Source organism: Arachis ipaensis, chromosome B5 (assembly GCF_059453495.1).
Source record: "Arachis ipaensis isolate K30076 ecotype BB chromosome B5, ASM5945349v1, whole genome shotgun sequence".
Taxonomy (NCBI): domain Eukaryota; kingdom Viridiplantae; phylum Streptophyta; class Magnoliopsida; order Fabales; family Fabaceae; genus Arachis; species Arachis ipaensis.
This window is the reverse complement of record NC_142440.1, coordinates 118,364,307-118,436,395: the sequence shown is the minus strand read 5'-3', so window position 1 is coordinate 118,436,395 and position 72,089 is coordinate 118,364,307. Positions and strand designations below refer to the sequence as shown.

Sequence of the window (72,089 nt, the reverse complement as noted above, 5' to 3'; positions counted from 1 at the left end):
GAAGACCCCAATCAACATTTGACCACCTTCCTGAGAATATGTGACACAGTGAAATCTAATGGTGTTCATCCTGACGCCTATAGACTGCTCTTATTTCCCTTCTCACTCAGAGACAAGGCAGCCAAGTGGCTGGAATCCTTCCCAAGGGAGAGCTTGACAACTTGGGAGGATGTGGTGAACAAATTCTTAGCAAGATTCTACCCTCCTCAACGAATCAATAGGCTGAGAGGTGAGGTTCAAACCTTCAGGCAACAAGATGGTGAGACTCTGTATGAAGCATGGGAGAGGTTCAAAGACTTAACAAGGAGGTGTCCACCTGACATGTTCAACGAATGGGTCTAGCTGCACATTTTCTATGAAGGGCTCTCTTATGAGTCAAAGAAGGCAGTAGACCATTCATCTGGAGGATCCTTGAACAAGAAGAAGACCATTGAGGAAGCCATAGATGTTATTGAAACAGTAGTAGAAAACGACTACTCCTATGCTTCCGAAAGAGGGAACACAAGAGGAGTGATGGAGCTAAACAATCTAGATGCTTTGTTGGCCCAAAACAAGCTCATTACCCAGCAGCTGGCTGACCTCACCAAGAAGATGGAGAGGAACCAAGTAGCAGCAATCTCCACTTCATCAACAACACAAGAAGGAGTAAACGAAGAAGCAGAGCGGAGTCAGGAGCAAGCCAACTACATTGGGAATTCACCAAGGAAAAACTATGATCCATACTCCAAGACTTACAATCCTGGATGGAGAAATCACCCGAACTTTGGGTGGGGAAGTGAGCAAGATCAAAACCAAGACCAGAGAAGTTACAACTCCAACAACAATGCAGCTCACCAGCAATTCACCCAGAGGACATCTCAACACCCCCACAACAACACTTCTCCACATACTTATCAAAACCAAAACAGCACATCTACTCTGAACCACTCATCAATTGATGACAAGCTCTCTAAGATTGAAGCCTTACTTGAAGGAATATGCCAAGAGATTCAAGAAAATAAGGTGTTCAAAGAGAAGGTGCGAGTCAATATTAAGAACCAGGGAGAGACCATTATGAAGCTGGAATTCCAGGTAGGATATTTAGCTGAGAAGATTCCCAAACCTACTGATAGCTTCCCAAGTGACACGGAGAAAAACCCCAAGGGAGAAGCAAAGAAAGTAAGATGGGAAGATTGCAAAATGGTCACTACAAGTGATCAAGAGATTGAAGACAAGCAAGGCAAAATGCGCAAACAACCTGAAGACAACTCAACAAAGGAGGAGGATAGAAAGCACAAAGAACCAGAAATCTCACAACAAGAGCTGCTGACGCTCTATGCACCATTCCCTCAACTGCTAAATGGTGCTGTGAGAAAAAGAATATACTCAAGGTTCCTAGACTTGTTTGCATCTCTGCATGTGAACATACCATTCATCAAGGCAATTCAACAAATGCTTGCATTCATCAAGTATATGAAGGAACTTCTTCCGAGGAAAAGCTCACTCAAGGGAGGGCAGACTATAGTGATGAACAAGGAATGTAGTGCCCTTATTCAACCTGAGTTGCCTACAAAAAGAAGAGACCCAGGAAGTTTTCATATCCCTTGTGCCATAGGTGAGACTATGTTCGATAGAGCACTATGTGATTTGGGGGCCAGCATCAACTTACTGCCTTTATCCCTGGTGAAGAGGCTGCAGATTAATGAGATAATGCCCACAGATGTAATCATCAGACTGGCTGACAAAACTCAAAAGCAAGCAATAGGAGTGGTGGAAAATGTGTTGCTAAAGGTTGGGAAGTACTTTCTCCCAACAGACTTTGTCATTCTGGACATGGAAGAGAGTCACACTCACCCAATCATATTGGGAAGACCATTCCTAGCTACGGCCAGAGCACTTATCGATGTAGAGAAAGGGGAGCTAATATTGAGAATTCATGATGAACGACTCAGCTTCAATGTCTTCAACTTCTCACAAGAAACAGATCAAGAGGACAAGGAACTAAGCACAAACGATAAGGAGACACTGAAGGAGGAAACAAGCACTGAAGCACAGCCAGTTCATTCTGAAACCCCCTCAATTGATAAACAAGGAAAACAGTAATTGCCACAGCTCAAAGAAAAGTTGGAGGAACCCAAACCTCTAGAGGCAGGTGAAGACAGCATCACAACTCCATGGAGAAAAGAGGTCACCAAGGGGAAGGCAACCTCAAAAGAAACAAAGAAGAAGGTACCAAGGAGATGGAGGAACAAGAAGATCCCTACGGAAGATTTCTCTCCAAGGGATAGAGTTGTCTCATCTTACTTCCCAGATATTCCTCCTAATCTCCCTACTGTACCATCTCAATTACCTAAGGTCTTCACTATCAACAGAGTTCTTTCCCTGGAACATGTGGAGATCATTGATCCAACCAATGGATACAAGTCCACAGCAAGAGGGGAGGACTTTAAGCACTACCAACCACCATGATGAAAGAAAAACGTCAAGCTAGTGACGCTAAAGAAGCGCTTCATGGGAGGCAACCCATGTTTTATATGCTTTCAGATGATAATGAATAAGTCAATCTTTATGATTTCAACCCAAACTTGACAAACACTTGGTGAATTCTTTATCATGCAGTATATAGTGAAGAACAAGTTTGGTGTTCAAAGCAAACCAAGATGCATGCTGGTCTTGGGAGCTTGAACAAAACTTTTCATCATATTGCTTCAAACTAAGTTTGGTGTCACCCCATGGTGCCACCAAAATGCATAGAAGGAACCACCAATAGTTAGTTAGTTAGTTGGAATTCATAAACAAACAATCAAATCCTTTCTTTCATTTTATTCTAGCCGTAGAGTTTTAATTTTTTTATATTAATTTCCATATTTCAAATCTTTATAGGAAAGAAAAAGAAGCATAAAAAGGGATTGATTGGACAATTAAATGGGGGAGATTTTGCCACTTAAAGAAGAGGGGTTACACACTTGTTCTAAAGAGGGAATACGTTGGAAAATGTTGCCATGCAACATTGAAAAAAAGGGAGCCCTAGAAGACCGAGCAATCCCCATCATAAAGTGATGATCCTTATCTTCTAGCCATGCATAACCCCAACCGTCCATCAAGTGACCACTTCATCAATCTACACCCTCCATTCTCTTACAACTTCTCTATATAAACAACCCTTGTCCATACCACCCTCCATTGTCATCACACACTTTCACCACTCTTCATTTTGGTACAATACACCCCCTATCCGATTATAAACATTCCTCCCCTCACTCTCCTCATTGCCATAAAACCCTAAACAACCAAAAGTCTCCACAACCTTACCACCTTCACATATTAAATCATTCATGGCATCTTCAAGTTCTAAGAGAAGGGAGGGGAAGAAACCCATGGAAGAATACCCATATGATGAGAAGAGATTTAGAAGCTTGCATCATGCATTGCAATACGGGTGGATGGTTGATAAGGAAATCATTTATGAGCTGGGATTTCAAGTTAAGAAGACTGAATGCCCCGAAATCACAGAGAAGGTAGAAAGGAGAAGATGGGAGCTCCTCACTGACCCGGTCACTAAGGTGAATGCAAATCTCATAAGAGAATTTTATGCAAATGCACTCAGGTATGATAAGAAAGATGAGTCATATACAAGCTTTGTGAGAGGAACAATGGTGGATTTTGGTCCCATGAGTGTAATGAGGGCATTGAAGCTACGGTCTATACCATTTGAAGAAGAAAGTTACCACTCAAGATTGGACAACAACCCCAATTATGACCAGCTTTTACTAGACCTTTGTGTACCAGGAGCTGACTGGGAAAGGGGTGCAGGAAATAAACCAAAGTTCATTAAAAGAACAGATCTCACTCCTGAAGCTAAGGGGTGGTTCGAGCTAGTGAGGAGGTCTATTCTCCCAGCTGCAAACAACTCGGAGGTGAATCTCGAGAGAGCAACAATGTTGCATTGTATACTCAAGGGAGGAGAAATCAAAGTTCATGAGATCATAGCTCAAGGAATTAGAAAGATGGCAGAGAAAAGCGACTCAAGAGGAATATTAGGTTACCCCAGCACTATTTATCGAATATGCAAGAAAGCTAGGGTGGTTTTTGAAGATGAGGACCCCGTTTGGATAAAGGAAGGCATTCCAATAACGGTCCGAAGGATGAATGCTGCAGCACTCCCCCTGCCTCAACGGAAGCAAAGAAAGAGGACAGCCCCTCAAGTAGTTGAAGGACAAGTCTTAGAGGGACAAGCACCACAGACCTTGGACATGCACCAATTACAGGAAGCCATTGATGGCTTATCTAGACAATATTTGGAAAGCCAAGGAGCACAAAAAGAGCTTCAACTACAGATGATGGGGCAGCAAGATGAGTGGCAAAGGCAAATGATGGAACAACTAAGCCAAGGACAACAATGGGGAGAAGCATTCAACAGGATGGAACAAAGGCAAAACGAGCAACAAGAATCCACCCAGAGGCTAATCAACATCCAAGCACATCAAGGGGCACACATACATGAGATGTATCGAAGACAAATAGAACAGGCAGAACTATTGGACGAGCAAAGGGCATTCGCAGAAGGAGTTTACATGAGTCAAACAGGACATCAGATAAATACTCAAGCCAGGCTCGGCTACTTAGTGGGACAGCTGCCAATATTGCATCCAGGAATAGCCAAGTATGATGAAATGAAGGATGAATTAGCACGAAAGGAAAGACAAAGGGTGGAAGAGAGTCATGAGTCAGTGAGGAAGGCACTTGAGGATTGGAAGCAAGCAAGATTGGCACGGATGCGAGGAAATGCAAGAGGAAACAAGGAGGACAAGCAAGGAAAAGAGCGTGGACATCCACAACAGTAAAAGGTGGTGGAATTCCTTCTTTGTTCCATCTTTCTCTGTGTTTTAAATAAGGAAGATCTTGTATGAAATAGAACTTGCTTCCATGTTATGTTTGAACCTTTTTCAAATCATGTTATTTTTTTAGTTTTTGGTATTGAAGAGAGTCTATGTGCACTGGTCTTTATGTCACTACACCATCACTTAACCTACTTGTAAGCTTGTCCCTTTAAATCAAATAAAAAGAGAATGATTATGTTTGTAAAAGACCAGAGTGGAGTTGATATTGTGGAAGTGCATTCATGAATCTTTGGGGTAGTCATAAGTTAGCTAAGTTGGTTCAACCACAAGGCTAGGTGGACAACTATCTATCCTGAATACTTTGCTTTGGATACACTCATGAGACTAAGTTAATAACAAGATCCTAAGAAGAGAAAAGGGAAAGAACAATGGAAGTGAAAAACAAAAGAAAAAGAGTAAGCAATAAGACTAGGCATCAATGGTTTTAAGCTTGAGGCAAGTGTCTGTGGTGCTCCTGTGTGAGGGATCTACTTGGATGAATAAGCTCTTAGGGGTGCCTTATCACTTGGTAACTTGGGTTAACTAACTCGGGATTATCAGCTGAAAGTCCACTATCAAGAGTAACCTTCACTACAGAACACTTAGTAACCCAAAGAGGTGCTGGACACCAAGGTCTCAAGAAAAGAAAATAAATAAACTAAATGCCTGTAGTGTGTATTTATGGGGGATAGGCTTGAGGGAGTAAGTCCTTAGGGGTGTCTCAACACCTAGCACCTTGAACCAACTGGTTCGGGAGTGTTGGCTGAAAGCTTATCTTAAAGAGTTGCCCCCTTACAGAGCACTTAGCCTAAATAACACAAACAACCCTTGTAATAACAATAAAAGGATCAATGAATAAAAGTCTCATGGGATACGAACAAAGTGGGTGTTTTAGGACAGAATAAAGGTCTGAAAGCCAGTAATGGAATGAACCTAAGTTGCTATGCATGAAACCACCATAAAATCAGTAATATGACTTCCACAAGGATGACTCATTCCTCTGGATATTCCATTCATCATTCTCTTGTTCCAGTACTTGCTTAGGGACAAGAAAGCTTTAAGTTTGGTGTTGTGATGCCAGGGCATTTTGGCCAGTTTCACTGACCTTTTCTTTACTGTTTTTAGGTTAGTTTCATGCATTTCTTTAGGAAATAAGCTAGTTTTGGGTAAATATTCACTTATGCCTTGACTCAAGCATACATTGTGCATTTTACATAATTTTATGAGGATTTTGCATAAGTTTAGTGACAAATATTATGTTTCATTACTCATGACTTGGACTAGAGCTTTGATGCACTTTGTTGCTTGATTTCAGGACCAAAAGGAAGCAAGAAAAGGGGAGGTAACTTGCAAGATTAATGAGAAAAGTGATTGCCAATAACACTCTCAAAAAGCCATCAATGCCCACGTTAGAGAGTCACGTTAACCAAGTTAACGTGAACTCTAACGTGGAGAAAAGAAGTTGAGCCAACGTTAGTGACACTCAACATTGTCACTAACGTTGGCAATTACTCATAAGTGGCCACGTTAGAAGCCACGTTAACCTAGTTAACGTGACCTCTAACGTTAAAAGAGGGGAGAGAAGCCAACGTTAGTGACACTCAACATTGTCACTAACGTTGGCCTATGGTGCAAAGTACCACGTTAACTCCCACGTTAACTTGGTTAACGTGGGAACTAACGTAGAGGATGAAGAGTTGTCGACAACGTTAGTGACACTCAACATTGTCACTAACGTTGAAGCAACCACACAACCCCCAAGAGTCACGTTAACTTCCACGTTAACTTGGTTAACGTGGAAGCTAACGATGAGAAATGAAGGATGAGCCAACATTAGTGACACTCAACATTGTCACTAACGTTGGGATGGCTAAAAGATGGCCACGTTAGAAGCCACGTTAACCTAGTTAACGTGGACTCCAACGTGAGACCTAGGGGCACATTGGAACGTTAGTGACAATGTTGAATGTCACTAACGTTCTCGAAGGATGGCAAAGGCCACGTTAGAAGCCACGTTAACCTAGTTAACATGAGCTTTAACGTGAAGCAAGAAGGGGCACACTGGAACGTTAGTGACAATGTTGAGTGTCACTAACGTTCTCAAAGGTTGACAAGGCAACGTTAAAAGCCACGTTAACCTAGTTAACGTGGGTTTTAACGTGAGGCAAAGGGGTGCATTGGAACGTTAGTGACAATGTTAAGTGTCACTAACATTCCCGAACTTAGACTTTCACTAAATGATTAACACTCCTTACGCCCTGAGCTTAAGTCTCTGTCCACTTCGCACTTTCTCTCTGCAAGTAAAGCCAAGCCCAAATAAAGAAAGGAACTGCTTCAAACTCAAGATCCAAAGGCCCAAGACTTGAAGAGTAAACTAGAAGCTGAGAAGAGTAGTATATATAGGAGTAGCTTTGAATTGTAAAGGAGTTCTGGAGGCTGGGAAAAAGGAGAACTACTCTCTGTATTTTACTTTCTTTGCAATTTCTAGTTTTATGATGTATTCTCCATCTTTGTTTTCATTTTCAAGAGCTATGAACAACTAAACCCATTTCATTGGGTTAGGGAGCTCTGTTGTAATTTGATGGATCAATACTAATCTTTATTATTCTTCTTCTATCTTTCCTCTTGATTTTACTTGAAAGCTTTCGATCTTCATCCAATTGAGTAGTTATCTTGGAAGAGAAGCTATTCAAAATTGGATCTCTTTTGAACCTTGGAAGAGGAATGAAGAGATCAAGCTAGAAATGCTTTCTCATGCTGGACCAAATTGGGTTTGGATGGGTATGTGACTATAACCCTCTCAATACTTGGTTTGGGAAATGCATGTGGTATAATCAGTGGCCATACTTCATCTCTTCTCATGAGCAATTGACCAAGGAATTGGCTATTGATCAAGATTTGAGAGATTGAATTGCAAGAAATTGTAATTCAATCACTTAAGATTGCCAAGGAGATCAATGAGTGCATTGATTGAGGAAGAGATGAAAATGAACTTGATCCGGAGAATTGCAACATCTCCTAAGCCCAATGAACTCCCCATCTCTGATCTTACCCATTCTCTTTAAATTCTGCCATTTACTTTTATGAGCAAATCCCCCATTCCCATTTACAATTCTGCAATTTATTTTCAGTCATTTACTTCCAGTCCTTTAATTCTAGCATTTACTTTTCTGTTATTTACATTCCCGTCATTTTATTTTCTGCAACTCTCAACCCAAATTCTGGATTCGCTCAACTAGAACATTCTTCTAATTAAAGTTGCTTGATCAATCAATCCCTGTGGGATTCGACCTCACTCTATTGTGAGTTTTTACTTGACGACAACTTCGGTACACTTGCCGAAGGGAGATTTGTTGAGAGACAAGTTTTCCATGCATCAATATCTCGGACTCAGTCCTCTGTATTAGATATCTAAGAGATACTCATTCTAGCTTGTTTGCATGTAGAACGGAAGTGTTTGTCAGGCACACGTTCATAAGTGAGAATGATGATGAGCGTCACATAATCATCACATTCATCATGTTCTTGGGTGCGAATGGATATTTTAGAGAAGGAATAAGCTTGAATTGAAAAGAAAAACAGTAGTACTTTGTATTAATTCATGAGGAACAGCAGAGCTCCACACCTTAATCTATGGAGTGTAGAAACTCTATGGTGGAAAATACATAAATGATAAGGTCCAGGCATGGCCGAATGGCCAGCCCCCTAAACGTGATCAAAGGATCAAAAGATAATCCAAAGATGTAAATACAATAGTAAAAAGTCCTATTTATGCTAAACTAGTTATTAGGGTTTACAGAAATGAGTAAATGATGCAGAAATCCACTTCCGGGGCCCACTTGGTGTGTGCTTGGGCTGAGCATTGAGCTTTACATGTGTAGAGAATTCTCTTGGAGTTGAACGCCAGTTTGTAACCTGTTTCTGGCGTTTAACTCCACTTTGCAACCTGTTTCTGACGTTTAACTCTAGAATGCAGCATGGAACTGGTGTTGAACGCCAGTTTGCGTCGTCTAAACTCGGACAAAGTATGGAGTATTATATATTGCTGGAAAGCCCTGGATGTCTACTTTCCAACGCAATTTAGAGAGCGCCATTTGAAGTTCTGTAGCTCCAGAAAATCCACTTTGAGTGCAGGGAGGTCAGAATCCAGCAGCATCTGCAGTCCTTGTTCAACCTCTGAATCTGATTTTTGCTCAAGTCCCTCAATTTCAGCCAGAAAATAACTGAAATCACAGAAAAATACACGAACTCATAGTAAAGTCCAGAAATGTGATTTTTATTTAAAAACTAATAAAAATATATTAAAAACTAACTAAATTATACTGAAAACTATGTAAAAACAATGCCAAAAGCGTATAAATTATCCGCTCATCACAACACCAAACTTAAATTGTTGCTTGTCCCCAAGCAACTGAAAATCAAATAGGATAAAAAGAAGAGAATATACTATAAATTCCAAAATATCAATGAAACTTAGCTCCAATAAGATGAGCGGGACTTGTAGCTTTTTGCCTCTTGAATAGTTTTGGCATCTCACTTTATCCATTGAAGTTCAAAAAGATTGGCATCTATAGGAACTTAGAATTCAGATAGTGTTATTGATTCTCCTAGTTCAGTATGTTGATTCTTGAACACAGCTATTTTATGAGTCTTGGCTGTGGCCCTAAGCACTTTGTTTTCCACTATTACCACCGGATACATAAATGCCACAGACACATAACTGGGTGAACCTTTTCAGATTGTGACTCAGTTTTGCTAAAGTCCCCAATTAGAGGTGTTCAGGGTTCTTAAGCACACTCTTTTTTTTTTTTGCTTTGGACCTTGACTTTAACCGCTCAGTCTCAAGTTTTCACTTGACACCTTCACACCACAAGCACATGGTTAGGGACAGCTTGGTTTAGCCGCTTAGGCCAGGATTTTATTCCTTTAGGCCCTCCTATCCACTGATGCTCAAAGCCTTGGATCCTTTTTTATTTACCCTTGCCTTTTGGTTTTAAGGGCTATTGGCTTTTTCTGCTTGCTTTTTCTTTTTCTTTCCTTTTTTTTTCGCTATATTTTTTTTTCTACAAGCTTTTGTATTCACTGCTTTTTCTTGCTTCAAGAATCATTTTTATGATTTTTCAGATTATCAAATAACATTTCTCCTTTTTCCTTATTCTTCAAGAGCCAACATATTTAACATTCATAAACAACAACTTCAAAAGACATATGCACTGTTCAAGCATACATTCAGAAAACAAAAAGTATTGCCACCACATCAAAATAATTAAACTGGTTTCAAGGATGAATTCGAAACCATGTACTTCTTGTTCTTTTGTTTTTAGAACAGTTTTCATTTAAGAGAGGTGATGGATTCATATTCATAACTTTAAGGCATAGACACTTAGACACTAATGATCATATAGTAAAGACACAAACATAATTAAACATGAAGCATGGAAACTGAAAACAGAAAATAAATAGACAAGGAGATTAAGGAATGAGTCCACCTTAGTGAGGGTGGCGTCTTCCTCTTCTTGAAGAACCAATGGTGCTTTTGAGCTCCTCTATGTCTCTTCCTTGTCTTTGTTGCTCCTCCCTCATAGCTCTTTGATCTTCTCTAATTTCATGGAGGATGATGGAATGCTCTTGGTGCTCCACCCTTAGTTGTCCCATATTGGAACTTAATTCTCCTAGGGAGGTGTTGATTTGCTCCCAATAGTTTTGTGGAGGAAAGTGCATCCCCTGAGGCATCTCAGGGATTTCATGGTCAGGAATTTCCTCATACTCTTGTTGAGGTCCATGATCTCTTGTTTGCTCCATCCTTTTCTTAGTGATGGGCTTATCCTCTTCAACGAGGATGTCTCCCTCTATGTCAATTCCAGCCGAATTGTAGAGGTGGCATATGAGGTGAGGAAAGGCTAACCTTGCCTAAGTGGAGGACTTGTCAGCCACCTTGTAAAGTTCTTGAGGTATAATCTCATGAACTTCCACCTCCTCTCCAATCATGATATATGGATCATGATGGCCCGGTCTATAGTAACTTCAGACCGGTTACTAGTAAATTGACCCTTCTTGTGTAGGGGTGATAAACCACTATTTTATGGTTTATATTGTGTTTAATTGTGTGGTTTTATCATGATCCTTACCCACTTATTCCATGTTCCCTGCTTTCATGAGCTATCTTCTTGTACTTTTATATGTCTTACTGTATAATGATAGAATTAGTGGAATTTGATTTGTAATTATTTTGAAGAGCTTATTTACTTTTGATCAAGTGGATAGGAATCATACAGTTGCATTCATATATATAGGATTGCATTGCATTGCATGAGTTTCTGCATGTTCATACTTATTTACTTTATCTCCTTCAATTAAGCATGAGGACATGCTAATGTTTAAGTGTGGGGAGGTTGATAAACCACTATTTTATGGTTTATATTGTGTTTAATTGTGTGGTTTTATCATGATCCTTACCCACTTATTCATTAATTTAGCATGCATTTATATTTCCTTCCTGAAATTATTACATGATTGAAAACTGCTTCCTAGAGACTTTTAATTATGCATTTTAATTTTCCTTTATTCTATTCGATGCCGTGATTTGTGTGTTAAGCGTTTCAGGCTTTTATAGGGCATGAATGAGTTGGAGATTGGAAAGGAAGCTAGCAAAAATGGAAGGAACACAAGAAATTGAGGAGATAACCAGCGAGAAGTGACGCGGCCGCATGGCTCATGCGACCGCGCGAAAGAGGAGAAATCGCAGTGACGCGGCCGCATGGCTAACGCGACCGCACGGACTGGAAAAGCACGAGCGACGCGGAGGCGTGGACGACGCGAACGCGTGGCGAGGAAAAGCGCGAATGACGCGTCCGCATGGATGACGCGATCGCGTGACATGCACGATCTGCATAATCTGCAGGATTCGTTGGGGGCAATTTTGGACCCTATTTTGACCCAGTTTTCGGCCCAGAACAGCAGACTAGAGCCAGAGAACATGCAGAAACAAAAGACAACATTCATTCTAGACAGTTTTAGTTTTTCAGATCTAGTTTTACTCCTCCCCTAGGTTTTTCTATCTAGACATTGATAGTTCTTAGGATTTTAGTTTCTCTAGCTTTTTGCATTGGGATATTGAGAAGAGTTATTACATCATCAAGACTTCGTCATTCTAGTTCGTTTTCTTTACTTGGCTTACTCTTCCATGTTCTTTGCTTTGTTTAATTTTACCATTGGAATATTTTTAGGATTATTTAATACAAGGATCACTTTTATTTTTAATTGACTATTTTAATTTTTATTTACAATGTCTTTCTTTAATTCCTTTTATATGCTATGAATTTTACCTTTACAATGAGTGAGTAGTTCCCTAACTTGATGGGGAGTTGATTGAAATGAACCCTTGAGTTTGAAGATTCAAGAGAAAGATTGTAATTGGGTTATTGTTGGTTTGCTCTCTAATTCCTGACACCAATCCTCCCAAGAGTGGATTGGGACTTGTGGATAGAACAGTATTCCAACTTGTTTTACCTTCCCTTACTTAGTAAAGGATAACTAAACGAAATAACTCTCAATTGTCAATTAAACTTAAGAGTGTTCCATCAAGAATAGGGCTTCCATGTAATCAACTCCCAGTCAAGGCTTTTATTTACATTATTCAATTTCATCAATTTAATTTCCTGTTTACTCAACTCAAACCTTTTCGAAAACATCTGATTAATAAAATAGCACCCTTTCCTGCAACTCGTTGGGAGACGACCTGGGATTCATACTCCCAGTATTTTAAATTTCAATTTTCTGTGACACCTTTCTAAATTGAGCGGTGGATTTCTGGCGAGTTAAGAACTATAATTGCAACGCATATATTCTAATAATTTTTAATTCACCAATTTCTGCCCGCATCAATTTTTGGTGCCGTTGCCGAGGAGTTGCAATAGAGTGCTAAAGTTATTAATTAGAATTTATTTATTTGCATTTTATTTTATTTTGCTACTATGAGCTGCATGTTTCTTTCGCTAGATGATGCGTTCACTTCTTGACCCACGCTTGCCACTATTCGATCCTGAGATTGAAAGAACCATCTCACGAATAAGACGAACTCGGCGTCGGTTAGTCCTCTCTGAGGGCGGATTTAAAACGCCATCTGAGGAAGAAACCAGCCCCCGTTCTACTGATTCGATTGATTTACGTATAGGTAACATGGCAGCAGCCAGAAGAGTTACCATCCAGGAGGAAGGAGCCCCTGATTTTACAATGCAACCGTTTCAAGCGCATCATCCAGCGGTGGCTACAAATTTCGAAATAAAGACCGCACTGCTCAATTTGATGCCCAAGTTTCATGGCTTACCTGCTCAAGAACCTATCAAGCACCTGAGAGATTTCCAGGCAGCCTGTTCTACTGTCAGACGAGATGGTACAGATGAAACTTCAATTCTACTGAAAGCTTTCCCGTTTTCTCTTGAGGAAAAAGCAAGAGAGTGGTATTACACTCAACCCCTAGCAAATGTATCCAACTGGGATACGCTCAGAAAAGAGTTTTTGGAGAATTCTTTCCATCTGAAGTTACTGATAAACTGAGGAAAGACATTTTCACGATTGTTCAAGATGACAATGAGACTCTCTTTGAAGTACAAGACCACTGATGAGGCATGGCAATTGATCAGCGACCTAGCTGAATCTACTAGGAACCACAGACAGAAGCAAGGCCATTCAAAAGCCGTTGCAGAAGTATCCTCTAGCAGAGAGACTGCTGCTCTAACTCAGAGTATCTGTGAAATGACCAACTTGCTGAAGCAAATGCAATGGAATCAACAACAAGTTCAGCAAGCTCAACCTCCTTCACCACAGCAAAGCCAACAGTTAGTTCCACAGAGAGTTTGCGGAATTTGTGCTGATTATAGCCATTATACTGATGAATGCCCGCAACTCCAATAGGAAGACAACATGGTGGCATCCACTCATAACTTCTATGACCTCCCCAACCAAGGGTACAATCAAGGTGGAAATCATAGCCATGGATGGCAGGACAATTCTAACCAGAATTGGAGGGACAACAATAACAGAAGAGGCAGAGATAATCAGGGAAATCAGAGATGGAATAATAACAACAATAGGCAGCAGAACCAACCTTACAGAGCACCTCACCTAAGGCAGATCCAAAAATCACAGAATACCCAACAGCAGACCTCTCAATTCACTCATCCTTCTTCATCTCCTAATGAAGAGCTACTAAAATTTTTTGAGCGAAGTCAACAGACCATGGAAAATAACATTAATGTCAGTCTGAATGGTCTGACCGCTACTTTGCAAGCTCTTGTCTCACAGATTGGGTCAATGCAAAATTCCAGTAACCAACCTTCAAGTTCCACTGGAATTCCCTCTCAACCATTACCCAATCCGAAGGGGGGCATTAATGCCATCACCCTAAGGTTCGGAACCACACTGCAGGAGAGGAATCAGGAGGAGCCAAGCCCACCAGAGCACGCCTCAACTGAAGAGGTCGTAGAAATAGAAGATGTTGAAGAGGAAGAGGACATACAGGACATAACTAAAAAAGAAGAAGCCCAACCACAGGAGGAAGCACCAAGAGGCGCAGACACTGCAGAAAACACTACTCCCATTCCATTTCCACAACTTGCAAGGAAGCCCAGGAAGCAGCTGGAACCCGATCCCAAAATGGTAGAAATATTCAAAAAGGTTGAGGTAACCGTTCCTCTTTTTGATGTTATTCAACAAGTACCTAAATATGCAAAGTTTCTAAAAGATGTATGTATACATAAGGACAAAATTCATGAATTAGAAACTATTCCTTTAGCTAGTTCCATATCTGCTTTAATGGGAGGATTACCTGAGAAGTGTAGTGACCCAGGTCCTTGTATAGTTAGTTGTACTATTGGTGGAGTAGCAATTTATGATTGCATGTGTGATTTAGGAGCCTGTGTTAGTATAATGCCTTTGTCTATATATGATATTTTGAGGCTCCCTCCCTTAAAAAGGTCGGCAGCTCATTTTGTGTTAGCAGATAAAAGCATTATTACAGTGGCTGGAGTTGCTGAAGATGTTTTAGTGAACATTAAAGGCTTATATTTCCCACTGATTTTTATATCTTGGAAATGCCCCCATAATGACTCAGATAAGCCATCATCAATCCTACTTGGAAGACCATTCCTGAAGACATCAAAATTCAAATTTGATGCTTTTTCAGGAACATACTCTTTTAAAATAGATGGCCGAATAGTAATTTTCAATCTGAATGGAGTCATAAACAACCCTCCAGAAGATCATTCTATCTTCCAGTGTGATCTCATAGATGAAACTGTAGTTGCAGTTCACAAGAAAGAATTAGAAGAGAGGCACACTGGACAAGGTCCAAGTGTGGGGATCCTCTTGATTGACAATGAGGGCACCTCGGCATTTTCACAAGTTCCAGACAATCCAGAGCCTGCCCATGATCAGAAGTTGGAATTAAAACCTCTTCCTCCACATCTCAAATATGTTTATCTCGAAGATGAGTAGAAGTTTCCAGTTATCATTGCAAAGGAACTTACTTCTCAACAAGAAGAGCAGCTACTTGATGTACTGAGGAGGCACAAGAAGGCAATTGGGCGGAGTTTGGCAGACATAGTAGGCATCAACCCTCAAGTATGTGAGCACAGAATATTTTTAGAAGAGGGAGCAAGACCTGTCCGTCAACCCCAAAGAAGATTGAATCCCACTATCTTGGAAGTTGTCAAAAAGGAAGTGACCAGACTATTGGAGGCAGGTATCATCTATCCCATTTCAGACAGTGAATGGGTTAGCCCAGTACAAGTGGTACCCAAGAAGTCTGGAGTCACTACAGTGAAGAATGAGCATGGAGAGATCATAGCAACTAGATTTCAGAACGCTTGGAGAGTCTGCATTGATTACAGGCGTCTCAACCAAGCCACCCGTAAGGATCACTACCCACTTCCATTTATTGATCAAATGCTGGATCGCCTGTCAGGTAAATCACATTATTGCTTTTTAGATGGTTACACAGGTTATTTCCAGATTCATATAGGTCCTGAGGATCAGGAAAAGACCACTTTTATATGTCCTTTTGAGACTTATGATTACAAGAGAATGCCCTTTGGCCTGTGCAATGCACCAGCTACTTTCCAAAGGTGTATGATGAGTCTTTTTTCTGATCTTATTGAGGACTGTATGGAGGTTTTTATGGATGATTTTAGCATTTATGGTGATTCTTTTAGCCTTTGCTTAGATGGATTATCTAGAGTATTAGATAGATGTGTTAATACAAACCTTGTATTGAATTTTGAAAAATGTCATTTTATGGTAAAACAAGGGATTGTATTAGGACATGTGGTATCTAATAACGGCATTTCTGTAGACCCAACAAAGGTGAATGTTATTTCTAGTTTACCTTATCCCTCCTCTGTGAGGGAAGTCCGTTCGTTCCTTGGCCATGCAGGTTTTTACAGGAGAATTATTAAGGACTTTAGTAAGGTAGCACTTCCCTTATCCAGATTACTACAGAAGGATATTGAGTTCGAGTTCAGTGAAGATTGCAAGCAAGCGTTTGATAAGTTGAAGGCCGCCCTGACTCAAGCTCCAATTGTGAGAGGACCAGACTGGAGCCAGCCGTTTGAAATCATGTGCGATGCTTCCAACCATGCAGTAGGAGCAGCGCTGGCTCAACGCAAAGGTAAGGATCCTTTTGTTATTGCTTATGCGTCTAAGACTTTAGACGCTGCCCAGTCCAATTATACTACTACTGAGAAAGAGCTTCTTGCTATTGTTTTTGCTCTGGATAAATTCCGAGCTTATTTACTTGGTACTAGAGTAGTAGTGTATTCAGACCATGCAGCTTTAAAGTATCTATTATCTAAAAAGGAGTCCAAACCAAGGCTTATACGTTGGATACTGCTATTACAAGAATTTGATTTAGAAATAAAGGATTGGAGTGGTAACCAGAATTTAGTGGCAGACCACTTGAGTCGCCTTGAGCACATTAAGGATGATTCTACTCCTATAGATGATAATTTTCCATTTGATAACCTGCAAGCAGTATCTGAAGTATCCCCTTGGTATGCACCTGCAGCTAATTATCTAGTTAGCCGCACATTTCCTCCAAACTTTTCTAAGCATCAAAGAGACAAGCTGAAAAGCGAGTCTAAATATTATATATGGGATGACCCATATTTATGGAGATGTGGCGCTGATCAGGTAATTAGACGGTGTGTGCCTCAATCAGAATTCCAGTCCATCCTAGAGGCATATCACTCATCTGAGAGTGGAGGACATTTTGGCCCTCAAAGAACTGCTAGAAAAATCTTAGACTGTGGATTCTGGTGGCCTACTCTTTTTAGAGACGCTGCTGAATTTTGTAAATCTTGCCTCCCATGCAAAAAATTTGGTAATATATCCAAGAGGGATGAGATGCCTCAACAATATATGCTTTTCTGTGAAATTTTTGATGTTTGGGGCATTGACTTCATGGGTCCATTTCCAAATTCTAATGGTTATTTTTATATACTGTTAGCTGTGGATTACATTTCCAAATGGGTGGAAGCAATTCCTACCTGCACTGATGATGCTAACACTGTTGTTTCCTTTGTGAGAAACCATATTATTTGTCGCTTTGGATCCCCACGAGCAATCGTGAGCGATCAAGGCACCCATTTTTGTAACAGGAGACTAACAGGACTAATGAAGAAGCATGGGATAATTCATAAGGTTGCAACAGCATACCATCCTCAGACCATTGGGCAAGCCGAGGTGTCAAATAGAGAGATAAAGCGTATCTTGCAGAAGATAGTAAAGCCTCATAGAAGAAACTGGAGCACCAGGCTACAACATGCACTCTGGGCATACAGAACAGCATACAAAACACCCATTGGGATGAGTCCTTTTCGCTTAGTTTATGGAAAAGCTTGCCATCTCCCAGTTGAAATAGAGCACAAAGCCTTTTGGGCAGTCAAGGAGTGCAACATGGAAATTGAGAAAGTCGGAGCTGAAAGGAAGTTGCAACTGCAAGAATTGGAGAGCCTTCGCCTAGAAGCTTATGAGAACTCAAGACTACACAAGGAGAAGATGAAGGCTGTACATGACCAGAACATCAAGAGGAAAGAGTTCCAACCTGGGGACTCAGTCCTCCTCTACAAATCTCGACTGAGGCTCATGCCAGGCAAGTTGAGATCAAGATGGGAAGGTCCATACAGAGTAGAGAAGGCCAAACCGTACGGAGTTTATCACCTTAGCCATCCTTCGAGCTCGGAGCTTATCAAAGTTAATGGACATCGTTTAAAGTTATACCATGGCGAAAAGCGGAAGAAAGACAAGGAACTCGAGATCTTCCTCTTGGAAGATCCCCACATAGCCAAAGACTGAGCTAGTGGAGCGTCCAACTTACGGACGTTAAAGCAAAGTGCTAGGTGGGAGACAACCCACCATGGTATGATCGTTCTTTTCTCTATTTTTAGTTTTCTTATACAATAACTCTTCCCTTTATTAGTATATTTCGTGCATCTGCATTTACATACTCTTTATAAAAAAAAAAAGAAAAAAGCCACGCGACGCGATCGCATCAGTGACGCGTCCGCGTCGCAAGGACAGGGGAGAAAAATTAAAACGAACAGAGAGTCACACTGGAGCATGGCTGGAGGAGTGCCAGTGGCACAAATCAGCCCACGCAACCGCGTCGCCGACGCGTCCGCGTCGTATGGGCATAATGACCTCCCACGCGACCGCGTGCCCTGATTTTTGACGTAGAAAGGGTGCACAGCTGAAAGTTGTGCTAGAGTGGTGCTGGACTGACGTTGGACGCGCAATCCCCCTCACGCGACCGCGTGCCCCACGCGGCCGCGTCGTACCCCATAAACTGCCCACTCACGCGATCGCATGTCCCATGCGATCGCGTCACATAAAATTTGGCATTTAATGATTTTGAACAGAGAGTTGTGCGAGTGCGAGGCAACCCTCGCGCCACTGGCACAAACTGGGTCACGCGACCGCGTGACCGACGCGACCGCGTCCCTCACCTTAAGCGCAAGTCGCGCGACCGCGTGCCCCATGCAATCGCGTCGCTTGCGCCGCACAGCTCAACCTAATTTTGCCAATTATCATATCTTTTTCTTCTCCAAATCCTAATTTTCCTTTTTCCCTCCTTATTTCTTCCTCCTCCCTTCTTCGTTCTATCTCACCTTTCACTCTCTCTCCCTCACCTCCATTAACAAGGTTTTATTTTCTTATTCATCCTTTTCTTTCCTATCATTCTTCTTATTTTATATGTTATTTTCTTTTCTTTTCTTTTTCTTTTCATTATTCATCTTTTCTTTCTTCTTCTTTCCTTTTTAAATGGTGTTAGAACTTTATTTGAGTCATTATTCTTCATTATATGCTTGTAGATTGTTGCAAATTGTTGGCAATTATATATTATTTTCTTTAAAGGGTTGCTTGCATGTTCACTTTAATCCTTTCTATACCTTATTTACCATGCATGCTATGTGTTTGTGAAATAGCCCATATGGCATTATGCACTTCTCTATGTTATTCTACTATTCAATGCTTGCTTTTCACAAATTCCCTTTACTATTGCATTAATTGAATTTAATTGTCAATACAAACGTGATTGCTACAAAGTGATGCTTGATCTATGCTACTCATGCCCTTTGCCGGCATGCCAATAAACACCTTGCATTCACTTGTCAACATATGCACTAACAATTTTCCATTAATGATCTTTCACATGTACTCATGAGCGTGTGTTAACATCATTTACCTTTTAATGTGCATTTATAACCATCCTTTTTCGTTCTCTTCATTGCTATATATCTCTTTGAGTTTAATTTACTCTCTCTTCCCTTTTCAGGATGGCCACCAAGAAAGGGAAAGAGAAAGCTGCTCCCAAACCACCAGCAAGAAGAGGAACTAAAAGAGCACTAGTGGCAGAGTCTTCTTCAACTGCAGTCAAGCCCTCAACAAAAAGAGTTAAGAGGATCATCAAGGTTAATGAAAAAGAGAAAGCCTTTCCAGCAAAGGACACTGCGCAATTTCCAAATTGCTACTGGGAGCAGATGTTCCCTATTCTAGCTGAAAGGAGTTACAACAACGAACACCTTCTTATCCTCCTGCCCAATATTGCTACTTTTGTTGAGCCGCAAATTAAACGAAGACAATGTGGTTTTCTACAGAGACAACAGAAGCATGTCAATCTTTCTTGGGTAGTCGAGTTCTACTCTAACTTCTACCTACCTACCCTGCAGTCTGTCTTTGTCCGTCAGAAGCAAGTCCCCATTACAGAAGAGGCTATTCAACAAGCTTTGAGTCTTCCCCATATTCCAGAAGGATTGGACACCTTTCAAGAAGCCGCACTCAAGCGCCAGATGTACCAATTTGACTGGGAAGCTGTTCTCAGAGTTATCACACTACCTGGCAGCCGCTGGATCTACGGATACCATCGTATCCGCCCTAAGGGAATATCAGCTTCATCATTTACCTTGGAGGCTCGCGTATGGGCACAGATCATGTCCCATTACGTCTTTTCGAGCACTCACGAGTCCTCCTTCACTGTAGACATGGCCGTTCTACTATGGTGTATCCTTACAGACCAGCCTCTGAATCTACTAAGACATATCCGAAATGCCATGGGACACGTACAAATTGCGGGCAACTTACCTTTTCCCGCCTTGGTCTCAGATCTTGTCTCAGCAGCCGGAGTCTCCTACAGAACTGGAGACACCAAAGCCACGCTTCCACGGGATGATCAGTATGTCCCCAATGGGAAGTACCTTAGACTTCCAACAGCCACTACAAGCCTTCCCACTGCTCCGGTTGAATATATTCCTTCTTCAGCACCACAAGCGCCTACAACAGATGAACTGCTCTAGCAGATAATCAAAAGATTGGATCGACAAGAACAGAAAGCGAAGTTAAGAGAGCGCCGTAATGAGCGCCGATTCAAACACCTCAAGGAGCTACTCAAGGGACACTTCAAGGACTCAGACACCCCGGACTCCACTTCCTTTACCAGCACAGGGAGCCATGATGGTCCCGACTGTGGAGATACTGCTACCAGCCCACCCATGTTCCTGACAAATGGCACCGAAGACGGTGCAAAGCCTTAAGTGTGGGGAGGTCGGTCAGTACCTGACTTCCGGAGGTAATTTCTCTTCCCTAGCACCAATAAATTAGGATATTTAGTTAGATTTTCTTTCTTTTATAGAATAGGACAAATTGCATAGTAATAGGTTAGTTGCATGCATGCTCTACTTGATTGAAAAGACAATAAGTTTCTTCTAAGACTCTATCTTTGGAACAAAATTTCACTAATTTTTAAAATTTTTTATGATAAATCTGCTTGAAGTTGTATTTGGAACATGATGTTTGAGCTAAAGAACACACAACCTATGAAGATTTGAGCCTTTATGCATGGTTACATTATTTAACCACAATTATTTTATTCTTGTGTGTTTACTTCTCTATGATTGTAATCTATATTTTGTTTTATCTTATATGTCTAATATTTATTATATTTATATGCTTGCACATGATTGAGGCCATTATTTGTTTAAACTCACTCATCCAAATTAAGCCTACCCTTTTTAATTACCTTTGTTAACCACTTTGAGCCTTTAAATCCCATTTGTTCTATATTTCACCACATTACTAGCCTTAAGCGGAAAAACAATTGTATATCCCAAATTGAATCTTTGGTTAGCTTAAGATAGAATTGTGTGTGCTAGTTAAGTATGGGAAATTGTGGGAACAAAAGTTATTAAGGGAATGTGTCATCATAATTTAATGGGAATTTGGATACCTACTCATGTGAAACTATAAGAATTAAAAATCTATGTGCATTGATAAGCTATGTTTATTTTTGCTTCTATAAAAAAATTTAATAAATAAATGAATAAGGGGACAAAATTACCCCAATGCTGAATTGAGAATTCAAAGATCAATGCACATATGATAAAAATTAAAATAAAAAGTTGATACATGAGTATGAAATGTAAAAGAGGAATTTTGGGTAGCTAGGTATGAATTCTAAGGTTATGCAAGTTATATAGGTTGGGTTGAAGCTTGGGTTAATTAAAGATTCAATTTATAAGCTCACTTGACCATACATGTATCCCTACCTACCTTGGCCCCATTACAACCTTGAAAAGACCTCATGATGTTTGCATTGGTATATTAACTGTTGTTGATTGGTTAGGAGAAGAACAAAAGTTAGAAAGCATGATTAGAGAAGGATAGAGTGATTACCCTATACACTAGAGAGATTAGAGCGTACATACATCATCAGTGAGGGTTCAATGCTTGAATTTCCATATTCCCTGCTTTCATGAGCTATCTTCTTGCACTTTTATCTGTCTTACTGTATAATGATAGAATTAGTGGAATTTGATTTGTAATTGTTTTGAAGAGCTTATTTACTTTTGATCAAGTGGACAGGAATTATATAGTTGCATTCATATATATAGGATTGCATTGCATTGCATGAGTTTTTGCATGTTCATACTTGTTTACTTTATCTCCTTCAATTAAGCATGAGGACATGCTAATGTTTAAGTGTGGGGAGGTTGATAAACCACTATTTTATAGTTTATATTGTGTTTAATTGTGTGGTTTTATCATGATCCTTACCCACTTATTCATTAATTTATCATACATTTATATTTCCTTCCTGAAATTATTACATGATTGAAAACTGCTTCCTAGAGACTTTTAATTATGCATTTTAATTCTCCTTTATTCCATTCGATGCCGTGATCTGTGTGTTAAGCGTTTCAGGCTTTTATAGGGCATGAATGAGTTGGAAATTGGAAAGAAAGCTAGCAAAAATGGAAGGAACACAAGAAATTGAGGAGATAACCAGCGAGAAGTGACGCGGTCGGATGGCTCATGCGACCACGCAAAAGAGGAGAAATCGCAGTGACGCGGCCGCATGGCTCACGCGACCGCGCGGACTGGAAAAGCACGAGCGACGCGGAGGCGTGGACGATGCGAACGCGTGGCGAGGAAAAGCGCGAATGATGCGTCCGCATGGATGACGCGATCGCGTCACATGCGCGATCTGCATAATCTGTAGGATTCGCTGGGGGCAATTTTGGACCCTATTTTGACCCAGTTTTCGGCCCAGAACAGCAGACTAGAGCCAGAGAACATGCAGAAACAAAAGACAACATTCATTCTAGACAGTTTTAGTTTTTCAGATCTAGTTTTACTCCTCCCCTAGGTTTTTCTCTCTAGACATTGATAGTTCTTAGGATTTTAGTTTCTCTAGCTTTTTGCATTGTGATATTGAGAAGAGTTATTACCTCATCAAGATTTTGTCATTCTAGTTCATTTTCTTTACTTGGCTTACTCTTCCATGTTCTTTGCTTTGTTTAATTTTACTATTGGAATATTTTTAGGATTATTTAATACAAGGATCACTTTTATTTTTAATTGAATATTTTAATTTTTATTTACAATGTCTTTCTTTAATTCCTTTTTATATGCTATGAATTTTACCTTTACAATGAGTGAGTAGTTCCCTAACTTGATGGGGAGTTGATTGAAAGGAACCCTTGAGTTAGAAGATTTAAGAGAAAGATTGTAATTGGGTTATTGTTGGTTTGCTCTCTAATTCCTGACACCAATCCTCCCAAGAGTGGATTGGGACTTGTGGATAGAATAGTATTCCAACTTGTTTTACCTTTCCTTACTTAGTAAAGGATAACTAAACGAAATAACTCTCAATTGTCAATTAATCTTAAGAGTGTTCCATCAAGAATAGGGCTTCCATGTAATCAACTTCCAATCAAGGCTTTTATTTACATTATTCAATTTCATCAATTTAATTTCTTGTTTACTCAACTCAAACCTTTTCGAAAACATCTGATTAATAAAATAGCACCCTTTCCTGCAACTCGTTGGGAGACGACTTGGGATTCATACTCCCAGTATTTTAAATTTCAATTTTCTGTGACACCTTTCTAAATTGAGCGGTGGATTTCTGGCGAGTTAAGAACTATACTTGCAACGCATATATTCTAATAATTTTTAATTCACCAATTTCTGCCCGCATCAAGGGGCGTGCATTCTCTTCCATCATTGGCAAGTTGAACACCAGCCTTACATTTTTCGGACTGAAATCTAAGTATTTCCCCCGAACCATGGTAAGCCAATGCTTTGGATTCAAGTTCACACTTTGATCATGGTTCCTAGTGATCCATGCGTTTGCATAGAACTCTTGAACCATTAGGATCCCGACTTATTGAATGGGGTTGTGAGAACTTCCCAACCTCTTCTTTGGATCTCATGTCGGATCTCCGGATACTCATTCTTTTTGAGCTTGAAAGGAACCTCAGGGATCACTTTCTTCTTGGGCACAATTTCATAAAAGTTGTCTCGATGGACCTTTGAGATGAATCTCTCCATCTCCCATGGCTCAGAGGTGGAAGCAATTGCCTTCCCTTTCCTCTTTCTTGAGGTTTCTCTGGCCTTAGGTGCCATTGATGGTTATGGAAAACAAAAAGCGATGCTTTTTACCACACCAAACTTAAAATGCTTTCTCGTCCCCGAGCAAAAGAAGAAATAAAGAAGAAGGAGAAGAAGAGAAATGGAGGAGAGGGAGAGAGACGTTGTTTCGGCCATGGGGGAGAAGAGATGTTTGTGTTATGTGAAAATGAAGAAAGAATGAGGGGTTTATATAGGAGTGGGGGGAGGGTAAAGGTTCGGCATTAGGGTTGGGTTTGGGAGGGAAAATAGTTTGAATTTTGAAGGTAGGTGGGGTTTTTGGGGAAGAGAGGATGGATGTAGGTGGTGAAGAGGTGATGGAGAAGAGTGATTGAGTTGATTGATGAAGGGTAGTTAGGGAAGAGAGTTATGAAAAGGTGTGAAGAGGAGAGAAGAAAAAGTAGGGATCCTGTGGGGTCCACAGATCCTGAGGAGATCCTATGGGGTCCACAGATCAGGTGGGGTCAAGGACTTAACATCCCTGCCCCCAATTAGGCGTGTAAAACGCCCTTGCTGTGCAATCATGGCGTTTAACGCCAGACTACTGCTTGTTTCTGGCGTTAAACGCCCAAATGCAGCTTGTTTCTGGCATTTAACCCCAGGTAGATGCTTGGTTCTGGCGTTAAACGCCAGCTTGGTGCTTGTTTTTGGCGTTTAACGCTAGCATGCCTCTCCTCCAGGGTGTGCTATTTTTAATGCTGTTTTTCATTTTATTTTTGATTTTTTTTACTAGTTTTTGTGACTCCACATGATCATCAACCTAATAAAACATGAAATAACAAAGAGAAAATAAAATAGATATAATTAAATAACATTGGGTTGCCTCCCAACAAGCGCTTCTTTAATGTCAATAGCTTCACAGTGAGCTCTCATGGAGCTTCATAGATAATCAGAGCAAGGTTGGAACCTTCCAACACCAAACTTAGAGTTTGAGTGTGGGGGTTCAACACCAAACTTAGTGTTTGGTTGTGGCCTCCCAACACCAAACTTAGAGTTTGACTGTGAGGGCTTTGGTTGACTTTGCAGTGAGAGAAGCTCTTCATGCTTCCTCTCCATGGTTACAGAAGGAGATCCTTAAGTTTTAAACACAAGGTTGTCCTCATTCAGTTGAAGGACCAACTCTCCTCTGTCCACATCAATCACAGCTCTTGCTGTGGCTAGGAAGGGTCTTCCAAGGATGATGGATTCATCCTCTTCCTTCCCAGTGTCTAGGATTATGAAATCAGCAGGGATGTAAAGGCCTTCAACCTTTACTAACACGTCCTCTACTAGTCCATAAGCCTGTTTTCTTGAGTTGTCTGCCATCTCTAATGAGATTCTGGCAGCTTGCACCTCAAAGATTCCCAGTCTCTCCATTACAGAGAGTGGCATGAGTTTATCCCTGATCCAAGGTCACATAGAGCCTTCTCAACGGTCATGGTGCCTATGGTACAAGGTATTAAGAACTTTCCAGGATCCTGTTTCTTCTGAGGCAATGTCAGTTGATCCAGATCACTCAGTTCATTGATGAGCAAGGGAGGTTCATCTTCCCAAGTCTCATTACCAAATAACTTGGCATTCAGCTTCATGATTGCACCAAGGTACTTGGCAACTTGCTCTTCAGTAACATCCTCATTCTCTTCAGAAGAAGAATACTCATCAGAGCTCATGAAGGGTAGAAGGAGGTTCAATGGAATCTCTATGGTCTCTAGATGAGCCTCAGATTCCTTTGGTTCCTTAGAGGGAAACTCCTTATTGGTCACTGGATGTCCCAGGAGGTCTTCCTCACTGGGATTCATGTCCTCCCCCTCCCTTGTAGGTTCGGCCATGATGGTTAAATCTATGGCCTTGCACTCTCTTTTTGGATTCTCTTCTGTATTACTTGGAAGAGTACTAGGAGGGGTTTCAGTGACTCTTTTACTCAGCTGGCCCACTTGTGCCTCTAAATTCCTAATGGAGGACCTTGTTTCATTCATGAAACTCAAAGTGGCCTTAGATAGATCAGAGATTATATTTGCTAAGCTAGATGGATTCTGCTCAGGATTCTCTGTTTGTTGCTGAGTGGATGATGTAAAAGGCTTGCTATTGCTAAACATGTTTCTTCCACCATTATTAAAGCCTTGTTGAGGCTTTTGTTGATCCTTCCATGAGAAATTTGGATGATTTCTCCATGAAGGATTATAGGTGTTTCCATAGGGTTCACCCATGTAATTCACCTCTGCTACTGCAGGGTTCTTAGGATCATAAGCTTCTTCTTCAGAAGATGCCTCTTTAGTACTGTTGGATGATTCCTTAAATCCATTCAGACTCTAAGAGATCATATTGACTTGCTGAGTCAATATTTTATTCTGAGCCAATATGGCATTCAGAGTATCAATTTCAAGAACTCCCTTCCTCATAGGCGTCCCATTACTCACAGGATTCCTTTTAGAAGTATACATGAACTGGTTATTTGCAACCATGTCAATGAGTTCTTGAGCTTCTGTAGGTGTTTTCTTAAGGGGAATGGATCCACCTGCAGAGTGGTCCAAGGACATCTTTGATAGCTCAGACAGACCATCATGGAATATATCCAGGATGGTCCATTCTGAAAGCAAGTCAGAAGGACACTTTTTGGTCAGTTCCTTGTATCTCTCCCAAGCTTCATAGAGGGACTCACCTTCCTTTTGTTTGAAGGTTTGAACATCCACTCTAAGCTTGCTAAGCTTTTGAGGAGGAAAGAACTTGGCTAAGAAAGCTGTGACCAACTTATCCCAAGAGTTCAGGCTATCTTTAGGTTGAAAGTCCAATCATACTCTAGCTCTGTCTCTTACAGCAAACGGGAAAAGCATAAGCCTGTAGACCTGGGATCAACCCCATTGGTCTTAACAGTATCACAGATCTGCAAGAATTCAGTTAAGAACTGAAAAGGATCTTCGGATGGAAGTACATGAAACTTGCAGTTCTGTTGCATCAGAGAAACTAATTGAGGTTTAAGCTCAAAATTGTTTGCTCCAATGGCAGGGATTGAGATGCTTCTTCCATGTAAATTGGAATTTGGTACAGTAAAGTTACCAAGCATCTTCCTTGTATTGTTATTATTTTCGGCCATGTCTCCTTCCTTTTCGAAAATTTCTGTCAGATTTTCTCCAGAGAGTTGAGCTTTAGCTTCCCTTAGCTTCCTCTTCAGAGTCCTTTCAGGTTCAGGATCGGCTTCAACAAGAATGTTCTTATCCTTGTTCCTGCTCATATGAAAAAGAAGAGAACACAAAAGAAAATATGGAATCCTCTATGTCATAGTATAGAGATTCCTTATGCAAGTATAAGAAGAGAAGAATGTAAGAAGGGGAAGAGGAAAAATTCGAACAAAGAGAGGGGGATGGGGTTCGAATTTTTGGGTGGAGGAGAAGTGTTAGTAGATGAATAAATAAATAGAAGGAGGTGAGGAAGAGAAGAATTCAAAAATTTAAATAAAATAAAATAAAAATATTTAAAATTAAAGTTAAAATTTGAAAATTAAAATTGAAATCAAATTAAATTGAAATCAAAACAATTAGTTAATTAAAAAGGAAATTTGAGAAAGAGGGAAGGGATTTTCGAAAATTAGAGAGTGAGTTAGTTAGGTATTTTTGAAAAAGATAAGAATCAAATAAAAAGTAAAGTGGTTAATTGAAAAAGATTTGAAAATCAAATTTGAAAAGATAAAAAGTTAGAAAAGATTTTGAAATTAAATTTTGAAAAAGATGTGATTGAAATTTAATTTGAAAAAGATTTGAAAAAGAATTTTAAAAAGATTTGATTTTGAAAATTAAAGTTGATTACTTGACTAACAAGAAACAAAAAAATTTGATTTTAAAATTTAAAGATTGAACCTTTCTTATTAGGCAAGTAACAAACTTAATATTTTTGAATCAATCACATTAATTGTTAGCATTGAATTCGAAAATATGGAATAAAAATAAGAAAAAGATTTTGAAAATTAATTTGAAATTTTTGAAAATATGAAAGAAAAATTGAAAAAGATTTGATTTTTGAAAAAGATTTGTAAAAGATAGAATTTTTAAATTGAAAATTTGATTTGACTCATAAGAAACAACTAAATTTTAAAAAGTTTTGAAAAAATCAACTCAAATTTTCAAAAATTTATGAGTGAAAAAGGGAAAGATATTTTTTTAATTTTTGAATTTTAATAAAGAAAGAGAAAAACATCAAAAAGACTCAATGCATGAAAATTTTGGATCAAAACACATGATGCATGCAAGAATACTTTGAATGTCAAGATGAACACCAAGAACACTTTGAATGTCAAGATGAACATCAAGACTTATTTTTGAAAAATTTTCAAGAAAAGAAAACATGCAAGACACCAAACTTAAAAATTTTTATTCTTTAGGCATTAATAATTTAAGAATGCATATGAAAAATAAGGAAAGACACAAAACAAGAAAATATGAAGATCAAACAAGAAGACTGGCCAAGAACGACTTGAAGATTATGAAGAATGCAATAAATGAAATTTTCAAAAATAATTTTTTTAGAAAATTAAAAAGATGCAATTGACACAAAACTTAAAACTTGACTCTAGACTCAAACAAGAAACACAAAAATATTTTTGATTTTATGATTTTATAAATTTTTTTTTATTTTTCGAAAAATAATTGGGAAAAACGAAAAAGAGGAAAATAATTTTTTTGTATTTTTCGAAAATAGGAAATAAAAAGCTTAAAACTAAAATAAAATTACCTAATCTGAGCAACAAGATGAACCGTCAGTAGTCCAAACTCGAACAATCCCCGGCAACGGCGCCAAAAACTTGGTATGCGAAATTGTGATCTTCAACAATGGCGCCAATGGCTTGGTGCTCTCAAACGTGAATCACACTTTGTCACAATTCCGCACAACTAACCAGCAAGTGCACTGGGTCGTCCAAGTAATAAACCTTACGTGAGTAACGGTCGATCCCACGGAGATTGTCGGCTTGAAGTAAGCTATGGTCACCTTGTAAATCTCAGTCAGGCGGATTCAGATAGTTATGGAGATTTGATAATTAAAACATAATTGAAATATAAACTAGGATAGAGATACTTATGTAATTCATTGGTGAGAATTTCAGATAAGTGTATAGAGATGCCTTTCGTTCTTCTGAACCTATGCTTTTCTGCTGTCTTCATCCAATCATTCCTACTCCTTTCCATGGCAAGCTTTATGTAGGGCATCACCGTTGTCAATGGCTACATCCCATCCTCTCTGTGAAAATGGTCCAATGCACTGTCACTGCATGGCTAATCATCTGTCGGTTCTCGATCATACTGGAATAGGATTTATTATCCTTTTGCGTCTGTCACTATGCCCAGCACTCGCGAATTTGAAGCTCGTCACAGCCATCCCTTCCCAGATCCTACTCGGAATATCACAGACAAGGTTTAGACTTTCCAGATCTCAAGAATGGCCGTCCATGGGTTCTAACTTATACCACGAAGATTCTAATATCTCGGACTCGGTCCTCTGTATTAGATATCTAAGAGATACTCATTCTAGCTTGTTTGCATGTAGAACGGAAGTGTTTGTCAGGCACGCGTTCATAGGTGAGAATGATGATGAGCGTCACATAATCATCACATTCATCATGTTCTTGGGTGCGAATGGATATCTTAGAGAAGGAATAAGCTTGAATTGAATAAAAAAACAGTAGTACTTTGTATTAATTCATGAGGAACAGCAGAGATCCACACCTTAATCTATGGAGTGTAAAAACTCTACTGTGGAAAATACATAAGTGATAAGGTCCAGGCATGGCCGAATGGCCAGCCCCCTAAACGTGATCAAAAGATCAAAATATAATCCAAAGATGTAAATACAATAGTAAAAAGTCCTATTTATGCTAAACTAGTTACTAGGGTTTACAGAAATGAGTAAATGATGCAGAAATCCACTTCCGGTCCCACTTGGTGTGTGCTTAGGCTGAGCATTGAGCTTTACACGTGTAGAGGCTTCTCTTGGAGTTGAACGCCAGTTTGTAATCTGTTTTTGCCGTTTAACTCCACTTTGCAACCTGTTTCTGGCGTTTAACTCTAGAATGCAGCATGGAACTGGCGTTGAATGCCAGTTTGCGTCGTCTAAACTCGGACAAAGTATAGACTATTATATATTGCTGGAAATCCCTGGATGTCTACTTTCCAACGCAATTGAGAGCACGCCATTTGGAGTTCTGTAGCTCCAGAAAATCCACTTTGATTGCAGGGAGGTCAAAATCTAGCAGCATCTGCAGTCCTTCTTCAACCTCCGAATCTGATTTTTGCTCAAGTCCCTCAATTTCAGCCAGAAAATACCTGAAATCACAGAAAAACACACAAACTCATAGTAAAATCCAGAAATGTGATTTTTATTTAAAAACTAATAAAAATATATTAAAAACTAACTAAATTATACTGAAAACTATGTAAAAACAATGCCAAAAAGCGTATAAATTATCCGCTCATCAAGACTCCTCGGACAAAATAACCAATATTGGCACGACTCTAAAAGAAGACATAAAAGAAACACTCGTACAGGTTTTACGAGATAACGTCGACCTCTTTTCGTGGAAGGCTGCAGACATGCCAGGCATAGACCCCAAGTTAATGTGTCATAAGCTAGCAGTCTACCCTGGATCTCGGCCAGTACAATAGAGGTGTAGAAAGCTCGAACCCGAAAGATCCCAAGCTGTGAAAGAGCAAGTAAAAGCTCTACTGGAGGCAAGATTCATAAGAGAAGTCAAGTACCCATTGTGGTTAGCTAATGTCGTCTTGGTGAAAAAATCAAACGGGAAGTGGCGAATGTGCACCGACTATACAGATCTCAACAAAGCCTGCCAAAAAGACCCTTATCCACTCCCAAGCATCAACGCTCTTGTAGATGCCTCCTCCGGATATAAATACCTCTCGTTTATGTATGCATATTCCGGATACAATCAAATCCCCATGTATCCACCAGATCAAGAAAAGACCTCGTTTTTAACACCAAAAGCAAATTACTGCTACATTGTGATGCCTTTTGGTCTTAAGAACGCGGGAGCTACTTATCAAAGGCTAATGAATAAAGTCTTTTTAGATCATATCGGAAAAATCATGGAAGTCTACGTGGACGACATGTTGATAAAGACGCAAAGTGAAGAGACATTATTGTCCAACCTGGTCCAAGTGTTCGACACTATAAAGAAGCATGGCATGCGACTCAATCCTGCAAAATGCACCTTTGCAGTAGAAGCAGGCAAATTCTTAGGTTTTATGCTCACACAAAGAGGAATTGAGGCAAATCCGGATAAATGCCAGGCCATACTCAACATGAAGAGCCCAACTTGTGTCAAAGAGGTACAACAACTCAATGGGAGACTAGCAGCCTTATCCAGATTCCTAGCGGGATCAGCGATAAGATCTCTCCCCTTCTATGCTACTCTAAGGAAAGGAAAGAAGTTTGAATGGACAATGGAGTGTGAGCAAGCCTTCCAAGATTTCAAAAGATTCTTAGGACGGCCACATATCCTATCTCGGCCACGAGAAGGAGAACCACTCATATTATACCTCGCGGTAGGAAGTCGGGCAGTAGCTTCAGCACTCGTTCGAGAAGAGAACAGTGGGCAATAACCCGTATACTTTATAAGTAAAGCATTACAAGGATCCGAGCTGAACTACCAAAAAATAGAAAAGTTTGCCTATGCTCTCATATTAACCTCTCGACGACTTCACCTGTACTTCCAGGCTCATACCATTAAGGTTCGGACCAACCAGCCCATAAAAGGGATATTAGAGAAAATAGATCTAGCAGGCAGAATCTTACAATGGGCAGTCGAGTTATCCGAGTTCGACCTCCAATATGAAGTTCGGACAGCCATCAAATCACAGTACTTAGCCGAATTCATTGCAGAATTTACAGATACCATGGACACCCCCACAGAATGGAATCTCTACGTGGACGGTTCCTCGAATAAGACTGGAAGCGGCGCAGGTGTGATAATAGAAAGTAATCAAGGAACCCAAATCGAACACTCTCTCAAATTCGGGTTCCCTACCTCAAACAACCAGGCAGAATACGAGGCACTACTAGCTGATTTAAAGCTGGCTAAAGAGGTTGGAGCTCAAAGACTCATTATTTTCAGCGACTCACAAGTGATTACTTCACAAATAACGGGGAGCTACCAAGCCAGTGACCCCAATATGAAAAAGTACCTGGGTAAAACCAGGGAACAGCTCGGACAATTTTGGGAATATGAGATCTGCCACATACCCAGCGAACAGAATGCCTGAGCTGACGCACTCTCAAAACTAGCCAGCACCAAACCAGGAGGCAACAATAGAAGCCTCATCCAAGAAATACTACAGAACCCGTCAATCTCGGAAGAAGAAAAAATCCTAGCCATAACAGGTCTAGATCAAGGGTGGATGACTCCTATAATTAACTACCTCAAAACATCAACACTTCCCACAAATGATAAGGAGGCAAAAAGGTTAAAACGGGAGGCACAATACTACACTATCATAAATAATACTCTATACAAAAGAGGAATTTCAATACCATTGCTAAAATGTGTACCGACTTCTAAAACAAAGGAAGTTCTAGAAGAAATACACAGTGGCATCTGTGGCAATCATCTCGGAGCACAAGCACTCACCAAAAAAGTACTTCGGGTAGGATTTTATTGGCCAACTCTACAAAAGGAGGCCACAGAGTTTGTAAAGACATGTCCGCCATGTCAAAAACATGCCGACTTTTACATCGCCCCACCAGAGGAGCTCATCAGCGTAACCTCACCTTGGCCATTTGCGAAATGGGGACTCGACCTTCTCGGACCCTTTCCCCAGGGATCGGGACAAGTTAAATTCCTTATAGTAGGGGTAGACTATTTCACAAAGTGGATCGAGGCAGAACCCCTAGCTAACGCCACTGCTCAAAGAAGTCGAAAATTTCTATATAGGAACATTGTCACAAGGTTCGGGGTTCCATACTCCATCACCACAGACAATGGCACCCAATTCACAGATGCAGGCTTCAGGAAATTAGTAGCCGACTTGAACATAAAGCACCAGTTCACCTCCATCGAACATCCCCAAGCCAATGGACAAGCCGAAGCTGCTAACAAAGTCATATTGGCCGGGCTAAAACGGAGATTGCAAGATGCAAAGGGAGCTTGGGCCGAAGAACTTCCACAAGTCCTATGGGCATATCGAACAATGCCACATTCCACCACAAAGGAATCACCCTTTCGATTAGCATACGGAACGGAGGCAATGATCCCGGTAGAGATCGAGGAAAGGTCGCCTAGAGTGGTCCATTACAATGAAGAAGCCAACTCCCAACTTCAAAGGGAAGAGCTCGACCTACTTCCTGAAATCCAAGAAAGAGCTCGGATCAGGGAAGAAGTACTAAAACGTCGAATGGCTTCCAGATATAATCAAAAGGTAGTGCCAAGAGGTTTCACTGAGAATGATCTCATCCTAATCCGAAATGATATTGGAACAACTCGACCCGGATAAGGAAAGCTGGCAGCAAACTGGAAAGGACCCTACCGAGTCATAGAAGTACTTGGGAAGGGCTACTACAGACTATCCGAACTCGACGAGCGAGAACTTCCTAGGTCGTGGCACGCCTGCAACCTAAGAAGGTACTATAGCTAGAGAAGGTAAAAGATCTCATCATAGGATGCACTCTTTTTCCTGAAAAGGTTTTTTAATGAGGCACCAAGTTGAGATCCAGAAATTGTCCGACTCAAAAGGATAAAAACTCTATATGTACATATTTTCATTTTTTTAAAAAAAAATATATTAGACGTTCTACAAAGTTTTCAAGATGCATTAATCTGAAACATTCATCGTCCAATTATAAAGCGACAGATTGGCAGAAAGTGAAAAACATGAGTTTCGAATTTATCCTTGAACTTAGTTTAATTATATTGATGTGGTGACAATGCTTCTTGTTTTCTGAATGAATGCTTGAACAGTGCATATGTCTTTTGAAATTGTTGTTTAAGAATGTTAAATATGTTGGCTCTTGAAAGAATGATGACTAAGATACATGTTATTTGATAATCTGAAAAATCATAAAAATGATTCTTGAAGCAAGAAAAAGCAGCAAAGAACAAAGCTTGCAGAAAAAAAAAAAAATATAGGCGAAAAAAAATAATATAGAAAGAAAAAGAAAAAGCAAGCAGAAAAAGCAAGCAGAAAAATCCAAAAGCTCTTAAAACCAAGAGGCAAGAGCAAAAAGCCAATAACCCTTAAAACCAAAAGGCAAGGGTAAATAAAAAGGATCCCAAGGCTTTGAGCATCAGTGGATAGGAGGGCCTAAAGAATAAAATCCTGGTCTAAGCGGCTAAAACAAGCTGTCCCTAACCATGTGCTTGTGGCGTGTAGGTGTCAAGTGAAAACTTGAGACTGAGCGGTTAAAGTCAAGGTCCAAAGCAAACAAAAAAAAAAGAGTGTGCTTAAGAACCCTGGACACCTCTAATTGGGGACTTTAGCAAAGCTGAGTCACAATCTGAAAAGATTCACCCAATTATGTGTCTGTGGCATTTATGTATCCGGTGGTAAAACTGGAAAACAAAGTGCTTAAAGCCACGGCCAAGACTCATAAAATAGCTGTGTTCAAGAATCATCATACTGAACTAGGAGAATCAATAACACTATCTGAACTCTGAGTTCCTATAGATGCCAATCATTCTGAACCTCAATGAATAAAGTGAGATGCCAAAACTATTCAAGAGGCAAAAAGCTATAAGTCCCGCTCATTTGATTGAAGCTATGTTTCATTGATAGTTTGGAATTTATAGTATATTCTCTTCTTTTTATCCTATTTGATTTTCAGTTGCTTGGGGACAAGCAACAATTTAAGTTTGGTGTTGTGATGAGCGGATAATTTATACGCTTTTTGGCATTGTTTTTAGTATGTTTTTAGTAGGATCTAGTTACTTTTAGGGATGTTTTCATTAGTTTTTATGTTAAATTCACATTTCTGGACTTTACTATGAGTTTGTGTATTTTTCTGTGATTTCAGGTATTTTCTGGCTGAAATTGAGGGACTTGAGCAGAAATCAGATTCAGAGGTTGAAGAAGGACTGCTGATGCTGTTGGATTCTGACCTCCCTGCACTCAAAGTGAATTTTCTTGAGCTACAGAACTCGAAATGGCACGCTTCCAATTGCGTTGGAAAGTATACATCTAGGGCTTTCCAGAAATATATAATAGTCCATACTTTGGCTAAGAATAGATGACGTAAACTGGCGTTCAACGCCAGCTTTCTGCCCAAATCTGGTGTCCAGCGCCAGAAAAGGAGCCAAAACCAGAGTTGAACGCCCAAACTGGCACAAAAGGTGGCGTTCAACTCCAAGTAGGACCTCTACACGTGCAACACTCAAGCTCAGCCCAAGAACACACCAAGTGGGCCCCGAAAGTGGATTTATGCATCAATTACTTACTTCTGTAAACCCTAGTAGCTAGTTTATTATAATAGGACCTTTCACTATTGTATTAGACGTCTTTTTGACCATCCTAGATCTTGGATTGTATTCTGATCCTGTGATCAGGTTTTAGGGGGATGGCCATCTCGGCCATGCCTGGACCTTCACTTATGTATTCTCAACGGTAGAGTTTCTACACTCCATAGATAAAGGTGTGGAGCTCTGCTGTTCCTCAAAGATTAATGCAAAGTACTACTGTTTTCTTTTCAATTCATCTTGTTTCGCTTCTAAGATATTCATTTGTACTTCAATCTGAATGTGATGAACGTGACAATCATCATCATTCCCTATGAACGCGTGCCTGACAACCACTTCCGTTCTACCTTAGACTGAATGAGTATCTCTTAGATCTCCTAAACAGAATCTTCGTGGTGTAAGCTAGAATGATGGCGGCATTCAAGAGAATCCAGAAGGTCTAAACCTTGTCTGTGGTATTCCGAGTAGGATTCAATGAATGAATGACTGTGATGAGCTCCAAACTCACGATTGCAGGGCGTTAGTGACAGACGCAAAAGGATAGTAAATCCTATTCCAGCATGATCGAGAACCGACAGATGAATAGCCGTGCCGTGACAGGGTGCGTTGACCATTTTCACTGAGAGGAAAAGATGAAGCCATTGACAAGGGTGATGCCTCCAGACGATTAGCCATGCCGTGACAGGGCATTGGATCATTTTCCCGAGAGATGACCGAAAGTAGCCATTGACAGTGGTGATGTATCACATAAAGCCAGCCATGGAAAGGAGTAAGACTGATTGGATGAAGATAGCAGGAAAGCAGAGGTTCAGAGGAACGAAAGCATCTCCATTCGCTTATCTGAAATTCTCACCAATGAATTACATAAGTATTTCTATCCCTATTCTATTAATTATTATTCGAAAACACCATTATCAATTTATATCTGCCTAACTGAGATTTGCAAGGTGACCATAGCTTGCTTCATACCAACAATCTCCGTGGGATTCGACCCTTACTCACGTAAGGTATTACTTGGACGACCCAGTGCACTTGCTGGTCAGTTACACGGAGTTGTGAACCGTGGTATTGGCATCATATTTTTGGCGCCATTACCAGGGAAAGAAAGAGCGATGAACTTTACATAATTAAAGTGGAAATCACAATTCCGCGTACCATAAAGCATTACAAGGATTCGAGCTGAACTACCAAAAAATAGAAAAGTTTGCCTATGCTCTCATACTAACCTCTCGACGACTTCGCCTGTACTTCCAGGCTCACACCATTAAGGTTCGGACCAACCAGCCCATAAAAGGGATACTGCAGGAAACAGATCTAGCAGGCAGAATCTTACAATGGGCAGTCGAGTTATCCGAGTTTGACTTCCAATATGAAGCTTGGACAGCCATCAAATCACAGTACTTAGCCGAATTTATTGCAGAATTTACAGATACCCTGGACACCCCCACAGAATGGAATCTCTACGTGGACGGTTCCTCGAATAAACTGGAAGCGGTGCAGGTGTGATAATAGAAAGTAATCAAGGAACCCAAATCAAACTCTCTCTCAAATTCGGGTTTCCTGCCTCAAACAACCAGGCAAAATACGAGGCACTACTAGCTGATTTAAAGCTGGCTAAAGAGGTTGGAGCTCAAAGACTCATTATTTTCAGCGACTCACAAGTGATCACTTCACAAATAACGGGGAGCTACCAAGCCAAGGACCCCAATATGAAAAAGTACCTGGGTAAAACCAGGGAACAGCTCGGACAATTTCGGGAATATGAGATCCGCCACATACCCCACAAACAGAATACCTGAGCTGACGCACTCTCAAAACAAGCCAGCACCAAACCAGGAGGCAACAATAGAAGCCTCATCCAAGAAATACTACAGAACCCGTCAATCTCGGAAGAAGAAAAAATCCTAGCCATAACAGGTCTAGATCAAGGGTGGATGACTCCTATAATTAACTACTTCAAAACATCAACACTTCCCACAGATGAGAAGGAGGCAAAAGGGTTAAAACAGGAGGCACAATACTACACTATCATAAACAATACTCTATACAAAAGAGGAATCTCAATACCATTGCTAAAATGTGTACCGACTTCCAACACAAAGGAAGTTCTAGAAGAAATACACAGTGGCATCTGTGGCAATCATCTCGGAGCACAAGCACTCACCAAAAAAGTACTTCGGGTAGGATTTTATTGGCCAACTCTACAAAAGGAGGCCACAGAGTTTGTAAAGACGTGTCCGTCATGTCAAAAACATGCCAACTTTCACATCGCCCCGTCAAAGGAGCTCATCAGCGTAACCTCACCTTGGCCATTCGCGAAATGGGGACTCGACCTTCTCGGACCCTTTCCCCAGGGATCGGGACAAGTTAAATTCCTTATAGTAGGGGTAGACTATTTCACAAAGTGGATCGAGGCAGAACCCCTAGCTAACGCCACTGCTCAAAGAAGTCGAAAATTTCTATATAGGAACATTGTCACAAGGTTCGGGGTTCCATACTCCATCACCACAGACAATGGCACCCAATTCACAGATGCAGGCTTCAGGAAATTAGTAGCCGACTTGAACATAAAGCACCAGTTCACCTCCGTCGAACATCCCCAAGCCAATGGACAAGCCGAAGCTGCTAACAAAGTCATATTGGCCGGGCTAAAACGGAGATTGCAAGATGCAAAGGGAGCTTGGGCCGAAGAACTTCCACAAGTCCTATGGGCATATCGAACAATGCCACATTCCACCACAAAGGAATCACCCTTTCGATTAGCATACGGAACGGAGGCAATGATCCCGGTAGAGATCGAGGAAGGGTCGCCTAGAGTGGTCCATTACAATGAAGAAGCCAACTCCTAACTTCAAAGGGAAGAGCTCGACCTACTTCCTGAAATCCAAGAAAGAGCTCGGATCAGGGAAGAAGCACTAAAACGTCGAATGGCTTCCAGATATAATCAAAAGGTAGTGCCAAGAGGTTTCGCTGAGAATGATCTCATCCTAATCCAAAATGATACTGGAACAACTCGACCCGGATAAGGAAAGCTGGCAGCAAACTGGAAAGGACCCTACCGAGTCATAAAAGTACTTGGGAATGGCTACTACAGACTATCCGAACTCGACGGGCGAGAACTTCCTAGGTCGTGGCACGCTTGCAACCTAAGAAGGTACTATAGCTAGAGAAGGTAAAAGATCTCATCATAGGATGCACTCTTTTTCCTGAAAAGGTTTTTTAATGAGGCACCAAGTTGAGATCCAGAAATTGTCCGACTCAAAAGGATAAAAACTCTATATGTACATATTTTCATTTTTTTTAAATAAAATATATTAGACGTTCTTCAAAGTCTTCAAGACGCATTAATCTGAAACATTCATCGTCCAATTATAAAGCGACAGATTGGCAGAAAGTGAAAAACAAAACTGCACGATCACGATAAAGACCAACAAAGATGAAAACCAAATTCATCTAAAGGTCGACTAAACGAGGATTTAACCCACCTTCTACAAATCGGAAAAGATGAAAATAGAATAATGCAAGAAGTTATCGAAAGTGATCCGGAGAAAGGACCTGACGAGGTCCTGATGGATTGCTAAATAATATCTTAAAAGACTGGCCGACGTTAAGAAGTCGGACCAAGTCAAACCAAGTTATAGGTAAACCCTGGAAAGAGGTCTGGCCAACCCTATAAAAGAGGATTACTTTAACTTAGAAGGGCTCGACATGACGAAGTCGGCCCAAAACATAAAGTTATAGAAGTAATCCCTGAAAGAGACCTGAACAAGGTCCAAGAAAGAGGATTACAAAAGTAACTTAGAAGGGCCCGACATGACGAAGTCGGCCCAATACATAAAGTTATAGAAGTAATCCCTGAAAGAGACCTGAACAAGGTCCAAGAAAGAGGATTACAAAAGTAACTTAGAAGGGCCCGACATGACAAAGTCGGCCCAAATCATAAAGTTATAGAAGTAATCCCTGAAAGAGACCTGAACAAGGTCTAAGAAAGAGGATTACAAAAGTAACTTAGAAGGGCCCGATATGACGAAGTCGGCCCAAAACATAAAGTTATAGAAGTAATCCCTGAAAGAGACTTGAACAAAGTCCAAGAAAGAGGATTACAAAATAACTTGATCCGACATGACGAAGTCGGCCCAAAACATAAAAGTTATAAACGTAATCCCTGACAGAGACCTGAACAAATTCCAAAAAAGAGGATTACAAAAGTAACTTAGAAGGTCCCGACATGACGAAGTCGATCCATATAAAGTGCGAAGGCAACAAAAAGTAATACTTGGCAGAGACCTCACAAAAAGTCTAAACAAAACAGGATTTTTGTTTGTTGCCTCAAAAGGAATCAAAGCCACAAGCACAAAAGCCACTCAAAGAGATCGAGCGACAAGGCTCCAAGCAATACCAAAAGCCTAGAAGAAGTACCTAGACGAGATAAAGATCGACATGATACTAAAGGCGCGAAGTTGTGATAAAAACAAAAGGGCTACCCAAATCAGCCCCAAGAACATGGAAGCTATTTTTTGTTTTTTCAGCCTAAAGTTGCTAAACAAGCAACTAAACAAGTGTCAACAATCAGCAAAATAAAATTTATAAAATAAAGAGTTTAAAAGCCCACAAGCCGGGCTATCTACACAATCAAGATAAAAAAGTTCAGTTAAACATTAGAAGCCTTCCCGGTAGCATCAGCACGGGGAGAAGGAGGGCGAGTCTGAATGGGCACAGCATCCACGGTCCCATCATCCCGATTCAGGATTTGACAGTCCGGATCGGATACGGGATGACCGACCTCAACTGAAGGAACTGCAGAAGTTGACACTTTGGCGGCAGGCGCAGGGGGAGGTTCGACATCATCATCATCTGGGTCGTCAGGGACAATCTTACCATCCCTCACAACATTGTCCAGGCTGAAGAGAGAAAAGTTGACCTCGGGAGCCAGATTCGAACCTGCTCCTTCAGGTTCTCATAAGTAGCATTCACGCTGCCGACAAGATGACCCTGGAACTCGGAGTAATCAGCTCAGGCAGACTCCAACTCCTCCCTCAGACGCATTACATCCCGATAGGATGTAACATAGCTGTCTTTATGCCTCAATGCCGTGTCCTCGGCCAACCTCACAGAAGCCTCCATGGCAAGAGAGCTAGCCTTCTCGTCTCCATCTCCTTCTCCAGTTTGGTTACTTTCACTTCGAGCTCCTCCTTCAATCCCTTTATCCGATCAAACTCCTGTTTAGCCTCCTCCATGAAGGCTTTGGTGGCATGAAGAGGAAGATTTTGGACAGTTCGGTACAAGGCAGCTCCCATGTGCGCCATCTTAACACTACTCCGAGTTATAAAGTCCAAATGGCGAAGGAGTGATACATTATCCATAGGGAGGGCACCGTAACGATCGATCTGCTGATCTATGAACTCGACCGCATCAAATCAGGGGCATCAAGGTTGAATGGCTCAATTGTTTTTTGCTTTTTGTTGGGAGGAGCACCAGAAGTGGCAACAGAGGCTTGAGGAGGATCAACCAAACAAACCCGGGGAGTCGGGATTACCTTCCTCGCCCCAGGTGAGCTCGGAACGGCCGGCTTTGACTGGGCCTAGGATGATCCCTCCCCGGCCGCCTTGGCCGAGATGTTTTGGGCTGCGGTAGCTTTCCTCACCCTTTTGAAGTCCTTCATAGATTCATTACTCTTAATCATCTCTGCAAGTAAAACACAACAGTAAGGAATCAAGTCACAAATCAGAAAAGAGTTTGCGAATAATACAGGAGCAGACAATAGAGGAAAATCAAAAAGATAACTACCCAGCTCAGTTTGGAGGAGAGAGGGATTGGTTAAAAATTTATTTGTGTCCAGATGGGGAGGCTGACCCCAGTGTTCTTCCAAGACAGTCACAAAAGCTTGCTTAGCCCCATCCAACATTTCCCATGTATATCTAGATACTCTCACATCCTTTTGCCATTCCAAGGGAAAGGCGGGCTCGTCATTTTCATCCAGAAAAAAGGGGCGAGCTCCTTCAACAGCTCGAACCTTGAAAAAGTAATTTTTAAAATCACGAAAAGATTCATCAAATATGGAGAAGACCTTCTTTCCCTGGGAAGCTCGGAAAGAAACCCAAGCAGCTTTCTTCTTTACTACCCTAGGCTTTGTCAAAACAAAGAGATAGAAGAAAAGAGATTGTGAAGCAGGAATACCAAATCCATGACACAACAATTGAAAAATCTTTATGAAACCCCAGGAATTGGGGTGAAGTTGGGAAGGAGCAACATTACATGACCATAACAGGTTGGTCTCAAATCAGTGAAAGGAAGAGTAATACTCATTTGACTAAAAAAGAAGTCATAGGCGTAGAGAAAAGGGCGCTCTCCGACAATCTGAGTAGAGAAACAGACCTTCTCCTCAGAACTCGGAGATACAAATTCATAGTTCTTTTCATCACCACCACTACCACATATCTTATGAAATTGTCTAAGTTGCTGACAAAACTCAGAGTCAACCAAAGAAACACACAATAAAACCATAGAATCCACCCAATCCGCCATGCCCTCTGGAACTTGGGAAGACGTCTCAACAATATTTTTGCGAGAAGACATGAGGCCAACTAATCCTACAACAAGAAAAGAAGATCGGATTACTAAAAAACATCTCGGACGAAGGACAAAACAACTCGGCTAATACGATTCAGACGACACAAACAACAAAAGGAAAACTCCAGAACCCGCAAAGAAGGTCCAGGGGCGTCCTTTGGAGGCAGTCAGGGAACAAGGATTCAGGAAAAACCTACAAAGCTAACTCTTTAAAGTGAAAAAGAAAGCAACATGCATCCTAGAAAGCTACAAATCAGATAAAACCAAAATAGCTATATTCCAAATTCACAGTCTTAGCTTATCAACAAACACAATGGCAAAGCATATGAAAGAAAAAGTCATCAAAGACGCCACCTTTTCCAAGAAAATAAAAAACCCCCAGAAAAAACAAAATGACAGAATTCATCAATAGAAGCTATCAGCATGACAAAAGGAACAATCTTTCAAAGAAAACAAGCAGTGTGAGCCCCAGGAATGCAAAGGGACCATTTCAAAAGCAAAAAGAATACTCTTAAGCAGTAAACAAGCAGGCACACAGATTCAGACTTCAAGAGAAAATCGAAACCCTATCAAAAATCGAAGGCAAAAACGACGAAAGAGCCACAAAGAAAGAAAAACCAACCTGAACAAATGAAGAAGCTTCGAGGGAGGTTGAAGATGGAAAGACGGAATCGCCGGCAAAATCGCTGAATGACGCCGCAACGCAAAAAAGGCAAAATGTAGGCGAAAAACAAAAAAGCGAGAGAACGAATGGAGAAGTTAAAAAGAAAAATGAAGGAGAGAAACCGTTTCTGATTGCAAAAATTCAAAATAAAAGCCAAGGGAAATAGGGCAATCAATACCAATTAATGAAGGTATTAAACCCTCGCACGTTCCCAATAACAGAGCGCTGATATAAAAGTGTGCGCTTTCAGAGGAAAACGTTCCACATTCAAAAAATTTCTACAAGGAAAGAAATCGACAAATGCTTGAGTTCGGCTTCACTAGAGAAGGATCAAAGTCAAGGACTCGACCTCAAAACAGAAGACCGAGCTCAAGCAGGGGCACTGTTCACACCCTGGGTCGAGATATCCGATCCGTGATGTTCAGTAACAAAGCAACCGACCTCTTCAGGTCAGGCTATCCGACCTCTTCTCAAAGAGTTCGGTCAAATCGACAGGAAAGCCCAGTAAGGGGCCCAAATAGAGGAGCACGACCCAAATCCAAAGGTAGTCCAAGCCTATAGAGATAAGGGCAGTTCCCTTGAAGATAAGCTGACCTCAACTCAAAGATAAGATAAGATAGGATAACTAAACTTATCTTATCTAAAAAGGGTCACTCTACACCATTATAAATACACTGGAGCACCCAAGTATAACTCATACTCTGATTCTACTAAAAAACATGTTTAATACCCATGCTAACTTAAGCATCGGAGTCTCTTGTAGGTACCCCCCACCCTCCGGTGACCAAGGATCAACAGTGCAGCCAGTCCAACAAGTCGGACACGACAGCTCCGGTCGTCACCCATCAACCAGACACGTCATCTCCGACCAGAACAGAAGATCTCATCTGAGATCGACCTACAGTTTCAGGTAACCCTCGGAACACATTCTATTCTCCATTTTCTTTACTCATTTGACAAAATTCCAAGATCCATAATATCATCATATCCTTTTATCTCGTATCTAATCATTCAATCCATTTACAATTTTAGCAATATATACAGTTCAACCTCCTTGAATCATACCAAACAACTAATGAGTTTTACTTATCATAACTAAAATCAAATGCTAAACTAACCGAAAATTCAAGCCTAGATGTATTCTCACTTATTTTTCCCCTTTTCTACGTACCTCTGCACTCTATAATTCAACTTGTACCGAATTTTATATTAACCACCGTATAATCTACATGTTTAAACCAAGGTCAAATGTGGAAATTCCTGGGTGATAGCTTAGCTTAAAATCGCAGTCCTTTAGTAATTACATCCTAATATTATATTGAAATGCACTCCGAGATTTCCAACGTAGTGTTAACGTAGATCCTAACTGGTTCATAAGATTCAATTAACACGAGCACTTTGTGTCGACTTAGTCATCAGTAACACTATTTGCAAAACGAAGCTTCACCACTTCTCGAAGGTCGCATGCCCGCCGATTTCATTCTTCGTGTTCATAATTTGGGTCCTAAGGGAACTAACATATCAATGGCTGTGTCTAAGGATTGAATGCAATGTTGAAATGAGCTCAAGTTAATTGAAGGAATACCAAGCTTAAAGGAGAGTAAACAATTCCAAATGGCATTTATAAGAAGTCGAAAAGACATATTATGTTGTGATCAGACAAGGTTGGAAAAAATGAGAAAATGCACCTCAAAAGGAATTCTGAGTTAAGAATGCTTGGTAGGAAAAATGAGGCAACTTGAATAAAAAATATGTTTGCACTAATTTTAAAAGGATTAGGGGCATTTCAATAAAGGTGATTCAACCCAACAATACACCTTCAGGTTGACATCAAGGAGTACAAGGTTTATGTAAGGATATGTACAAACAAGGAGTAGGATTGGGCAAGGTTCAATTCATTCATCAAGAGGGATTTCCAAAATAAAGAACTCTAATGCAATTTACAAGGGAAAAGATAGATTTATTCACAAGAAAGTTTTGGTACTCTCATTCGTATAAAATCTCACACCGTCATTAAGATTATCGTGCTTCTACAGCGTTACTCTGATTCGTTAGTCTTTAAGAATTGGATCACTTGCCCATGCCAACCAAAACGTCCCTAAGTTTCGTCGGCTCTAGCGGCAATACTTTATGCAGCACAAGTACATTGGATTATAGGCCTGACGCTAAACCTAATACCCTTAGCTATAAGTTCACCACACTAAGTTACGAACAAGTGTTGGGTTACAACATCACACCATGAAGTTATAGCTTTGGCACCAATAACACGCTTACCTCTCATTGGTGTTGAAAATGCTTTTCACGCCCACGATCGTTGTTCTCCCCACGAGTATCTCTTGATGAAGCCATCATCTTTACATATTCCTCAATAACTCTCGCCTTATTCATAAGATCGGAGAAGATCCGAATCTCCAAAGTAGCCACAGCAGTCATAATATTATCCTTCAAGCTCCTTTGATACTTAATACACTTCCAACTTTCATAGGTTTTCGGGGCACCCTGACACACTCTAGAGAACCTACAAAGCTCCTCAAATCGGCTAGTATAGTCCGTTATAGACAAAGAACCTTGCTTCAGCTGCATAAGCTCCATCTTCTTCGCCTCCCTAGCAGATTCAGGAAAGTACTTCTTATAAAAAGCCATTTGGAATACATCCCAAGGGATATCGGCATTCTGAAGTTGTAGCAAGCGGCATTCTTCTTGCCACCACTGCTGAGCCTCTCCCGAAAGCTGATAAGCGGCAAACTCCACATATTGGTTATTCGGGACATGCTGTGCTTACAGCGCGTTCTCTATGGCTTGAAACCAATTGTTTGCTTCTTTAGGGTTGGTTGATCCTCTGAAACTTGGCGGACGAACCTTGAGAAAAGTAGCCAAGGTCATTAGAGCACCTCCCATATTATCGCCATTTTCCTAAGCATTATCATTCGTATTTCCTTCGCTATTCCCGTTTACATTTCCAGCTGATTGGCCTAACCTCTGCACGGCTTGCAGAGTCACAACAGTATTAGCTTCCATGGTGTTCGTAAGATTCGCTATTGTCGCCATAAATTCGGCATGGTTATCGGCCGGTTGCTCATTTCTACTCTCTCGTGAACGTGTACGACCTCGTCCGCGAGTGGCCATTAGGGTTCCTGTCTACACCAAACAATCAATATCAAGGAGATCAGTCTCAATATCAAAAGCCTAGTGCTTCAATTATCCCATAAAAGCAATCACAAATAAGCATGCTATGAAATAACAAGTAAATAACCTAAATAGCGTGAAAGAAAAATGACCCAGAGTATGCAATGAAGCACAATCGGTCCATCCCTCAGGCTCACGATACGAACCGCTCTGATACCACTAAATGTAACACCCTAATTATCCTAAGCTTTACCTTGCGTCGTAAAGAAAAGGTTAATCAGAGGTTATGACAAGTCTAAAGCTTATACATATAACATATAAAAAGAACTAATATAGTCTAGAAGCCCGACGAAGGATATAACCCAAAAATAGGATTTGAAAAGCTCAAAATGTACACACGAAACTACTAGTTTAACACACAAGAAAGAGATACAATATAAAAAAATATAAGAGTATAATAAAATAAGGATCTAGCCACGGTTTGTGGAGTTTAAACCGGCTAGCTATATACTGACCATACAGAATTCTGATAGTTAAAAATAGCTTACACAAGTTTTTCTCTCAAAATGAGCCTCTAGGAAAAAGTAAAATACAAAAGATGAGAGATAAATACAAAATAAGCAAAAAGACTCCAAAACAGATAGAGATCCTCCGCATAGGCGTCCCATTACTCACAGGATTCCTTTCAGAAGTGTACATGAACTGGTTATTTGCAACCATGTCAATGAGTTCTTGAGCTTCTGTAGGCGTTTTCTTAAGGTGAATGGATCCACTTGCAGAGTGGTCCAATGACATTTTTGATAGCTTAGACAGACCATCATAGAATATATCCAGGATGGTCCATTCTGAAAGCATGTCAAAAGGACACTTTTGGGTCAGTTCCTTGTATCTTTCCCAAGCTTCATAGAGGGACTCACCTTCTTTTTGTTTGAAGGTTTGAACATCCACTCTAAGCTTGCTAAGCTTTTGAGGAGGAAAGAACTTGGCTAAGAAAGCCGTGACCAACTTATCCCAAGAGTTCAGGTTATCTTTAGGTTGAGAGTCCAACCATACTGTAGCTATGTCTCTTACAGCAAACGGAAAAAGCATAAGCCTGTAGACCCCGGGATCAACCCCATTGGTCTTAACAGTATCACAGATCTGCAAGAATTTAGTTAAGAACTAAAAAGGATCTTCGGATGGAAGTCCATGAAACTTGCAGTTCTGTTGCATCAGAGAAACTAATTGAGGTTTAAGCTCAAAATTGTTTGCTCCAATGGCAGGGATTGAGATGCTTCTTCCATGTAAATTGGAATTTGGTGCAGTAAAGTAACCAAGCATCTTCCTTGCATTGTTATTATTTTCGGCCATGTCTCCTTCCTTTTCGAAAATTTCTGTCAGATTTTCTCCAGAGAGTTGAGCTTTAGCTTTCCTTAGCTTCCTCTTCAGAGTCCTTTTAGGTTCAGGATCGGCTTCAACAAGAATGTTCTTATCCTTGTTCCTGCTCATATGAAAAAGAAGAGAACACAAAAGATAATATGAAATCCTCTATGTCACAGTATAGAGATTCCTTATGCAAGTATAAGAATAGAAGAATGTAAGAAGGAGAAGAGGAAAAATTCGAACAAAGAGAGGGGGATGGGGTTCGAATTTTTGGGTGGAGGAGAAGTGTTAGTAGATGAATAAATAAATAGAAGGAGGTGAGGAAGAGAAGAGTTCGAAAATTTAAATAAAATAAAATAAAAATATTTTAAAATTAAAGTTAAAATTTGAAAATTAAAATTGAAACCAAATTAAATTGAAACAAAAACAATTAGTTAATTAAAATGGAAATTTGAGAAAGAGGGAAGGGATTTTCGAAAATTAGAGAGTGAGTTAGTTAGGTAGATTTGAAAAAGATAAGAATCAAATAAAAAGTAAAGTGGTTAATTGAAAAAGATTTGAAAATCAAATTTGAAAAGATAAAAAGTTAGAAAAGATTTTGAAATTAAATTTTGAAAAAGATGTGATTGAAATTTAATTTGAAAAAGATTTGAAAAAGAATTTTAAAAAGATTTGATTTTGAAAATTAAAGTTGATTACTTGACTAACAAGAAACAAAAAGATTTGATTTTAAAATTTAAAGATTGAACCTTTCTTATTAGGCAAGTAACAAACTTAATATTTTTGAATCAATCACATTAATTGTTAGCATTGAATTCGAAAATATGGAATAAAAATAAGAAAAAGATCTTGAAAATTAATTTGAAATTTTCGAAAATATGAAAGAAAAATTGAAAAAGATTTGATTTTTGAAAAAGATTTGTAAAAGATAGAATTTTTAAATTGAAAATTTGATTTGACTCATAAGAAACAACTAAATTTTAAAAAGTTTTGAAAAAGTCAACTCAAATTTTTGAAAATTTATGAGTGAAAAAGGGAAAGATATTTTTTTGATTTTTGAATTTTAATAAAGAAAGAGAAAAACATCAAAAAGACTCAATGCATGAAAATTTTGGATCAAAACACATGATGCATGCAAGAATACTTTGAATGTCAAGATGAACACCAAGAACACTTTGAATGTCAAGATGAACATCAAGACTTATTTTTGAAAAATTTTCAAGAAAAGAAAACATGAAAGACACCAAACTTAAAAATTTTTATTCTTTAGACATTAATAATTCAAGAATGCATATGAAAAACAAGGAAAGGCACAAAACAAGAAAATATGAAGATCAAACAAGAAGACTGGCCAAGAACGACTTGAAGATCATGAAGAATGCAATGCATGAAATTTTCAAAAATAACTTTTTTAGAAAATTAAAAAGATGCAATTGACACCAAACTTAAAACTTGACTCTAGACTCAAACAAGAAACACAAAAATATTTTTGATTTTATGATTTTATAAATTTTTTTATTTTTCGAAAACTAATTGGGAAAAACGAAAAAGAGGAAAATAATTTTTTTGTATTTTTCGAAAATAGGAAATAAAAAGCTTAAAATTAAAATAAAATTACCTAATCTGAGCAACAAGATGAACCGTCAGTTGTCCAAACTCGAACAATCCCCGGCAACGGCGCCAAAAACTTGGTATGCGAAATCGTGATCTTCAACAATGGTGCCAATGGCTTGGTGCTCTCAAATGTGAATCACACTTTGTCACATTTCCGCACAACTAACCAGCAAGTGCACTGGGTCGTCCAAGTAATAAACCTTACGTGAGTAAGGGTCAATCCCACGGAGATTGTCGGCTTGAAGTAAACTATGGTCACCTTGTAAATCTCAGTCAGGCGGATTCAGATAGTTATGGAGATTTGATAATTAAAACATAATTGAAATATAAACTAGGATAGAGATACTTATGTAATTCATTAGTGAGAATTTCAGATAAGCGTATAGAGATGCCTTTCGTTCTTCTGAACCTATGCTTTCCTGCTGTCTTCATCCAATCATTCCTACTCCTTTCCATGGCAAGCTTTATGTAGGGCATCACCGTTGTCAATGGCTACATCCCATCCTCTCTGTGAAAATGGTCCAATGCACTGTCACTGCATGGCTAATCATCTGTCGGTTCTCGATCATACTGGAATAGGATTTATTATCCTTTTGCGTCTGTCACTATGCCCAGCACTCGCGAATTTGAAGCTCGTCACAGCCATCCCTTCCCAGATCCTACTCGGAATATCACAGACAAGGTTTAGACTTTCCAGATCTCAAGAATGGCCGTCCATGGGTTCTAACTTATACCACGAAGATTCTAATATCTCGGATTCGGTCCTCTATATTAGATATCTAAGAGATACTCATTCTAGCTTGTTTGCATGTAGAACGGAAGTGTTTGTCAGGCACGCGTTCATAGGTGAGAATGATGATGAGCGTCACATAATCATCACATTCATCATGTTCTTGGGTGCGAATGGATATCTTAGAGAAGGAATAAGCTTGAATTGAATAGAAAAACAATAGTACTTTGTATTAATTCATGAGGAACAGCAGAGATCCACACCTTAATCTATGGAGTGTAGAAACTCTACCATGGAAAATACATAAGTGATAAGGTCCAGGCATGGCCGAATGGCCAGCCCCCTAAACGTGATCAAAGGATCAAAAGATAATCCAAAGATGTAAATACAATAGTAAAAAGTCCTATTTATGCTAAACTAGTTACTAGGGTTTACAGAAATGAGTAAATGATGCAGAAATCTACTTTCGGGGCCCACTTGGTGTGTGCTTGGGCTGAGCATTGAGCTTTACACGTGTAGAGGCTTGTCTTGGTGTTGAACGCCAGTTTGTAACCTGTTTTTGCCCTTTAACTCCACTTTGCAACCTGTTTCTGGCGTTTAACTCTAGAATACAGCATGGAACTGGCGTTGAACGCCAGTTTGCATCGTCTAAACTCGAGCAAAGTATGGACTATTATATATTTCTGGAAAGCCCTGGATGCCTACTTTCCAACGCAATTGAGAGAGCACCATTTGGAGTTCTGTAGCGCCAGAAAATCCACTTTGAGTGCAGGGAGGTCAGAATCTAGCAGCATCTACAGTCCTTCTACAACCTCTGAATCTGATTTTTGCTCAAGTCCCTCAATTTCAGCCAGAAAATACATGAAATCATAGAAAAACATACAAACTCATAGTAAAGTCTAGAAATGTGATTTTTATTTAAAAACTAATAAAAATATATTAAAAACTAACTAAATTATACTGAAAACTATGTAAAAACAATGCCAAAAAGCGTATAAATTATCCGCTCATCAAGACACCTCGGTCAAAACAACCAATATTGGCACGACTCTAAAAGAAGACATAAAAGAAACACTCATACAGTTTTTACGAGATAACGTCGACCTCTTTGCATGGAAGGCTGCAGACATGCCAGGCATAGACCCCAAGTTAATGTGTCATAAGCTAGCAGTCTACCCTGGATCTCGGCCAGTACAACAGAGGCGTAGAAAGCTCGGACCCGAAAGATCCCAAGCTGTGGAAGAGCAGGTACAAGCTCTACTGGAGGCAGGATTCATAAGAGAAGTCAAGTACCTACTGTGGTTAGCTAATGTCGTCTTGGTGAAAAAAGCAAACGGGAAGTGGCGAATGTGCACCGACTACACAGATCTCAACAAAGCCTGCCCAAAAGACCCTTATCCACTCCCAAGCATCAACGATCTGGTAGATGCCTCCTCCGGATATAAATACCTCTCGTTTATGCATGCATATTCCGGATACAATTAGGCTCACGAGACGAACCGCTCTGATACCACTAAATGTAACACCCTAATTATCCTAAGCTTTACCTCGCGTCGTAAAAAAAAGGTTAATCAGAGGTTATGACAAGTCTAAAGCTTATACATATAACATATAAAAAGAACTAATATAGTCTAGAGGCCCGACGAAGGATATAGCTCAAAAATAGGATTTGAAAAGCTCAAAATGTACACACAAAACTACTAGTTTAACGCACAAGAAAGAGATACAATATAAAAAAATATAAGAGTATAATAAAATAAGGATCTAGCCACGGTTTGTGGAGTTTAAACCGGCTAGCTATATACAGACCATACAGAATTCTTATAGTTAAAAATAGCTTACACAAGTTTTTCTCTCAAAATGAGCCTCTAGGCAAAAGTAAAATACAAAAGATGAGAGATAAATACAAAATAAGCAAAAAGACTCCAAAACAGATAGAGATCCTCCGCTCTGTGACCACCAAAGCAACTCACCGAGGTGGGTTGCGACCTGCATCCGAAAAATAACAACAAAAATATAGTATGAGAACCGGAGGTTCTCAGTATGGTAACAGTGCCTAGTGAAGTAAGATATATGACCCCGAGACGCTAGAGGCAATCATAGAACTTCATATCCATCACAAGATTCATCTTAAAGCATAACTAAAACAGTAGAGCATCAATTAAAACTAGAACATAATAAAAGGGGTAGTCTGTCTTAAAGGATTTTCTATGCTAACAGTTCTTCGCTGTCCCACAGCCTTCACCAACCTATCCTCCATGCGATCCCGTTGCCACCGCCTTTCGAACCTCCTCAATTCCAATAGAAAGCATAATTAATTACAATGCAAGTAAAACACATGTATAGACATATATGGCAAGTAATTCAAGTACGCAATTAGGCATGTTATACAATTAGGCAAGCAATTACAAGTCGGCAAAGCAAACAAACAGATAGAAGATGCATATGATGAATGCCTATCCTATTGGCCATGATATCACATTGTCGGTTCAACTGCCAACCCGACACATCCCCTCGGGATGTTGCCTTTCGGTCACGAATACAATGGGTACCCCCTAGGGATATCGTGCCCCGGCCCACGGTCCAGGGATATAGTGCCACACTCTTGTGATTCTGAAAGAATGCGAGCGGGATACCCTGCCACAGACCTCAGATCTCAACGTAAGCAGGACTAGGCACCGCCCTTATGCTGTCGCCGTAACATCGACAAAAGGGATCCAACCACCGTCCCTGCCAGGCACATAACATCTCATAATTTCTCAGCATAAATAGTAATTCAGTGGTTCTTAGAAAACATTTTTTTTTCAGTATATCATGGATCCATCATCCCATTCCGAGTCCTCGACTCATCTCAACTACTGTCAAATCAACACTTTCATTCCAAACTCATCAGTTCATCAGTTCTCAATCCATATACCATTCTTCCCTCTCACTCTTGTGAACTCATCCTCAGCACACCAGAAACCTAAGCCTCTGTTCTCTAACTTTTCAAAATAATACCAAATTAAATCTCTTAGGACCTTTCCCATGTTTTAATACCAGAAAATAAGCCAACGAGTCTTAAAATGGTGTCACAGAAGAGTACAACCTTTTTGAGAAGGTGAAACAGTTAAAAACAAGAATTTAGTTTGAGAAACAGGGCATGTGCATACGCACAGGGGTGTGCATGCGCATGCCTAGGGGGATTATCAAAACTGTGCGTACGCATAGAGCTGTGCGTACGCACAAGTGTAAAATTTTCTAGACTGTTCACTCGCACAAGGCGAGAAAATGCCCTCAACAGAATGCTCCTTCCAACGTGTGCGTGCGCACAGGGCCATGCGTGCGCACAGGTTGTAAAACTTCCTTGGTTATATGCGCGCACAGGTTGTGCTAGCGCTCTCAACCGAAGGCCTTCCCCTGTGTGTGCGTACGCACAAGTTTGTACGTTCACACAGGGTCGGAAAATCATAGGGGTGTGCGTGCGCACAAGGCTGTGCGTGCGCGAACAACCCAGAAATAAAAAAATTCTGCAACATTGCTGAATTTCAGATTTTGACACCAAACTTTCCACAATCTTATCTTTTTCTACCAAATTCGGATTTCCATAAAATTTAAACCATTTTAAAGCTTGTTCAATTTTCTTTAATTTGGTATAAAATACATTGAATTTCAAGCACGGTAGCTCAAGATATGATGCATGGAAGTTCACCAAAATTCTAGTTTTACCAAAAGTTCACAAAGTCTCAATTTTCCACAATCCTCAACCAAAATCAAACCAAAACCCTTCCAAACTCCAATTTAAATCAACATCTAACCTTTTGTATCACATTCCACCATTCATACTAAATTTTCCTTTACACTTCATTATTCTCAACCTCAATTATCAAATATATAACATTACAAACAATCCTCCACCAACACATCCATCAATCATAAATCTTTCAATACCAAGCATCATATTCAATCTCATTTCATCTCAATCTAAATATTTTTCACCATATTTATCAAATTCAACATTATAATTCATCAACATAGTCAAAATCATCAATCCATTATAATTCATCATAAATCATCATTCAACAATCCAACAACCAATTTAATTCAACCTTACCCTATGGGTCACTAGCCTAAGTGTCCAGAAATATTATATATTATATATAGAAAAATGAAACCATACCTTGGCCGATTCCCAATATGTACCAAAACCCCAATTGGGCACAAGCAAGCTTTCAATCACCAACCAACCACCAATCTTACCTTCAAAGCTCCAAATCAACTCCAACAAGTGCAAGAACTTAACTAAAACCATATAAATTACCATAAATCAACACCTAGGGTTTCTAAATACACAAATTCACAAGGTCAAGAGTTTCCCTACCTTTTTTTTATAGTGTTTGGGGTACAAATCACCAATAGCCCAACCTTAGAGACCACCTAATCAATCAAAACACAAAAATTCACTCAAAACTAAAATCTAATATTTTTGAATTTCTTAATACCGAAACTGGGCAGGATTTTTTGAGATTCATACCTCTTTGGCTAGATGAAACTAACGGGCTCAAAGAGAGCTTCACGTAGCAGCTGACGGCACACAAATTGGAGCACCGTAGCTCAAGATATCGCGGATTGAAGTTGTAGGTGAATAGTCCTTATTCTCTCTTCCTTTCCCTTTTCTTCTCAGCCACTCACCTTTTGTGTGTATGTGTTTATAGCTGAAGGGTTTATTAAATGAACCTATATATATGTTGGGCTTGGGCCCAACTTGGGCCCGATCCACTCTGTTAGCGTTTTTAACCCGTTTGGCCCAACTTTGGGCCAAACCTTTAAAATTAACGCTCAGTTTTCAACATTAAATATTTTCCTAAGGTTTTTATACTGTTTTCACTTTTACTCGCACAGTATTGGGCAGACTTAAACCTGTTCGACCGGTTCGGCTGCCGGTTCACGATTTTTCTCAGTTTTTTCGCAGAAAAATCTACTGAGTCCAAAAATCATATTTAAATCCTCAAATTCTCATTCTAAATTTTTGGAACCTAATGTGGGCAATATTAATTACTTACTTAGACGATTAATTTGTCTCGATTCTTACAAAAACAGTCTTTTTAGTGCTAAAATCCACTTCTAGAGCCCACTTGGTGAGTGTTTGGGCTGAGATTTGATGAGATCCACATGCTATGAGGCTCTTAGGGCATAAAACTCTGGCTAGGGGGTCCTCTTTGGGTGTTTGGATGCTGGTCTCTGCTTTGTGGGTGCTGGACGCCTGGAAGAGGGTAGGAGGCTGGCGTTGGACGGTAGCTTTGGGCCTTCTAATCTGAAGCAAAGTATGGACTATTATAAATTTCTAGAAAGCTCTGGAAGTCGTGTTTTCATATCCATTGAGAACGCTCTATTTGGACTTCTGTAGCTCCAAAAAAGCTCTTCCGAGTGTAAGGAGGTCAGATCCGTATAGCATATGTAGTGCTTTTTTGTCTCTGAATCAGACTTTTGCTCCAGCTCCTCCATTTCAGCCAGAAATCACCTAAAATTGTACAAAAAACACAAAAACTAATAGTAGAATCCAAAAATATGAATTTAACACTAAAACCTATAAAAACTTAATAAAAACTAAAGAAAACACACTAAAAACTATATGAAAATGATGCCAAAAAGAGTATAAAATATCTGCTCATCATAACACCAAACTTAAACTGTTGCTTGTCCCGAAGCAACTATAAACACAATAGGATAAAAAGAAAATTAAGATACAATAAATTTCTAGGTTTCCAATGAAGCTCAGTTACAATTAGATGAGCGGGTCTTAGTAGCTTTTTGCTTCTAAATAGTTTTGGCATCTCACTATCCATTGAAACTCAGAATAGTTGGCATCTTTAGAAACTTAGAATCCAGATGATATTATTGACTCTCCTAGTTCAGTTCTTTTTTATTCTTGAATATACCTTTTAGAGTCTTAGCCGTGACCGTAAGCACTTTGTTTTCCAGTATTACCACCGGATACATTCATGCCACAGACACTTTAACTGGGTGAACCTTTTCAGATTATGATTCAGCTTTGTTAAAATCCCTAGATAGAGGTGTCCAGAGTTCTTAAGCACACTCTTTTTGCTTTGGACCACGACTTTAATCGCTCAGTCTCAAGTTTTTCACTTGACACCTTCACACCACAAGCACATGGTTAGGGACAGCTTGATTGAGCCGCTTAGGCAAGGATTTTATTCCTTTAGGCCCTCTTATCCATTAACGCTCAAAGCCTTGGATCCTTTTACCCTTGCTTTTAGGTTTGAAGGGTTATTGGCTTTTTCAATCTGCCTTCCTTTTCCTGCATTTTTGGGCAGTAATGGATTTTTCTGTTTTTATTATTTTTTTTCACATGCATAATAATTTTTTTTTCTTTTGCACATGCTTTTTCTTCCTTCAAGAATCAGCTTTTTCTTTTGCACATAATTTTCCTTTTTCCTTATTCTTTCAAGAGCCAACATTCTAAAATTCCAACTTTAAATATGCACTATTTAATCATACATTTAGAAAACAAAAGCAATGCCACCATATCAAAATAATTGAACTACTCTAATTTTAAACTTGAAATTCATGTATCTCTCAATTCTTTTCAAATAAAATTTTTCTTTTAAGTAAGGTGAGAGATATATGGAATATTTTATAACTTTTAAGACATCAATACAAATGATCATGCAACTAGAACAAGAGAACAGAAAAAACATAACAGAAACAGCAAAATAATAAAAGGAAAAGGAAGTAAAAGTGAACAAGTCCACCTTTAATGATTGCGGCTAGTGCTCCTCCTTGAGGATCCAATGTGATGCTTGATCTCTTCAATGTCACTCCTTTGCCTTTGTTGTTCTTCCCTCATAGCCCTTTGATCTTCTCTAACAGCTCTTTAGTCTTCTCTTATTTCATTGATGGTGATGGAATGCTCTTGATGCTCCATCCTCAATTGCTCCATATTAGTGCTTAGTTCTCCAAGTGAAATTTGCCATTGATCCCAATAGCTTTGAGGAGAAAAGTACATCCCTTGAGGTATCTCAGGGATCTCATGCTGAGGCGGCTGCATAGGCTTTTGTGCATGCTCTTCAAATTTCTGGATACTCATTCTTCTTGAGTTTGAAAGGGACCTCAGTGATCACTTTCTTCTCTGCCACTACTTCATAGAAGTGGCCTTGGTGGGCTTTGGTGATGAATCTTTCCATCTCCCAAGATTCAGAGGTGGCGGCTATTGCCTTCCCTTTCCTCTTGGTAGAGGATTCTCTAACCTTGGGTGCCATGAATGGTAATGGAGAGAAAAACGCTTTTCTTTTCCAACACCAAACTTAAAACTTTGCTCGTTCTCGAGCAAAAATAAAGAAAAGGGAAGAATGGAGTAGAAGAAGAAGAAAATAGAGGAAGATAGAGGGAGAGAGAGGGCTCGGCCATGGGGTGTTATATGGTGTATGAGAGGTGTGTGTATGAAGGGTGATGAAGAGGGGTATTTATAGGAGTGGGATAGGGTTAGGTTCGGCCATGGGTGGGGTTTTAGGTGGAAAATTTGATTTTGAAGTGGATGGGTAATGCCAAGGCATCTTAGGCTAGTTTCACAAGCCTTTTTCTTTTGTATTCATTAGGTTTTATGCACTTTCTTGAGCTATAATTAAGCATTTGGATAAGAATTTCATGCATCCCTTGATTCAATTAAACTTGGTTATTTATGTGCTTTCCACAAGACTTTATGAAATTTTTGCTTGATGATTGAATAATGCAAATATCTTGTGATTATAGCAAACTTTGATGCAAATATTTGATTGATGATAGGTAAAAAGGAAGCTAAGGAAGGGGAACAAATGAGCAACAAGAGGGCCATGAAAGGAAGCAAAAAGGAGCAACATTGGAGCTAAAGTTGGTGCTCCAACGTTGCCTAAAACGTTGATGAAGAAAAGGGGAAGACCAACATTGGAGCCAAAGTTGGTACTCCAACGTTAGGTGCAATGTCCATACTCAACGAGGTGTAAAGTTGGAGCCAAAGTTAGACTCCAACTTTACCTCAAACGTTGCCCAGGAAAGGTGCATAGTTGGAGCCAAAGTTGGACTCCAACTATGCCTCAGACTTTAAATCAAGAGACCATAGTTAGAGCCAAATTTGGACTCCAACTATGGGTCCAATATTGAGGTAGAAAGGTGCCAACGTTGGAGGCAACGTTGGGGTCTAACGCCACCTCTAACGTGCTCGACAATTTCAAGTTTTGGAGAATGGGAAAATGTGCAACGATGCATACGCGTGGGTGTGCGTTTTGGCCAATTGACACACACGCATAGGACACGCGAACGCGTGGATATGCAAACGTTGGTGGTCTAACGTTGGATCCAACGTTGAGTCCAACGTGCGCGATAATTTTCAAAGATTTTGAAGTTGGAAAAGGGCATCGACGCGTACGTGTGATCCACGCGTGGGTGAAGATTTTGGCCATATGGCGCATACGCATGACCCACAAAGAGAGTTGTACACAGAGGAAGGAGTTAACTGGGAGGAAGCCAATTACCTTGAAAATTCATCTAGGCAAGCTCATGATCCATATTCTAAAACCTATAACCCTGGTTGGAAGAACCACCCAAACTTTGGGTGGGGAAACCAACAAAACCAAAGCCAAGATCATAGACCTTACAACTCCAATAATTACAATAGATTCACCTACCAACACTCAAACCAAAGACCATATAAAGCCACACAAAACATCTCTTCCCAGCTACCATACCAAAGCCAAAATAACCAGCCTCAACATCTCATTCCCAATCCACCCTCTGAGGATAGGCTATCTAGAATTGAAGCTATGCTTGATAACCTTGGCAAGGAGGTTCAAGATAATAGAGCATTCAAGGATGAAATAAGGGCCAGTATGAGAAGCCGAGGAGAAACTATCCAAAAACTTGAATCTCAAGTAGGATACTTGTCTCAGCAAATTCCCAAGTCCACTGATAGCTTCCCAAGTGACACTGAGAAGAATCCAAGGTGAGAAACAAAGAAGGTGAGATGGGAAGAATGTAAGGCAATTACTCTTACAAATGAAGAAATCCTGGAAGAAGACATTAGCAAGCCAATAGAGCATAGCCAAGGAGATTCCCAGGGAAACTTGGATGAGAAAGAACAAGGAAATAAACCTGTACAAGGGAAAGAACCAAAAAAGGAGGAAATTCTGGAACCTTATGTGGCTGAGGCACCATTTCCTCAGAGACTCAGGGGTAGTAAGAAGGAGAAAATATACACTAGATTCCTGGACATATTTAAGTCTCTTCATGTCAACATCCCTTTCCTTGAAGTCCTCCAACAGATGCCTACCTACATTAAATGTATGAAGGAGCTGCTAGCTAAGAAGAGCACCTTGAAGGGGGGGACAAACAGTGGTGATAAACAAGGAATGCAGTGCCCTCATCCAGAAGGACTTGCCTACAAAAGAAAAAAGATCCAGGAAGTTTTCACATCCCCTGTGTTATAGGTGATACAATGATTGACAAAGGATTCTGTGATCTAGGAGCAAGCATAAATCTCATGCCACTATCTCTCATGAGGAAACTACAAATTAATGAGCTGAGACCCACAGATGTAGTCCTTCAACTGGCTAACAAGACTCAGAAACAGGCATTAGGAGTAGTGGAGAATGTATTGGTAAAGGTTGGGAAGTACTTTCTCCCCACAGACTTTGTTGTTCTAGACATGGAAGAAAGTTACCTCCATCCAATCATTCTGGCGAGAACATTTTTAGCCACTGCTAGAGCACTTATAGATGTGGAACAAGGAGAGTTAATACTGAAAATACATGATGAACATCTCACCTTCCATGTTTTCAAGCCTACACCTGAATCTGAGCCAGAACCTAAAGAGTCGAAGGATGATCACAGTAAAAATGTGCCTGGAGGAAAGCAACAGTGAACAAGAAGCAGAGCCCCTGAAACTATCCTTGGTGAACAAGCAAGAATTTCAAGAGATACAACAACCAAAGAAGCTCAAGGAAGAGCTGCAGCCACAAGAATAAGAAAGAGCAGCTAACATGGACCTCCCTAACACAAGAGTCACTGGAGTATTACTGGAAGAAGAGAAAAGAGTTGGAAAGAAATTGCCAAGGGGATAGAGAAATAAGAAGATTCCTATAGAAGTTTTTTCTCCTGGGGACAAGGTGATATCAATCCACCATCCACTAATCCCACCTCACCTTCCAACCATCCCATGTCAGTTACCTCAAGTATTCACAATCAGAAGAGTCCTTTCCCTGGAGCATTTGAAAATTATTAAGGAATCAAATGGGGACAGTTTCATAGTGAGAGGAGAGGACCACAGGCACTACAATCCTCCATGATAGAGATCAACTGTCAAGCTAATAACGTTAAAGAAGCACTCCATGGGAGGTAGCCCATGCTTTAGTTTATTGATTTTACTGCTTTGATATGAATAATCACTAGTTTACTAACATGAAATCAAGCTCTCAGAGAAAGATTGAACACTTGCATATAACAGCTTGAAGTATATTATCCATCTCTAAGTTTGGTGTGCCAAAAGGCACCCCAAAATGGTTTTGAAAACATGATGATCATATAGCCATCTTGGAACATATACTACAGCACTGTCTTGAAGTATATGGCCAAACATTGAGCTAGTGTCACATATATACTATGTTGAAAATTGAAGAGAGACCATTTGTCTTAAGTCTTGAATTCCATGAAGTTACAACCATGTTTCATATTTTTTTTATTTCATATTCAAAAATTAAAGTGTTTCTCATAATAATTTAATCAAAGGTGACAAGAATGTTGTTAAGCTTTCAATGACATTGCTTGGTGGAAACAAATTTTAGTGTAAACTTACCTAGGATGATTCACAAAATCCATGAGATTTGCACTCTAGAAAAGTGAATTAATCCTTTGAACCACATTGCCAAACACTAAGTTTGGTGTCCACCAAGGGTGCACACATGCATAATAAAGTCACGGCTAGCATTGCCTCATGAGAAACACTTAACCAATTTTTTCAATTTTTCAAATTTTAGTTACCACCTTTATTACTTTTGCTGCCAAGTGTAGTGTAGAGTTTTGATGTTTTTGTCTTGTTATGATGAATAGGTACATGGAAAAAGAGATTGATGGATAGGACACATAAAGGAGGTGGCACGGCTAAATTCATGCTGGAAAAGGAGGTCAGATGTCCTTGAAAAAGCTCCTTGGGAGGAAAAATTCTGCACATTGGGTGGTTAGGTGTACCCTTCTTTAATGACCTAACCTACTCCCAATGAAGAGAAATCTTTGTCTTTACTCCATACTACATGCCTACTGTTCCGAGGGTTACCTGAAACTGTAGGTCGATCTCGGACGAGATCTTCTGTTCTGGTCGGAGATGACGTGTCCGGCTGATGGGTGACAACCGGAGCTGTCGTGTCCGACTTGTTGGACTGGCTGCACTGCTGATCCTTTGTCACCGGAGGGTGGGGGGTGCCTGCAAGAGACTCCGATGCTTAAGTTAGCATGGGTATTAAATAGGTTTTTTAGTAGAATCAGAGTATAAGTTATACCTGGGTGCTCTAGTGTATTTATAATGGTGTAGAGTAACCCTTTTTAGATAAGATAAGTTTAGTTATCTTATCTTATCTTATCTTTGAGTTGAAGTCAGCTTATCTTCAAGGGAAACGCCCTTATCTTTATAGGCTTGGACTGCCTTTGAATTTGGGTCGTGCTCCTCTATTTGGGCCCCTTACTGGGCTTTCTTCTCGATTTGACCGAACTATTTGAGAAGAGGTTGGATAGCCTGACCTGAAGAGGTCGATGTCTTTGTTACTGAACATCTCGAATTGGATATCTCGACCCAGGGTGTGAACAATGCCCCTGCTTGAGCTCGGTCTTCTTTTTTGAGGTCGAGTCCTTGACTTCGATCCTTCTCTAGTGAAGCTGAACTCGAGCATTTGTCGATTTCTTTACTTGTAGAAATTTTTTGAATGTGGAACGTTTTCCTCTGAAAGTGCACGCTTTTATATCAGCGCTCTGTTACTGGGAACGTGCGAGGGTTTAATACCTTCATTAATTGGTATTGATTGCCCTGTTTCCCTTGGCTTTTATTTTGAATTTTTGCAATCAGAAACGGTTTCTCTCCTTCATTTTTCTTTGTAACTTCTTGATGAGCGGATAATTTATACGCTTTTTGACACTGTTTTTAGTATGTTTTTAGTAGAATCTAGTTACTTTTAGGAATGTTTTCATTAGTTTTTATGTTAAATTCACATTTCTGGACTTTACTATGAGTTTGTGTGTTTTTCTATGATTTCAGGTATTTTCTGACTGAAATTGAGGGACTTGAGCAGAAATCAGATTCAGAGGTTGAAAAAGGACTACTGATGCTGTTGGATTCTGACCTCCCTGCACTCAAAGTGGATTTTCTAGAGTTACAGAACTCGAAATGGCGCGCTTCCAATTGCGTTGGAAAGTAGACATCCAGGGCTTTCCAGCAATATATAATAGTCCATACTTTGGCCAAGAATAGACGACGTAAACTGGCGTTCAACGCCAGCCTTCTGCCTAAATCTGGCGTCCAGCGCCAGAAAAGGATCCAAAACCAGAGTTGAACGCCCAAACTGGCACAGAACTTGGCGTTCAACTCCACAAATGGCCTCTGCACGTGCTACACTCAGGCTCAGCCCAAACACACACCAAGTGGGCCCAGGAAGTGGATTTATGCATCAATTACTTACTCATGTAAACCCTAGTGACTAGTTTATTATAAATAGGACCTCTTACTATTGTATTAGGCATCCTGGATTGTATTTTGATCCTGTGATCACGTTTAGGGGGCTGGCCATCTCGGCCATGCCTGGACCTATCACTTATGTATTTTCAACGGTAGAGTTTCTACACTCCATAGATTAAGGTGTGGAGCTCTGTTGTTCCTCAAAGATTAATATAAAGTACTACTGTTTTCTATTCAATTCTTCTTATTTCTCTTCTAAGATATCCATTCGCACCCAAGAACGTGATGAAGGTGATGATTATGTGTGACGCTCATCATCCATCTCCCCTATGAACGCGTGCCTGACAAACACTTCTGTTCTACATAAATTAAGCTAGAATGAATATCTCTTAGATCTCCTAACAAGAATCTTTGTGGCGTAAGCTAGAATGATGGCGGCATTCAAGAGAATCCGGAAGGTCTAAACCTTGTCTGTGGTATTCTGAGTAGGATTCAATGATTGAATGACTGTGACGAGCTTCAAACTCGCGAGTGCTGGGCGTTAGTGACAGACGCAAAAGGATAGTAAATCCTATTCCAGCATGATCGAGAACCGACAGATGAATAGCCGTGCCGTGACAGGGTTCGTGAGCATATTATTCACTGAGAGGATAAGATGAAGCCATTGGCAAGGGTGATGCCTCCAGACGATTAGCCGTGCCGTGACAGGGCATTGGATCATTTTCCCGAGATATGACCGAAAGTAGCCATTGACAGTGGTGATGTATCACATAAAGCCAGCCATGGAAAGGAGTAAGACTGATTGGATGAAGATAGCAGGAAAGCAGAGGTTCAGAGGAACGAAAAGCATCTCCATTCGCTTATCTGAAATTCCTACCAATGATTTACATAAGTATCTCTATCCCTATTTTATTAATTAATATTCGAAAACCACATAACTATTTTATATCTGCCTGACTGAGATTTACAAGGTGACCATAGCTTGCTTCATACCAACAATCTCCGTGGGATTCGACCCTTACTCACGTAAGGTATTACTTGGACGACCCAGTGCACTTGCTGGTTAGTTGAACGGAGTTGTGTCCACACATAGTAAAGAGCCATAATAATGATTCCATACAATAACAAAGAGTACTACATTAATGTGATCACAATTTCGTGCACCAAGTTTTTGGCGCCGTTGCCGGGGATTGTTTGAGTCTTCGGCAAGCTTTTGGTCCGGTAACATCAGTGCCAGATTCCCTTTTGATCCGGCAACATCACCAAGTTTTTGGCGCCGTTGCCGGGGATTGTTCGTGTTTGGACAACTGACGGTTCATCTTGTTGCTCAGATTAGGTACTTTTCTTTTTATTTTCAAAAAGTTTTCAAAAATCTTTCAAAAATTTCCTCATCTGTTTTCGAAAAAAAAAAATGTTTTCAAAAATAAATTATTCTATGGCTTCAAAATTTTTAAGAATGAATTCTAGTGTTTCATGAAATATGTTGAATCATATCTGGCTGTAAAGCCATACCCAAACTACTTTGGGATTGGTATTCAACTAATCACTCCAGCCCATGTAATTATATGTTAAAGCTTGGCTGGCTGTTAAGCCATGCCAGACCCTTTGATTGGAGCTTTAAGACTAACATGGTAAGATTCCTGGAATTCATATTAAAAATTTTTGGAATCCTTATTTTTCCTTTTTCTAAATAATTTTTCGAAAAATATAAAATAAAAATCCAAAAAAAATTAGAAAATCAAAAAAATCAAAAAATATTTTTGTGTTTCTTGTTTGAGTCTTGAGTCATGTTATAAGTTTGGTGTCAATTGCATATGCATCTTGCATTTTTTCGAAAATATCATGCATTCATAGTGTTCTTCATGATCTTCAAGTTGTTCTTGGTAAGTCTTCTTGTTTGATCTTGATGAATTTTTGTTTTGTGTCTTTTCATGTTTATCATATGCATTCTTGAATTCTTAGTGCGTAAGCATTAAAGAATTCTAAGTTTGGTGTCTTGCATGTTTTCTTTGCATTAAAAATTTTTCAAAAATATGTTCTTGATGTTCATTATGACATTCAAAGTGTTCTTGGTGTTCATCTTGACATTCATAGCATTCTTGCATGCATTCATTGTTTTGATCTAAAAAATCTCATGCATGGCATATTTTTCATGATTTTCAAAAAAAATTCAAAAATCAAAAAAATATCTTTCCCTTTTTCTCTCATCAAATTCGAAAATTGAGTTGACTTTTTCAAAAAAATTTTTAAAATAAAGTTGTTTCTTATGAGTCAAATCAAATTTTCAATTTGAAAATCTTATCTTTCTCAAAATCTTTTTCAAAAATCAAATCTTTTTCAAAATTCTTAGTTATTTTCGAAAATTTCAAAAAAATATTTTTCAAAAATCTTTTTCTTATTTTCATACCAAATTTTCGAAAATAACATAAACAATTAATGTTTTGATTCAAAAATTTGAAGTTTGTTACTTGCTTGTTAAGAAAGATTCAAACTTTAAGTTCTAGAATCATATCTTGTGATTTCTTGTGAATCAAGTCATTAATTGTGATTTCAAAAATCAAATCTTTTTCAAAACTAATTTCAATCATATCTTTTCAAAAATATCTTCTTATCTTATCTTTTTCAAAAATATCTTTTCAAATATCTTTCCTAACTTCCTAACTTCTTATCTTTTCAAAATTTGTTTCAACTAACTAACTAACTTTTTGTTTGTTTCTTAACTTTTTCAAAACCACCTAACTAACTCTCTCTCTCTCATTTTCGAAAATATCTTCCTTCTTTTTCAAAAATTTCTTTTTAATTAACTAATTATTTTTATTTTCTATTTTTGATTTCAAAAATTTTCGAAAACTACTAACATTTTTCAAAAACTATTTTCAAAAATCACTAACTCTTTTTCAAAAATTATTTTCGAAAATTCTCTTCTTTCTCATCTCCTTCTTTTTTTTTATTCATCTACTAACATCTCTCCCTCATTCAAAAAAAAAAAGGATCTCTATTATTATTATTTTTCTGTGCCTTCTTCTTTGTCATATGAGCAGGAGCAAGGACAAGAATATTCTTGTTGAAGCAGATCCAGAACCTGAAAGGACTCTGAATTACAACTAACCAGTAAGCACCTGTTAGGAATTTTCAAACAAGAAGAGGAGATGGCAGCCGAAAATAATAATAATGCAAGGAGAATGCTTGGTGACTTTACTGCACCTAATTCCAATTTACATGGAAGAAGCATCTCCATTCCTGCCATTGGAGCAAACAAATTTGAGCTGAAACCTCAATTAGTTTCTCTGATGGAGCAGAACTGCAAGTTTCATGGACTTCCATCTGAAGATCCTTTTCAGTTCTTAACTGAATTCTTGCAGATATGTGATACTGTTAAGACTAATGGAGTAGATCCTGAAGTCTACAGGCTCATGCTTTTCCCTTTTGCTGTAAGAGACAGAGCTAGATTATGGTTGGATTCTCAACCCAAAGACAGCCTGAACTCTTGGGATAAGCTGGTCATGGCTTTCTTAGCCAAGTACTTTCCTCCTCAAAAGCTGAGCAAGCTTAGAGCTGATGTTCAAACCTTCAGACAGAAAGAAGGTGAATCCCTCTATGAAGCTTGGGAAAGATACAAACAGTTAACCAAAAAGTGTCCTTCTGACATGCTTTCAGAATGGACCATCCTGGATATATTCTATAATGGTTTATCTGAGCTATCAAAGATGTCACTGGACACTTCTGCAGGTGGATCCATTCACCTAAAGAAAACGCCTGCAGAAGCTCAAGAACTCATTGACATGGTTGCTAATAACCAGTTCATGTACACTTCTGAAAGGAATCCTGTGAGTAATGGGACGCCTATGAAGAAGGGAGTTCTTGAGGTTGATACTCTGAATGCCATATTGGCTCAGAACAAAATATTGACTCAGCAAGTCAATATGATTTCTCAGAGTCTGCATGGAATGCAAGCTGCATCCAACAGTACTCAAGAGGCATCTTCTGAAGAAGAAGCCTATGATCCTGAGAACCCTGCAATAGCAGAGGTAAATTACTTAGGTGAACCTTATGGAAACACCTATAACTCAACATGGAGAAATCATCCAAATTTCTCATGGAAGGATCAAAAGCCCCAACAAGGCTTTAAAAATGGTGGAAGAAACAGGTTTAGCAATAGCAAGCCTTTTCCATCATCAACTCAGCAACAGACAGAGAACTCTGAACAAAATGCTTCTAATTTAGCAAATCTAGTCTCTGATCTATCTAAGGCCACTGTAAGTTTCATGAATGAAACAAGGTCTTCCATTAGAAATCTGGAAGCACAAGTGGGCCAGCTGAGTAAAAGGATCGCTGAAATCCCTCCTAGTACTCTCCCAAGCAATACAGAAGAGAACCCAAAAGGAGAGTGCAAGGCCATTGACATAAGCGCCATGGCCGAACCTGTGAGGAGAGGAGAGGACGTGAATCCCAAGGAGGAAGACCTCCTGGGACGTCCAGTGATCAATAAGGAGCTTCCCTCTGGGGAATCAAAGGACTCTGAGGCTCATCTAGAAACCATAGAGATTCCATTGAACCTCCTTATGCCCTTCATGAGCTCTGATGAGTATTCCTCTTCTGAAGAGAATGAGGATATCACTGAAGAGCAAACTACCAAGTTTCTTGGTGCAATCATGAGGCTGAATGCCAAATTATTTGGCATTGATACTTGGGAAGTTGAACCTCCCTTGTTCATCAATGAACTAAGTGATCTGGATCAACTGACATTGCCTCAGAAGAGACAGGATCCTGGAAAGTTCATAATACCCTGTACCATAGGCACCATGATCTTTAAGGCTCTGTGTGACCTTGGTTCGGGAATAAACCTCATGCCCCTCTCTGTAATAGAGAAACTGGGAATCTATGGGGTGCAAGCTGCTAAAATCTCACTAGAGATGGCAGACAGCTCAAGAAAACAGGCTTATGGACAAGTAGAGGACGTGTTAGTAAAGGTTGAGGGCCTTTACATCCCTGCTGATTTCATAGTCCTGGATACTGGAAAGGAAGAGGATGAATCCATCATCCTAGGAAGACCTTTCCTGGCCACAGCAAGAGCTGTGATTGATGTTGACAGATGTGAAATAGTCCTTCAATGGAATGAGAACTCCCTTGTATTCAAAACTCAAGGATCTCCCTCTGCAACCATGGAGAGGAAGCTTGAAAAGCTTCTCTCAAAGCAGAGTCAACCAGAGCCCCCACAGTCAAACTCTAAGTTTGGTGTTGGGAGGCCACAACCAAACTCTAAGTTTGGTGTTGAACTCCCATATCCAAACTCTAAGTTTGGTGTTGGAGAGTCTCAACAAAGCTCTGCACATCAGTGAGGCTCCATGAGAGCCCACTGTCAAGCTATTGACATTAAAGAAGCGCTTGTTGGGAGGCAACCCAATGTTTATTTATCTAACTATATTTTTCTTAGTTATGTGTCTTTATAGGTTCATGATCATGAGGAGTCACAAAATAAATATAAAAATTGAAAACGGAATCAAAAACAGCAGAAGAAAAATCACACCCTGGAGGAGCATCTGTCTGGCGTTCAAACGCCAGAACAGAGCATAGTTCTGGCGCTGAACGCCCAGAATGGGAGCATCCTGGCGCTGAACGCCCAGAACAAGCATGGTTCTGGCGTTCAACGCCAGAAATGGCAGCAAAGGGGTGTTGAACGCCCAAAATGGGCACCAACCTGGCGCTGAACGCCCAGAGTTGTGTGCAAGGGCATTTTACATGCCTAAATTGGTGCAGGGATGTAAATGCCTTGACACCTCAGGATCTGTGGACCTCACAGGATCACCTCAGGATCTGTGGACCTCACAGGATCCCCACCTACCTCCACTCACTCTCTTCTCTCTTCTCAATCATCCTCTATTCCCAATAAACACCCTTCCCTATTAACCCTTTACCACTCACATCCAAACACCCACTTTCCTTCAAAATTCAACATCTCTTTCCCACCCAATCCCACCCATATGGCCGAATACACATCTCCCTCCATCTCCTCCATATCTTCTTCTTATTCTTCTATTCTTTCTTCTTTTGCTCGAGGGCGAGCAACATTCTAAGTTTGGTGTGGTAAAAGCATAGCTTTTTTTGTTTTTTCCATAACCATTGATGGCACCTAAGGCCAAAGAAACCTCTAGAAAGAGGAAAGGGAAGACAAAAAGCTTTCATCAAGGGTCTATAGCTCAGTGGTAGAACATTTGACTGCAAATCAAGAGATCCCTGAGATACCTCAGGGGATACATTTTCTTCCACACAATTATTGGAAGCAACTAAGGGTGGAACATCAAGAGCACTCCATCATCCTTCATGAAATCAGAGAAGATCTAAAAGCAATGAAGGAGGAGCAACAAAGACAAGGAAGAGACATAGAAGAGCTCAAGGACATCATTAGTTTCTCAAGAAGGAAACGCCACCATTACTAAGGTGGATTCATTCCTTGTTCTTATTTCTTCTGTTTTTCGTTTTCTATGTTATGTGCTTATCTGTGTTTGTGTCCCCATTACATGATCATTAGTAGTTAGTAACTTTGTCTTAAAGATATAAATGTCCTATGAATCCATCACCTCTCTTAAATAAAAACTGTTTTAAATTCAAAAGAACAAGAAGTACATGAGTTTCGAATTTATCCTTAAAACTTAGCTTAATTATATCGATGTGGTGACAATGCTTCTTGTTTTCTGAATGTATGCTTGAACAGTGCATATGTCTTTTGAAGTTGTTGTTTAAGAATGTTAAATATGTTGGCTCTTGAAAGAATGATGACTAGGAGACATGTTATTCGATAATCTGAAAAATCATAAAAATGATTCTTGAAGCAAGAAAAAGCAGCAAAGAACAAAGCTTGCAGAAAAAAAAAAGGGGGGCGAAAAAAAAAAAGAATAGAAAAAAAAAAAGAAGAAAAAGCAAGCAGAAAAAGCCAATAACCCTTAAAACCAAAAGGCAAGGGCAAATAAAAAGGATCCCAAGGCTTTGAGCATCAGTGGATAGGAGGGCCTAAAGGAATAAAATCCTGGTCTAAGCGGCTAAACCAAGCTGTCCCTAACCATGTGCTTGTGGCGTGTAGGTGTCAAGTGAAAACTTGAGACTGAGCGGTTAAAGTCAAGGTCCAAAGCAAAAACAAAGAGTGTGCTTAAGAACCCTGGACACCTCTAATTGGGGACTTTAGCAAAGCTGAGTCACAATCTGAAAAGGTTCACCCAATTATGTGTCTGTGGCATTTATGTATCCGGTGGTAATACTGGAAAACAAAGTGCTTAGGGCCACGGCCAAGACTCATAAAGAAGCTGTGTTCAAGAATCATCATACTGAACTAGGAGAGTCAATAACACTATTCGAAATCTGAAGTTCCTATAGATGCCAATCATTCTGAACCTCAATGGATAAAGTGAGATGCCAAAACTATTCAAGAGGCAAAAAGCTATAAGTCCCGCTCATATGATTGCAGCTATGTTTCATTGATAGTTTGGAACTTATAGTATATTCTCTTCTTTTTATCCTATTTGATTTTCAGTTGCTTGGGGACAAGCAACAATTTAAGTTTGGTGTTGTGATGAGCGGATAATTTATACGCTTTTTGACACTGTTTTTAGTATGTTTTTAGTAGAATCTAGTTACTTTTAGGGATGCTTTCATTAGTTTTTATGTTAAATTCACATTTCTGGACTTTACTATGAGTTTGTGTGTTTTTCTGTGATTTCAGGTATTTTCTGACTGAAATTGAGGGACTTGAGCAGAAATCAGATTCAGAGGTTGAAAAAGGACTACTGATGCTGTTGGATTCTGACCTCCCTGCACTCAAAGTGGATTTTCTGGAGCTACAGAACTCGAAATGGCGCGCTTCCAATTGCGTTGGAAAGTAGACATCCAGGGCTTTCCAGCAATATATAATAGTCAATACTTTGGCCAAGAATAGACGACGTAAACTGGCGTTCAACGCCAGCCTTCTGCCCAAATCTGGCGTCCAGCGCCAGAAAAGGATCCAAAACCAGAGTTGAACGCCCAAACTGGCACAGAACTTAGCGTTCAACTCCACAAATGGCCTCTGCACATGCTACACTCAGGCTCAGCCCAAACACACACCAAGTGGGCCCAGGAAGTGGATTTATGCATCAATTACTTACTCATGTAAACCCTAGTGACTAGCTTATTATAAATAGGACCTCTTACTATTGTATTAGGCATCCTGGATTGTATTTTGATCCTGTGATCACGTTTAGGGGGCTGGCCATCTCGGCCATGCCTGGACCTATCACTTATGTATTTTCAACGGTAGAGTTTCTACACTCCATAGATTAAGGTGTGGAGCTCTGCTGTTCCTCAAAGATTAATGCAAAGTACTACTGTTTTCTATTCAATTATTCTTATTTCTCTTCTAAGATATCCATTCGCACCCAAGAACGTGATGAAGGTGATGATTATGTGTGACGCTCATCATCCATCTCCCCTATGAACGCGTGCCTGACAAACACTTCTGTTCTACATGAATTAAGCTAGAATGAATATCTCTTAGATCTCCTAACAAGAATCTTCGTGGCGTAAGCTAGAATGATGGCGGCATTCAAGAGAATCCGGAAGGTCTAAACCTTGTCTGTGGTATTCTGAGTAGGATTCAATGATTGAATGACTGTGACGAGCTTCAAACTCGTGAGTGCTGGGCGTTAGTGACAGACACAAAAGGATAGTAAATCCTATTCCAGCATGATCGAGAACCGACAGATGAATAGCCGTGCCGTGACAGGGTGCGTGAGCATATTATTCACTGAGAGGATAAGATGAAGCCATTGGCAAGGGTGATGCCTCCAGACGATTAGCCGTGCTGTGACAGGGCATTGGATCATTTTCCCGAGAGATGACCGAAAGTAGCCATTGACAGTGGTGATGTATCACATAAAGCCAGCCATGGAAAGGAGTAAGACTGATTGGATGAAGATAGCAGGAAAGCAGAGGTTCAGAGGAACGAAAAGCATCTCCATTCGCTTATCTGAAATTCCTACCAATGATTTACATAAGTATCTCTATCCCTATTTTATTAATTAATATTCGAAAACCACATAACTGTTTTATATCTGCCTGACTGAGATTTACAAGGTGACCATAGCTTGCTTCATACCAACAATCTCCGTGGGATTCGACCCTTACTCACGTAAGGTATTACTTGGACGACCCAGTGCACTTGCTGGTTAGTTGAACGGAGTTGTGTCCACACATAGTAAAGAGCCATAATAATGATTCCATACAATAACAAAGAGTACTACATTAATGTGATCACAATTTCGTGCACCACTTCTCCATTCGTTCTCTCGCTTTCTATTTTTTGCCTACATTTTACCTTTCTTGCGTTGTGGTGTCATTCAGCGATTTTGCTGGCGATTCCGTCTTTCCATCTTCAACCTCCCTCGAAGCTTCTTCATTTGTTCAGGTTGGTTTTTCTTTCTTTGTGCCTCTTTCATCTTTTTTGCCTTCGATTTTTGATAGGGTTTCGATTTTCTCTTTAAGTCTGAATCTGTGTGCCTGCTTGTTTGCTGCTTAATAGTTTTCTTTTTCCTTTTGAAATGGTCCCTTTGCATTCTTGGGGCTCA

General features: G+C 39.8%; 2 protein-coding genes, 4 non-coding genes and 1 pseudogene across 6 annotated transcripts; 4 read left to right on the top strand and 3 right to left on the bottom strand.

Annotated features, from left to right (window-relative positions):
• Positions 1–219: 219 nt before the first annotated feature.
• LOC148565537 (small nucleolar RNA R71) lies at positions 220–323 on the bottom strand. Its single transcript, XR_015884999.1, has one exon. It is a non-coding gene; the product is annotated as a small nucleolar RNA R71 (small nucleolar RNA).
• A 19,880-nt stretch (positions 324–20,203) lies between these two features.
• Positions 20,204–20,944, top strand: LOC148565536 (uncharacterized; annotated as a pseudogene).
• Positions 20,945–26,894: 5,950 nt separating this feature from the next.
• LOC148565535 (small nucleolar RNA R71) lies at positions 26,895–26,998 on the top strand. The gene has a single exon (XR_015885429.1). It is a non-coding gene; the product is annotated as a small nucleolar RNA R71 (small nucleolar RNA).
• Positions 26,999–45,253: 18,255 nt separating this feature from the next.
• LOC107640840 (uncharacterized) lies at positions 45,254–45,874 on the bottom strand. Its single transcript, XM_016344342.1, has 2 exons — positions 45,836–45,874; positions 45,254–45,748 (listed from the first exon to the last, which is right to left on the bottom strand). The coding sequence occupies exons 1-2, from the start codon at positions 45,872–45,874 to the stop codon at positions 45,254–45,256; spliced, it is 534 nt and encodes a 177-aa protein (XP_016199828.1).
• Positions 45,875–46,951: 1,077 nt separating this feature from the next.
• On the top strand, positions 46,952–47,059 carry LOC148565534 (small nucleolar RNA R71). Its single transcript, XR_015884283.1, has one exon. It is a non-coding gene; the product is annotated as a small nucleolar RNA R71 (small nucleolar RNA).
• Positions 47,060–59,274: 12,215 nt separating this feature from the next.
• On the top strand, positions 59,275–59,700 carry LOC148565533 (uncharacterized). The gene has a single exon (XM_088487180.1). It carries the CDS (start codon positions 59,275–59,277, stop codon positions 59,698–59,700), a length of 426 nt encoding a protein of 141 aa, XP_088343306.1.
• A 6,341-nt stretch (positions 59,701–66,041) lies between these two features.
• Positions 66,042–66,149, bottom strand: LOC148565532 (small nucleolar RNA R71). The gene has a single exon (XR_015884063.1). It is a non-coding gene; the product is annotated as a small nucleolar RNA R71 (small nucleolar RNA).
• Between the last annotated feature and the right edge of the window lie 5,940 nt (positions 66,150–72,089).

Coding starts and splice junctions, on each gene's coding strand:
- LOC148565533 (XM_088487180.1), top strand. CDS start 59,275: ATGATTGACAAAGGATTCTGTGATCTAGGAGCAAGCATAAATCTCATG.
- LOC107640840 (XM_016344342.1), bottom strand. CDS start 45,874: ATGGGAGGTGCTCTAATGACCTTGGCTACTTTTCTCAAG. Junction 45,749..45,835: donor CCTTGGCTACTTTTCTCAAG/GTTCGTCCGCCA, acceptor CTGTAAGCACAG/CATGTCCCGAATAACCAATA.